Here is a 64263-nt window from a genome sequence, read left to right as displayed (position 1 = left end):
AATTCCGTCCGGTTTTCACACCATCCCAAATTGGCAATACCCGGTTTCTTTCCCTCGGGCCGGGCCTGCTTTCGCCTCCGAAGGCCAAACAAAGAAAGTTCCGCCTTCAACCTGCAAAGTTTCAAGCCGACTGGTGCCAGCCCGGCATTATTCCCAACCCCAGTTCAGTGTGGGCGGGGCGCCGAAGCTTAAATTCACTCGGCGCGTAAAGGTTTTGCAGGTCTTCTGGCACTTGCGAGTTGTCGACAGAGTTTTTCACGAACGCAGCCAGCTTCTCATATTGACGAAACAGCTCGCACCGGCCGCTTTCATGGACTTGTCTGCAGAATTTGCAGCGTCGTCGACAGTAGTGAGCCGAGTGCCCCATTCTTCCACAAGCTGCACAAGGTCCTCGTTGGGTGTTGTCGCGTGATCCATCTCCACGGCTCGACTGTTCTCGTTGGTTTTACGGTCGCGGAGGTCGGTTCGCTGAGTTTCCCCAGCTTCGGTTCGAGCCATTCTGGTCTCCCGCCGAGTTCTCTCGGCGGTCCGGTGTATTTCCTTTATCATTGGAAACGCCGGCGTCAATGTAGTCTTCGTCGTCCGCTGAGTCGTGTCCTCCGGACTGGTCCTCATCATCCCATTCGTCTTCGGAGTTGTACGGACTCGGCGGGTTCTGATCGATGAGTTCCTCTCCGTCGGAGTCAGCGTCAACGATAGTGACTCGGCGGTCGCGGTTTTCTTCCTTGCGACTTCGCTTCTCATCTCGGCGGCTCTGATCCTTCCGCTTGTCATCTCGGCCCCGTGCGATCACGAGTCGGTCGCGTTGCTTCTTGCGCTTCTCGCCGAGGATCCGACGATTGATTATTTGTTCCACCTTACTGATGTCTTCCAACTGCAAGGGGTACATCAAATCCATCACATCGTCATCACCACAATGCAGCAAGAAGTGTTCGACATGGTCAGCTGCGTCGGCGCCACCCTTCTCGTACTGGATCTTGGCCGTCCGAGCATACCCGTTGAGTCGGATCAGGAAGTCGCAGATCGGTTCGTTGACTTTACGTCTCGCCGAGTAGTAACGAGTGCGGGCGGATTGGTCGAACCGTGAGCAATAATAATCCAGGAACGCCTCGCTGAGTAGTTTCCAACGTCGCTGAGTCTTCTTCGGCAGCTGCCTGTACCAACTCTTCGCCGGGCGTCCCAAGCATAGCGAGAAAGGCTCGCACCATGCACTTTGGGGCATCCTGGTGCTCTTCATCTCGTAGATGAAGCGCTTGAGCCACTGGAGCGACGTGTCAGAGCGGTAGCGCTTTCCTTCGAACTCGGCGATTTTGTCGAGCGAGGCGTGGGTTCGGACTTCGAGGTACTGCGTCGAGTCCTCTTCAGTCGCGTCAAAGCTCAAGTTTCGGATGTAGTCCTTCACGGTTTCTTCACGGTTACCTCTCACGTCGAAGGCGTCGTCGTCTTCTTCATCCTCCTCGTAAGCCTCAGCCTCATCTGCAGCGTCATACAATTCACGGTAACGACCTACATTTCGCTGCCCACGACTCGGCGCTCGCTGAGTCGGGTTTAGCTTCAGTGGATTCAGCATGTGAGAGTCTTCGAAGTACGGAGTTCCTTGCGTAGCGCGGAACACTTCACGTCTCTTCGTCTCCGGGGTCTTCGGCAAAGGAATCTTGCTCGGGTCCTCGCCGAGTGGTTTGAACTCGGCTACTCGGCTGTACACCTTCTTCGTTCCACCAGGGGCCTTCTCCAATCCAAACGCCACTCTCAGCTTCTTCTTCCATTGCCAGAGTTCGGCTCCGCCACGGGTCAGACTCCAGTCGGACAGGATGGGCTGTTTGGTCGGCTGTTGCACCGATAGCCCATCGCCTTCAACAGCAACACAGTTTCTTCCACCAACTGGTTGATGTTGGCTGCACGCACCGGCTGAGTTAACTCGGGACCCAACATCGGCCACTTCGCCTGCGCCATCGCTACAGGCGCGAACATCATCATCCATTCCGATCTCGTTCTCATCTCCTCGCCGAGTCGAGCCAACACTTTATTGGCGCTCGGCGTGTCGGCGTTCCTCGTCGCTTTCGGAATAAGGGGCGGACGTTCCCCTTGAGCAACGCCATGTTCTTCTTCATCTTCTTCATCGTCCGCACCTTCGTCGAGCTCGGCGGATAAGTTGCGCTCGACAGGACGTGGGGCTCCCATGCGTCCCACCTGCAGCGTCAACTCTTCCACCTCGCCAAGTAGCTCGGCGGTAGTCTTCGTTTCGTTCCACCCGACGTTTTACGTCGGGTGGAGTCTAAGTGATGACGGGATGTCCAAGGTGTAGGCGTCGCCCACAGCCTTGGTTACACGAAAAGGACCGATGAAGCGTGGGGCAAGTTTGTTGGCGCCGAGGTTGGTCACGGCGGAAGCGCGGATTCCTCGGTCGATAGGAGAACGCGATTCCCTATCTTGAATACATTCACGTTCTTTCGACCGTGCTTATCAGCTTGTTCCTTTTGCTTGTCCACTGCGTTCTGCAGTGCGTCGCGGACGAACCTTGCGATAGATTGCCTTTGCATGACGAATTCCGCAACTGCCGAGCGATCGGCAGGAAGCACCGAGGGTTTCGGTGTATAGTTTGCCGTGGTAAGTTCTTGCTCACGAATCTTGCTGCCTGGATCGATCAAGTTCTGCGACGTCCATCTCGTTATCGGAGATGCAGTATGCCGAGGAGGCTCGGTGGACTGCCTGGACGGAGAACGAGTCAGGGCGTTCGCACTGGCTACACCCGAAAATAACCCTGAAGTCGAGTGCGCCGGCAGGCTTGTGGACACCGGTGAGGCTACCGGTGCGTGCTGAGACACCGGTTCACGTACCGGTGATGACCACGACACGGACCCGTTGTCCCTAGAGCTGAGTGCAGCTTCAGCATCCATGTCGACCGAAGGAGGTTCTCCCCCACCAAGGGTGGAGCCGCCAGCATCCGTGGGGTGACCCACGGCGAGAAGTGCCGGAACACGTGGGTGGCGAGCGTTGTTCACGAAGAACGTCGTCATACCCGTCGAGGAGTGCTCGGGCTTGGTGTTAGCGAACTCGGCTAGCGGTAGGAACGAGCTCCAGCTCGTGTACGAAGTTGCAAAGCTTCGGAGAACGTCTTCAAGGACGCGGTTGACGCGTTCTGTTTGTCCATTCGTCTCCGGATGTGCCGCAGTTGACATCAGCAATTTGGTTCCATAGAGCTCGAAGGGCGTGACCAGAACGCGGATGTAAACCGCGGGTCGCGGTCGGACACGATAGACTCCGGCAGGCCGTGGTGACGAAAAATCCCGTCGACGATGTGGGCCGCGGACTCTTCCGCGGTGATTGAGGCCGCCACCGGAACGAGATGGACCATCTTGCTGAAACGATCGACGAACACAAGTACACCCGTGCGCCCGGCTGTATCGGGCGGAAGACCGAAGATGAAGTCCATCGAAATGGAGCGCCAGGCTTCCGTGGCGACCGGAAGAGGGCGCAATGGGGCCTGAGACGTCGAAGACGGTTTGACTCGCTGGCAAGTTTCACATGTGCGGACCCACTTGCGTACGCACTTGTACATGTGCGGCCAATAGAAGTCTCTCGACAGAGCCGCGTACGTCTTCTCGCGACCGAGGTGTCCTTCAGTCGGGGCGTCATGATACTCGTGGATTATGCGCGCACGTAGATCAGCGTCGTTTGGGACGACGACTCGAGGTCCATCGAACCTGTCGATGCTGTACTTGAGCAGATTGCCGTCCAGTCGATATCGATCGATCTGATTCCGCGTGGTCTTTGACAGGGCACTTAGCGTGTCACTACTAGGAGCACGCAGGTGCTTCATGATGGCACCGTATATAGGGTCATCATCGTACGCTGTAGCAATCTCGTCGCCCAGCGGGAGCGTGGGCGTGGTCAACGTCAAGTTGATGCCTGACGACACGCAGACCGCACATTCGTCGTGGTCCTCATCAGCGAGCTGATGTCCTAGCGCTTCACGGGGGTCGTAGTCCGGACGCCGAGACAGCGCGTCGGCGAGAATGTTATTCTTGCCCGGCTTGTAGTGAACAACGAAGTTGTACTCGGAGAAGAAGGACAGCCAACGGGCCATCCGTTCCGACAAGTGAGGGCTCTTCATCGCTGTCCGCAGCGATGCGTGATCAGTGTAAACAGCAAATGACTGTTCACAAGTACACTCTGAATTTGATCAGAGCGTACCGCATTGCCAGGAGCTCCTTGTCGTGGACTGGGTAATTCTTCTCGGCTGGCTTCAGTTGGCGCGACTGATAGCTGATAACGCGTTCGTGTTCGTCATCATCGAACTGCATCAGCGCACAGCCGATGGCAAAATCGCTCGCGTCGCAGACGACGTGGAATGGCTTTGAGTCATCAGCAAGCTTCAGGATCGCGCAGACGCCAAGCTCTTCTTCACCGAGTCGAATGCAGCTTGGTGGTCCGATTTCCACTCCCAGATCACGTCTTTCTTCAGCAGCGAGGACAGCGGCTGGATCAACCCAGCGTAATTCTTCGTGTACTTATGCAAGTAATTGGCCATGCCAAGCCACTGACGCAACTCAGTGGGGCTTGTCGGCGTTGGCCAAGCACAGATAGACGATACCTTCTCGGGATCCGCGCGCACACCATTCTTGCTCACGTAGCATCCCAGCACCGGAATCTCCGGTGCGCAGAAGACACATTTCTTCAGGTTTGCGTAGAGCTTGTTCTCTCGCATAACCTGGATGACTTGACTCAGGTGTTTCAGATGTACGCCCACGGCACTGAGGTTGCCCTCAGCGCGGCTGTGCACGAAGATGTCGTCGAAGTAAGTCGGCGCGAAGTCTCGAAGCGGGCGAAGCACATGGGAGACCATGCGATTGAAGGTGGCAGGCGCGTTCTTGAGACCCTGTGGCATCACGAGCCACTCCCAGAGCATCCCGCTCGGTGTACTTACGGCGGTGAGAGGCACATCGGATGATCTCATCAGGATCTGATAGAATCCATCGGTCAGGTCGATGGCGCTGTAGATGACGCTGCCAGCCATGGAGTCCAGTACCATGTCCTTCCGAGAGATCGGAGTCTGCGCGGGGATGGTGGCATCATTCAACTTGTTGAATGCGTGAACAATACGCCATCCTCCTGTAGCTTTCTTCACACAGAACGTTGGACTGGAATGGGGAGAGGTACTCTCACGCACGTGACCCGCCTTTCGGCGGCCCTCGAAGAAGTAATCGATCGATTTCACTTGATCACGAGGAAATGGCCATTTTCTGGTGACGCAGTACTTCGTACCTGGCGCGAGGTCGATCTCATGCTGAACCCCACGATCCGCCGGTAGCTCGGCGGGGATCTCATCCGGGAAGACGTCGGCGTACTCGCAGGCGGTGTTGTATACGGGATTCGCTGACTCCCGCAAGGCCTCCCAAGACTGCGTTTGAAATCGTTCCTCTCGAGCAGACTTAGGTTCAGCACCTAGCGAACGTAAACGTTCACTGTCCGTTGCGACCGCATTTGCTGACTCATCCACCGAGACTGCCTCGGTGACCAAGCATACTTGCTCGACGTCTCCAGCCTTGAGGTCCCAAAGAAAGCTCTTCCAGGACAAGCCTGGAAGGCGTGTGATCGCCGCCGCTTCGCGCGGCGGGCTCGCGATTGCGATGCTGCGCGACCGATTCGGGCCTCCTTCGACGTACTCCAGCGCGCTGACCGATTCCATCGGCGGGCTATCGCTGGTCGTGGAGTCTCGACGAGGTTTCAGGCGTCGTCTCTTCGACTTCTTCTTCGACTTTCTCGAGCTTACGCTCGAGTCTGACGCCCTGCTACTCGACGATGCATCACCCTCCTCTAGGCGCGGGAGACCGTACTCGACCGGGCCGGGAACACGCGGGAGCCCCTGCTCAACCACGGGCATCGTTTGACGGGAGCCCAATCTGCTCGACCGCCGAATCGTTCGGCGGGAACCTCTGCTCTACCGCCGTCTCGTTGTGTGGGAGCCCCTGCTCGACCACTGTCTCGTGTTGTGGGAGCCCCTGCTCGACCATCATCTCGTGTTGTGGGAGCCCCTGCTCGACCACCGTCTTGTACTGTGAGAGCCGCTGCTCAACCACCTCATCATCTACCTCGCGAAACCGCGAGGGCTCTTCGTTCAACAACGTAGCACAAGCCATGCAGAGAGGGCCATCGCTCGCTCTGTGCACTGCTTGTGTCGTTGCTGTTTTGTCGACGACTGTGACGTGGGGCCAGTCTCTTGGCGCCACCAAGAGGTGTGTGAAGACCTCGCTCACGTCGAATCCACGTCGACGCTTGACTGATTGGGCCAGCCAGTCAATCTCTGGCTGATATCGCGCAAGCCAAGGGATGCCCAGGATGCAGTCAAACGCGTAGTTCATCTCGATCACCAAGAAGTCGTCCTTGCTACGGAAGCCGTCGAACGTGTACGACAAAGACACGTCACGCCGCGCAACGCGGCGAGCCTTACCATCTGCGAGTTTGACTTGGATCTCGCCCGGACCATTCCGGACGCGGACGTTCTTGGGTAGTACCGACAAACACGACGCGCGAAAGAAGTTGTTGGTCGCTCCTGAGTCAAGGAGCGCGCGCAGTGGTCGCCGGGCACCGGTGACGTGGAGGCTGACAATGATCAGTCTCGAGTCGCCCGGCGTAGTGGTGGCATTGGTGTGTGCTTGGAGCACGGGAGGGCTCGAAGGTTGGGCTGCCACCGGAGGGCCCGGTCCTTCGTTAAAGCCAGTAGGGCGCCCCGCACCTACTGGTCCTGGTCGTTTTTTGAATGAGCGACCGAGGAGTGTTCCGCGTCGACGTGAGAGACGACGGGAGCTGGCGCGCGGCACTACGCCGCGCGATGACCCTTCTTCCCACAGCGGAAGCAAATGAGGGAGCGATTGCTTCGCCCAGAGCTGCCGCGGTAGGACCCGCGACGTCGATTGCTCGACGCGTTGATGGCGTCGATCTCCATGGGCTCGGGGGTAGACTCCCGGGCTTCCGCAGGTATGGCTGCGGCGTACGATGCAGCTACCATGTAATCCTCGCGAATCGCGAGTGCAAACGTCTCCTCGAGAGAGGAGGGCTCAGCTCTGGTGAGGCAGTAGCGGGTCATACCCTCGCGCATGCCGAACACGAATACGTGGACTTGCGAGGCCATGTCGATTGGCTTGGTCACGATGCATGACGCCAGATGTCGCGTCTTCTGGACGTAATCACGCATGGACATCTGCCCTTGCCGAAGAGCGAAGAACTCTGCGCGAACGCGAGACTCATCTTGCGGGGGCTCGAACGCGAGGCGCAAGTCGCTCTGGAGAGTTTCCAGAGTCGGGAAAGCCTCGGGGTCGACAACCAGCTTCCCGAGGGCCCATTCTTTGGCCTTCCCGGTTAACCGGGAGAGGAGGAAGTTTATCTTGGCGGATGACGCCTCGATGCGTCGCGAGGCGATAGCGATGTCGATCTCGCGGAGCCACCGGTTTAGCGGGAGCCGGTTTTCACCGGCGCAAGAATACGTAGACGTCTCCATCTTGACGACGTCATTCTGGGATGGACGCGAGGGAGTTGACACCCGCCGATTCGCATCGGCGAGCTCGCGTTCCATGAACTCTTGTGCTGCAAGACGTTGCTGGTCGGGCGTCGCTGAGCTCAGCAGCGATGCGACAACAGCCTCTCCGGACACCGCCACGAGGCGGTGAAGCGCTTCCCACTCCACGCGAGTGAGATGGGGGAATGCAGCATGCTCCAGGGTCGCCCCGAAGATCTGGACTTGGTTCATCGTAGACTTGGTCGTTGGAAGGACTACTAAGTGCTACCGGGTGTAACGGGGTAAGAGATACCGTCACTAGCTTACACTATAGTGTGGGGGAAGCTCGCAATAGTAAAACCAAGTCTTAGGTTTGTGTCAAATTCAACTCTGATTTATTTGGCCTCGTGTGAACCACTCAAACACATGTCTATATCTGATTGGTCAATAAGTGAGTCTGGCTCCTCACTATCAACCAATCAGATGATGACACCTTGGCACACGCTACCCGTGTGCCACTTTACCTACTTATGTAATAACTAAAGAAATATCTACCTACTTAATGTAATTGGAGTTGGGCCCATTACAGCAGCAGCAACGGTACTGGAAGACGTATCTCACACTGGAGAAGAACAAGCACCTGTAGGTCATGCTCACCTCTACCAGCTTCTACTGCGGCCAATTGGCAAGGCAACCATTGCTCAACGTGACAGCTCGGCTGAGGTCCTCGATGACGTTGTCATTAATGGAAGCCCATTCCACGAAATAATGCAGAAGGTCTGGTCTCTATTTAGCAGTCGAGTGAAGTGCAAAGCTGTTGAAAGCGGGTGCTGTTGGTAGAAGTTAAGCAGCCACATGTAGAGCTGTCGACGTCGCGATCCTTGGCACTGATTCGACGTCGACGACGCCGGACGTCTGATCTTTTGCACTCGATGTCGCGTTGCACCACGCCGACACTCATACGATTCTCGTAGTGTGATTGGTCGAAACTATGTGAGAGAGCCCAGTCATAACCTGCCATTTTTCAGCTTGCCAAATGCCATATTTACATGCGCATGACCCACTTCTAAGAAGATCCTCATGGATATTGGCAAGCCACGAAGGTTTACTCCGCGCCCAGCGCATCGTTCATTTTAGACCCATTCAGCGCCAATTCAGTACAGCCAGATTGATTTGGCGCCAAACTTGTGCACCTGTTCCGACCAAATGACAGGAAGCACTCGTGTGCACGAAACCAGCGCGGAGCAGTAATTGATGTCTGGGCACTGCCGATATTGCCAATCCCTGCTTGCTGCTATGCGACCTGCGCATCGGACGTTCTTTGAGGGCTTGTATCAATAGATGAATTGGGCTTCAAACGGCCATGGAGCATGAGCAACAACGCCACATTTGGTGAGGTTGCTCTCCACAAACAGCAGCACCTTAATTCGAAAGAGTGACCCAAAGGTGGGTGTCGAAGGGGTGTATTTTTTACGTCGTTTGCATTTCTGGATGTCGAGGTGTAAATCTTCGAATACACCAGACGTCGACAGCTCTAGACACATGCACTGAACCTCTGTGTATTTTCACTCTCTGGTGGTGCTGGTGCGCTCAAACGTCCCGGTTTCGTTGTTTTTTTGCAACCAGCTGCCGATTGTGTGCTCTGATTTATTAAAAGATTTGGGCTAGGTGGCTTCTGGAGTACCCAAGCTTGATATAAGCATACAGGCAGTGGTATACAGTGCTAGCGTGCCCGTGCTAGCGCGTAACTGTTTCCTCTATGTCCAGTGCGCTCCAATGCGAGTCTGAGTCTGAGTAGATCTGACAATTTAGTTGAATATTGACCAATTGCAGTCAAGGATAGATTCACATCGCGATTTTGACGCCACTTTTGCAGATTTGGGCAAAATTGACAATACTTCCTTTGTGAGCGATTTCATCAAATACCGGTACGTGTACCGTACATGTATCTGTTTACATGATCAATTCGACAAAAAGGTGTCTCCATATCAGCTTTAAAAGTACCAAGTGAGTACCATATAAATTAAGGCAATACCTTGCACCACTGGCGACGAAACGCTGTTTTGAAGAGGACACGTGCGATGTCTGGTGAGAAGCGTAAGTGGCGCCTCTCTCTTCCTGCGCTGACTCTGCGTGCCACCGCCTCTCATTGCATTCCCTCTCTGACATCATCTCTACCTGACACTGTGACACTTTGCCTCTGTTTCGACTGGTTGTCGACACCTTCGGCTGGACCATGACCTCAGTTACGAACAAGGAGGTGGCGACCGCGCCTGCCATTGTGGAAAAAGGAGAGGAGGAAGAGCACCCCTTGCAGACGGGATGGTCGCTCTGGTGCGTTCTCTTGCAGCTCTTCGGAGAATGATGTCCGTCCAGACGAACTGACGCGGTTTGTTGGTCAATGCTGTGCGCACAGGTACGACAAGAAGATGCCCAAGAAGATTGACGTGGGGTAAGTTGCTGTTACTGCAATTGACAGGCGTGTTGGTGGTGACTGGTGGTGCTTTTGTGGTATGCTACAGAACTTACCAGTCGAACTTGCAGAAGATTGCCAATTTCAACACGGTGGAGGACTTCTGGCGGTGAGTACGCGTTGAGTTCGGGGTGGCGAAGCTGAGTGACGCTGATGATGCTCTTATTTTGCTTGCCGGTTCCAGCCACTACATCCACGTGAAGCGTCCGTCGCAGCTGAGTCGTGATGTGAACCTTTATCTGTTCCGTGACCAGCCGAACTGCGCGCCGATGTGGGAGGCTTTCCCTCAGGGTGGCTGCTGGATCCTCAAGATCAAGAAGAAAGCCAACGTACTCGGTAAGATGTGGCAGGACCTGGTCTTTGCCGCCATTGGTGAGGCTTTCGAGCAGCTTGACGTCGTGGGTATCGCCATGGCGATCCGCTCTAAGGAGGACATGCTGTCTGTCTGGAACGCCGACAACTCGGACGACAACACCCGCTTTGCTATCGGGTGCGTGTTGGGCTGAGCCTTACGGGCTTTGACTAGTGGGTTTCTAAGCATCTCGTCTTGATATGTTGTAATAGTGAGAAGCTGAAGGAGATCCTCATGCTTGATTCCAACACGCTGGTGGAGTACAAGTTCCACGCAAACTCCATCCGGGACATGTCGACCTTCCGCAACGCGAAGCCCTACGTCTTCGCCGCTGCGACGCCGGCCACGACCAACTAAACTTTAGGTTCTGTGCAAAGGTCCTGTCTACATACCGAGCAGCTGTTCGGCTGCAAGCGAGTTACATGAACTGCGCGTCAGGGTCGGCCACGACGTCAACGCAATAGAAAGCGGCGAAACCATACGCGTATATTCGGGTATGACACACCTTCACGTACTTGCTGTTAAATGATGCTTTTCTTTTTTGTATTTGTGTTCATTACTACAATCTACCGTTGGTAATCTACTACTGCATGTACTACCCATGCCCCCTACTCTGCTAGCAACAGATTCTGATGAATCGTGAGGAACTTCAAAATCACTCCGTTCGTCCAGCCGAAGCCGAACTGCGGGAAGTATTCACCACCAGCGCCCAAGCCGCCGATCTCGGATGCGTTGTACTTCTCGAACATCAAACCTGTCTGTCTCCAAGCTGTCAAACTGGTCTGCGTCCACGTCTGTGACAGCTCACGGGCCAAACTGTACGACTCTGTGGTGTTGACTGCCAGCAAACCTTCCACGACAATGTCTTGCTCCGGCGGCCACGCATTAGGCGAATCCCATTGCTGCCCAGAGAAAATAGTTGTGGTCTGTACACCACCGACCTGGAGTAACCCAGAGCTCTTGAGTGAGGTCACGACATGCTTGAGACGATCAATATCGGACGAGTTGAATGCCTTCGCCCATAGCGGAGTATAGTCGGACACCGAGACAATAGTCGAGTGTGTGTCCGTCTCCAAGTCGTAATCTTTCCAGCTCTTGTGTTTCTCGCTCCAGAGAATAGCGTCGATAGCTTCCAGTCGACGAGCAGCAGCTCGCTCGAAAAACTGAGCTCGAACGTCATTACCCAGGTGTCGATTAAACTCCATCAGATTGCGTTCTACCCGGTACATGATCGCGTTCAGATCCACAGGAACTACCGACGTGGTCACCATCGACTTCATGTCCAATGGATCTCGTAGCCATCGACTACTGAAGTCCCAGCCGCTCTCGGCTGCAGCAATCACATTATTGTAGTACTTGTCCTTGTGTCGCTCTGTGGCCGCAGCGTTTCCATCCTCCATTTGCATCGTGCGATCGAAAAACTCGGCAGCGACCAACACATCCTCACGATACGACTCTGGTCGTGGCTGATTGGCATTGGACGTGTAGCGGTTCAACACGTACGTCGTACTCGAATTCCGCCGAGTTAACTCCACGGCATGGCCACAAGGTCCATGTTGCATCCAGAAATCATACTCACGTTCTAGAATCGGCAACGCAGCACGTAGATACTCGTCATCGTACTCTGTCTCGTTGCCATCAACCGAGAGACGAGCTACCAGCTTCACCATATCTGAGAGCATTGGAGGTTGAGACCGCGTCAAGTAGTAGATCCGCCCACCATTAGGCACGAAGCCATAGTCAGCTACGTATTCCAGCAAGTGGTTCACGATACCACGAGCTGTGATCGGCATACCACTGACCAAAAGTCCTTGCACGATCCAATACGAATCCCAGTAGTAACTTTCACGGAAGCGTCCACCAGGTACGATCAGTACGTTGGCAGGTTGACTCAAACTTGGTGCGTCCAGTTTTTGGGATCGAAGTAGCGACCCTTTTACATTTAAATTGCGAATGCGCCCAAGAGTCTGCCAGATTTGATGCAGATCAAACGCCCAGTCTCGGAGTTCTTTGTCTTGGATGTCGGATACCATCGGCGGGTGGTATTGTCCTTGGAAGTCAAACGGCGTGACCGGCAGTAGATCTGTACCTGGAGGGTCGAAGTGGTCGTCAATAAAGCGACGCAGAAGTTGCTCGTGCGTGTCGTGAGTATGCGGTTGATAGTCAGTCATGGCCAATTCACGACGCTGGAAATCCACGAGGATATCGAAAGCGCTGCTGTTGTCTTTGATGGGCATGTCGACAAAGTATTTGCTGTCTGAGAAGACGTTGGCCATCTGAACAGCATGCAGGAGGGGGCCACGACAGTAGATATCCATCGCTCTCTCCAGTTCCACATCAACACCGAGTGTTATATCGGTATCGGACGGGAGCTCGCTCAATACTGGCGGGTGGCTCTTCATGTTGCGGAGGAACGAGCGCAGTCGGTGCCCTCCACGCATCAACTTCCCACCAGAGCGGTGCAGCGAGAATGACGGCGCCCTCTTGACTCCATGATTGGCTGTCTTGGTCGATAGCAGTCTCAAGCCGGTGGCCACTATGGTCATCACCACGAGGATCTCCATCGCCCAGCGTACATAGCGGAGAACGACAGAGCGACTTTGCGCCCCAGCAGCATCTTCAGGTTTCTTAGCACTCTGTTCATCTTCGCGTTGGTTCTTTGGCAGCAAGAGAGTCTTCTCTTCTTTGCTTGTTGCGTCGCGATCGGGCATGTTAGATAGCAACGTGGTGCGTTTCAATGCTTCGACCCCATCGCGTTCAGAGCTCTCGGTCATGCAGCTGTGGCTAGAAGAGAAGGGCAAGGGTGACGGGGGCATCGACTGGCACGAACGACGACGTGCTCGCTTGGACGTGAATTGTAAAATGGTGACTGAGAGACTGACTCACCCAGAGCCCACCGGGAGTGATGACTCTGGGGGCCTCGTTCCTGCGGCCCGTCCCAGTGCAAACTTGAAGTGGAAACGATTCTAAAACTTTATTTAGCTGCGTCAAATACAATCATCAAAAGAGGCTGTAATATTTTATAAAACTAATGTAGCTATATCGAATTACAGGGGCTGAAGTAATTACCGGATTATCGTCACGGCGCACACGCGATGCTCTGGTGTAGCTGTCAAACGCTCGTGGATTGGATGGTCAGCATCAGAACTTGTTTTGCTTTGGAACTCGTCCGTCGATAAAGCCCCAGCTCAGCCACTCGATTGGATCCACCATTGTCCGTCGGGACGCGTAGCTCGGTCTGTACGACGCTCGACTTGATGGCAACTTCAACTTGCTCACCGGTGGCTCCTACGAGAGCTGTACCAGTATCATACTTCTGCTCAGCACACAAGGACAAACTGAGAATCAAACGCAAAGTTAAAGGGAATCGAGCTCAAATTAAGAATCTACACACAACTGGTGCCAACAGAACGTTTTAGCCGTCGACGTGGACTCGGGTAGAGCTTTCGGATACGCTTGCCGCATCGAGTGGGAAAGCTAGGCACGTTTTCAGCACCATGACAGTTGTCAGACTGCAGCGCTATCATGTGTGAGCGCATACAAACGTATATGCATCCTCCCCTCCCGTAGCCGTGGCATTTTTTGCACGGTTTGTGATGCAGCGAAGTTTAGAAGTACCACGGCTCGAAAAATGCAAGAAAAAGAAGCAACAAATCGAAGGCTAAGTGGGAGGGAGGAGCACGGCACGACCGACAATGGCTACACTAGCATTTCCATCGGTTGCCGCAGTTATGGCACATGACGAATACTGTCATCGGCTCATCGGCACTACGCGTCTGCTTCTGTGTGTTGCTGGTCTTGGACGACTTACAGCGTCCACACGTGAACAGACCCTTGGTACCCTCCGTACCGGTCTGCTTCTGGATCTTCTCGTGGTTGGCCTCTGCCCAGTCTAATCGAGCCTCTTGGAACGCGTCATCACGTAATTTCTCGATCTGCGCTCGCTTCTCCTCCGTCGCCAGCTCTTCAGCGGACATTTTGATCAGTTGATCTCCACTGACACTGTCGTCCAGCAAGTTTTGGCGAAGATCTCCGTTCTTCTTCAGATTAAATGATAATTGGCGGTATTTGGCCATGTAATCCTTCTTCTGCTCTCCAGGAGCTCCCATGTGGTAGATTCTGGCCATGGCCACTTCGATAGCAGCAGCGACTTCGCCCGGGTTTCCACCTTCAGAAGCCTCCAGGATCTCTTTGAGTTTAGTGCGAACCGTAGCACGCACCTTGTCCAGACCCGCGGGAATGAATGGTGCGGAGCTAGGCCGAGCTCCTGCGGGCTTTGGAGCCGTCTTTAGTCCGTTTGAGCCTGAGGTGACCTTAGAAGACACCTCTGTCTTGTTACTGTTACCACTGCTCGACGCCTTGCGCTCCGGATCGGACACCAATGGGCGAGGGGACAGCGCCATGTTCTTCCACGACTTGACCAGCAGTCGCGCGAGACTCGCGATCTTCTCGTTTTCGTGTTTGCGGAGCTTGCCGACCGTGTGGCCCATCTTGGTCTCTTTGAGGATGGCATACGTGACCGTAGTCTTCTCCAGCCCGCGCAATACCTCGAGCGCCTCGACCTGGTCCGTTACGTCGCCGCGAGTGAACTTAAGCAAGCGACGGTGAAGGTGCTTGGCGTCTTCCATGGCTTTCAGCGTTTTTTCTGCGGCTTTCTGGTGTCAAATTGGGCGGGAAATCCACGTGCTGGGCTTGGGATTTTCGAAGCTTCTTGTCCACTAACGTCCTGGGGACCTCCACGTCGCACTACTGGCTGCAGTCTCCCTTCTTTATTGACTGGGCGCCTCGTGAGTTTCGTGTTCGCCACACAACAACGGTGTGCTGAAACATCAACAATGTACAATTATGTACACAACACCACATTACATCAACATTTTTGCCGCGCTCTGTTGCCGCCAACGTTATCGAGATGACGGCCGAGGCTGCGGCACTAAAAGGCACGATGCCCGTGACCACTGAAGTACCCAAGATCTTTCCTGATCAGCAATCTGATAAAGGTGTGGCCAAGACCAAAAAGACCAAGACCAACTCCAAACCCAAGCCCAAGGCAAAGCCCGCGAACACGTTGGATCGATGGTTCAAACCTGCTATCAACAACACTAAAGAAAAAAAGAAACCCAGCGACAAACCGAAGGAACCCGTCGACACTGAAGTAGACGTCAAAGACGATGAAAAAACTGTAGTGCTGAAGAAATTGAAACCCGTGGGAGCGTCCCGTAACTTTGTTCAGCGCTACATTCACATCAACGACGAGTGTCGCGTGTGCGAATGTGCCAAGACAGAGGAGGCCACGCGCTGCGAGCTACGCTGCGCTACTTGTTCTATGACACTCCACAAGAAGTGCTACGGTTTGAAAGGCGAATTACCCGAGAGAGACTGGAATTGCCGTCGCTGCCAGTTCATTTACGACGAGACAGCGTGGGAAGATATCAGCAGTTTAATCGGCATGGCGGCACCTGAAGGAGTCTCGTTCCCAACGTGCAAACCGCTGGACAACAAGCAGAAGCTGCATAAACTGCAAGCGGACTGTGATTTCGCAGCCGTTTTCTTGTTCTTGCAACGTTTCCGTCGACTTGGACTTAAGTTGTCAAATGTCGTCACCACACTTGAGGTGAGCATCTGCACCTTAAGGTTGATGACGTTAGACAGTGCTAACTTGACTTGACGTTATTGGCTTGCAGAGTCTAGCCAGCGCCTTGCTGGAGCCGAAGGAGGACGGATTGTGCGAAGAGCTACACACACGATTGCTGGCCAACATTAACGTTGTCATGAAGTACGTGCTGTACTTTACCCTATATACAACATGTAGTTCAACCTCTCCACTTACAGCTAATTCGCTTATTCAGCAAAAAGTACCCTTGGTATGTGCACATATTTCGCTTCCTGCGAGAAGCGGAGTACCCTCCAGCTATTGCACATGACTCGACGTACCCAGCTACAAGTGCTGAAGCCGAAAAGCGCGGAGAGTTTTACTTTGAACTACCAGTAGCGGAGAGAGTGGCGATCCTCAAGTTCTTGTGTGAAGCTCAGTTTGACCGTAACGAAGCTCTCATCGAGCAGATCGATGACGAAGAAGCAGAGTCGATGGTACGTCGAATACGCAATTCTCTTTGGGGGCCCTACCTTACGTGCTGATACTCATGCGTTGCTGCCAATAGAGAAATGAACCTGTTGGGACAGACGCCGCGGGTCGCTCCTATTTCATTTTGGAAGATGCTGCGACGGTGCCCAATGCGGCGGTGTGGATTTGTCGGTGTGCGAAGGTTGGTGGGGTAGACTGGGAGACTGTATGCAACGATCTCGAGTCTATGGAGTCGCTGGTAGAACAACTGTCGCTGTCGGTTGACTCGGCAGACTTGCAGCTGTGGCGAACGCTGTCCCAAGGTGCCCTCAAGAAGCTCACGCGTCAGCAGGAGAGGCGGAGACGAAATGAACGCTGGAAAAGTGAGCTTGCTGTCAACGGGGTTCTGGATCCGTCCGGTATCTCGGAAGGTATTGGACGACGCTCGTTGCGCAACCGGCAACAGGTTAACTACGCGACTATTGATGCGGAGGAGGACATCGTTGCTGACTCTGATAAAAGTGGCGATGAAGAAGAAGCGTTCGACGCAAAGAGTGACAATGACGTTGAGAGCGAAACAGACGAGGAGGAGGAGGAGGAAGGAGAAGGTCAGCCCCGACGGTCGACGCGGAACAGCGTGGCAGTGGCCAAGAAGCGGAAGGCTGAGAGCAATTCCACGCGTAGTAGCAAGCGGATACGACACTCGGTACGTTGCAGCAGCCATCTCTACTGTCTACACAGTAGTAAAGACGATTGCTAACCATTGTTGTCTCTCAGCCCCATGAAAATAATCATCCCAGTCTGCGCCGCAGTACTCGCACCCGTGGTGCCACTACGACCTCTTCTTCTCAAGGCGAGGAGGAGGACGATGAGGATCGCGACTCGGATGGCGAAGACTCGGACGAGTAGGGAGGGAATCATACCGTCGAGCTAAGAACCACAAGGGTGGACTGACGCACGGTCCTCCACTTCGTCCTGTAACAGGCAGGACCTGTTGTGCAGCCCCGCATTGCGACACCTCAGCTCCGACAGCCCTTCATAATCTCTAAAATACTGTATCCGATACCTGGAGATAAATCGTCCTTCCCATTCTCGTTTACGGACTTTCAAACGTCATCGCCCACTCAGGATACACTTTGAACCTTTTTCCGCCAATCAGTGTCGACCTGAGCCTGAAAGAAGTCGGAACATCCTTCCCACGCTTTTAAACTTACGACGCGACGGCTTCCAGGGCAGCACTCGTTTAGGCTGAAGGTCTGCTGTGCCCGAGCCCCCACCTCACTCCTCGCCCTCTCCCTTCACGGTAACTATATCAATTTAACACACACCAAATTGCTCCGTTGCTGCGTCCCTGACGTTGTGTCCCCTTTGTTCTTGTGTTGCATGTGACGTTTGCTGTCGATCATGAAGCTGTCGGTCATGCAGCCAACGGCTTTGGAGCCCACGCCGCTGTCCAGCGACAATGGACCCCTCAAGTCCGCTTTCGGGGAGGTGGTTCATCGTGGCTGGCTTAACCTCAAAACGCGCAGTATGGTAAATGTACGCCCCCGACATATGCGCTACTGCATCCTGACACGGGACACGCTGCTGCTCAGCACGTTCAAGTTTCAACCCAGCACGGGCGATCTGCAGTCCGGATTGATCAAACCTCTACGTAGCTACAAGGTGCTGGGCGTAGCTCCTTGGGACGGCCGCCGCTTCGCCTTCCTCGTAAGTGTCAAGCAGGTGGACGACCACGCAGATAAAGTGCTGGAGATCGACGGCCCCACCGCTACAGCTGCTAGTGATTGGATCCATCATCTGCGAGTACTAACGAGTCATGACGAGGAAGAATGGCCGCCTAACACGACGTCACTGGCGTCTCTTGGAGGGAGCGACCAGAGCTCGGACTCACCTTCAGACGCGACCACATTGTTCAGTAACGACAAGAAGGAAGCCAATTTATGGGTCAAAGGCGCGTCGGTGCACCGCGGACTGCTAAACGCTTCTGGAGAGAATAACTGTTTCTTGAACGTCGTCATCCAGAGCTTCTGGCACTTGACGTCTATGCGGCACTTCTTGCTGCATGTGGAGGTGAAGGATGAGTCGCGTTCTGTGGAATCGAACGTACTTCGAGCACTCAAGTCGATCATGATGGAATACGACGATACGTCCAGTGGAGTGCTGCATTCTCGTGCTATTCGCAAGGGATTAAGTGTACTCTACTCGGCTGACAAAAATTTCCAGGAAGGAGCAATGTACGACGCTGAAGAAACGCTACTTGCATTGCTGAATCTGATGCACCAGCAGACAGAAGCTACGGAGATCGAAGAGACTTACAAGACCACCATAATGGTCAAGTCGCTGGTAAGACTTGTCAGCGCTGACACGTACGAGGAGAAGCCACAGGCTGTCTTTGACGATAACAGCATCCCACATCTAGTGTTCTCACACCAGATTTACGACAGATACGTGTGTGGCACTTGCAACCACAGCTCGCCCTGGGATCTGTACTCCAACCTCGTGTACTCAACGTACGCGAGCGACTTGTACGCTTGCAAGTACGAGTCTACAGAGCAGATGTTCCGCCGACTTACAGCTCAGGAAGCGGACGTGGCGTCCAAATGTGAGCAGAAGGGATGTGGAGGTAAGCTTGGCAAAGAGCGCGTGATCCACCGCTTCCCCATGGTATTTGCAGTGTCGATTCTATGGGCCACGCAGAACGCAACGAAGGAACAGGTACAGGGAGTGCTGGAGAACATCGACGACCGTTTGGATCTGGCCAAGTGCTTCGACGCTGCTGGCCCGGTCATCCGTTTCAAGAACGGTGGCTTACGTACAACATATCGCTTGCGAGGCTTTGTCTGCTACTATGGACGCCATTACGTGGCTCTCTTCTACAGTACAGCACACAAGATGTGGCTGATGTTCGACGACTCGCGGGTGCTCGAGATGGGATCCTGGAGTAACGTGGTATCAGAGTGTCTAAAGGGCCGATTCCAGCCAGTTCTGCTGTTCTATGAACTCCCTGACCAACGCAAGGATTCGTCTGTGGGCATCTTTGTTAATGATGGCTCACTAAATGTGGATCGGCCGAAAAGCTTGTCTGTTGGCTCCCAGCAAGGAGATTTAATGCCTCCGTCCATCCAGGAGGAATCTCCAGATACGGAACGGCCTTCGTTGCGTCGACTGGACGATGCGGAGCTTCACAGTGTTGATGAAGAGCAGGCAACGCTTTCCAGCGGACGCGGAACACACACAGTAACAGAGCTGGAGACCAACGCGGACATCGAACTGGAGGAGCTGAGTCTCCGTGACTCAATTACGCAAAACATCACGCCGGTGTCCGCTGCTATTGCCATGTGTCCTCGCTCGATCTCCATGAATTCTCCATTGGGCGAGGACGAGTACGACGTGCGTTTCGGTGAGGCTCTACTGCTTGGTATGTACTTAGAGAAGATAGACAACGAGTTGTGTGTGACCAGCTTCCCTCGCGGAGCCAAAGGCGGCATGTTCGGCGCCGAGAAGTGCGGGCAAATCGGTCTTTTCGACACCATTCTGCAAGCCAACGGACATCCGCTTCAACACTACCAGGTGGATCGAGCGCTGAAGATGATTAAGGCTCAGACTCGCCCGCTTGTAATTCGGTTCCGCAAGTCTAAACGAGTGCAGCAGCTGCTCGACATGGGCTTCTCTCGAGAGCTGGCAGTGGAGGCATTGCAGAAGAAGAAAGGGGACGTGCAAGCTGCTGCCAATTATTGCTTTGAGACCACCAGCGGTTGATGACAAATGGACAAGAAGTAGACAAGTACAAGTAGGAACGAAGCACCAGCCTGCGGTGCAGTCGTCTGGCTGGTGCTGTACCCGTGTGGGTAGCATACATCAAAGACAAACCAAAAGTGTAGTGATCAGGTAAAGCAATTCATTCCATTGCACTGTTCTTGAAGGTAGAAGCTTAAGCGAAGACAGCCATAATTAAAGCTGTAGCAATGGTGCTAATTGCCATCTTCACTGTCGTCGCTGCGGACGGAGAGGAGGAGGAGCCCTTGGTTCCAGTCGAGTCGCTACAGAAGGTGCCATTGTAGTCTGAAGAGCAAGCGCAGACACCGTCGGAGCCGCATGTGCCGTGCTCGTTGCACACAACTTCAGAACTCGCCGAGGCATCGCACAGCAGGCACTGATTGCCCTTGGCTCCTGCCGCACATGTGCACTCACCCGTCGTGGTCCCGTCTTTAAAGCCACAAGTTCCCTTCGTTCCGCACTGAGAGACAGTGCTACACTCGTTGGAAGTCACAGCGTTGCAAAAGTCAGACGAGTTGTAGCCGGCGTTGCACTTGCATTCGTAGTCCTGAGCGAAGTCCACGAGCGGCGAGCAAGTGCCGTGGCCGCTGCAAAGCGTCTGGCTCGTGGCGTTCCAGCCGCATTGCTTCACTACCGTGTCGGTGATGTTCTTGATGTGACCGCTGTTGCTGGTGACGTACTTGGCCTTGTCGAGGCACTGATAGATGCCGTTCACCACAACGTACTCGTTGTTGACCGTGAAGTTGCGCTGGTAACACTCCACCTTGTTGGTGCCATTGCCACTTCCACTGCTGCTGCTGACATCGATGTCGTCTTCATCATCCACGGTGCCATTGCTGCCAGCGCTACTTTTCACGGTCACGTTGAACTGCTGGTTGCAGTTGTCGACCTTCAAGAAGGCGCAGACTGGCTGAATGACGCGATACTTGGATGGCCAGGAGCTGAAAGTGGGGCAGAGTCCGGCGATACGACCACTGCATACTTGTCCGCCCGGAATGCACATGCTCAGTTGCTCCAAACCAGCAACGCTCGTATCAACAGATACGCAGGCGTAGCTGGACCCGTACGTCTCCACACAGTCTTTTGTCGTCTCGCAGCGCCCCGGGAATGTGGTGGATGCGGTCTGTGCCGCAACGCCGGCGACTAACACCATCGCCGACACGACCGCAGCTGACCTCATTTGCGATAAAAAGCTGGAGTTTCTGCGAGTGAGTAGATTCGAGAATGAAGGAACGGTTGGTGTGAAGGCTGGAGCCGCGTGGAAGTGGGCAAGCACCACATCAGTCGGAGGTGGGAAGGTGCACACCGCAACGACCAGATTTAACCTCTAAGTTTAGAGCGGCAGACATCAAAAGCCAAAAAAGTGCCGAAGCTGGCAATTCTCTCATCCGAGGGTTTCGCCGGCGCAGAACGCTGGCCGCATCGACGGGCATGTCCATTGCAGAGCCCAAAGCGGACACGATGGATGGATTTATCATCGCCCTTCGCTTCTAATAATGGCGCTTGCGTATATCATATTTTCGTCGACATGTTGAAGTTTCTTTTGTGTACGACGCAACTTTCCTTCATGTGGCCCACACATCCCGTCAAATCGGATTTCATTTGTACGGCCCAGAGCGCAGGGGGAACTGGGGGTCCAATCCGGACAAACGTCGTGTGTGCGGCCAGCGTGAGTTTGGTTCAGGTCGCAGCATCAGAGTCACCATGAAGAGCGTCGCTCGCGTGGCCCAGAAGACGCTTTCCCAAGGTCATCACTCCCTGCACCACACTTCGCATTTATGTACTTATGCTAACCCGCCTTTGACGTGGTTACAGCGCGCGGATTCCGCACCAGCGCCGCTGTGGCCAATGCTGTACGTGTTGCACCTCACATTTTATTTGTAATTTCACTTTAAAGATTCTTTAACTAACCTACGTATTGACTATGACAGGCTGAGGAGCCCGCTATGGCCCGCGTGTACGGCGGCCTCAAGGACGAGGACCGCATCTTCACGAACGTATATGGCGAGGACACTTGGCGTGTGGACGGCGCAGTGCGTCGTGGAGACTGGCACCGCACCAAGGACCTTCTGTGCATGGGTCCGGACTGGATCGTGCAGGAGATCAAGGACTCAGGTCTGCGCGGCCGTGGTGGCGCCGGTTTCCCTTCCGGTCTCAAGTGGTCCTTCATGCCCAAGCAGACGGACGGACGCCCGTCCTTCCTGGTAGTCAACGCCGATGAAAGTGAACCCGGTACCTGCAAGGATCGCGAGATCATGCGTAAGGACCCGCACAAGCTCGTAGAGGGATGTCTTATTGCTGGTTTCGCTATGCGCGCCCGTGCTGCCTACGTCTACATCCGTGGTGAATTTTTCAACGAAGCCCTGATCCTTCAGGAAGCCATCCACGAGGCCTATCAACGCGGATTCCTCGGCCGCAACGCTTGCGGATCCGGTTACGACTTCGACGTGTATCTGCACCGTGGTGCTGGCGCTTACATTTGCGGTGAGGAGACTGGTCTACTTGAGAGTCTGGAGGGCCGCCAGGGAAAGCCCCGCCTCAAACCTCCTTTCCCGGCCAACACGGGTCTGTACGGCTGCCCTACGACGGTGACGAACGTGGAGACTGTGGCTGTGTCCCCTACCATCCTTCGTCGCGGTGGCTCGTGGTTCGCGAGTCTTGGACGCAAAAACAACCACGGCACTAAGCTTTTCTGCATCTCTGGACACGTCAACAACCCGTGCACGGTAGAAGAAGAGATGAGTATCCCTCTCCGTGACCTGATTGAGCGTCACTGTGGTGGCGTTCGTGGTGGATGGGACAACTTGCAGGCGTGTATCCCTGGCGGCTCTTCCGTGCCTGTACTGGACGAAGAACTGTGCCAGGACATTATGATGGACTACGACGATCTGAAGCAGCGTGGTGGCTCCGGTCTGGGTACGGCCGCTGTTACCATTTTTGACAAGAGTGTCGACATGGTGGGTGCTATTCGTCGGTACTCGCATTTCTACACGCACGAGAGTTGCGGTCAGTGCACGCCTTGCCGTGAAGGTACTGGCTGGATGGAGAAGGTACTAACCCGCATGGAAACGGGTGACGCCGAGCTCGAGGAAATCCCCATGTTGGAGGAAATCTCGCGCCAGATCGAGGGCCACACTATTTGCGCTTTGGGTGACGCTGCTGCCTGGCCGGTGCAAGGTCTGATCCGCAAGTTCAAGCACAAGCTAGTGGAGCGCATTGAGGATCCGTCTAGCTTCAAGCCCGAGGATTACTTCCAGAAGGCGTGGCCTGGCGCTCCGCTGAAGAACCAGGAGTGGGTGGACAAGTTCGCAGACGGCTCGGCTTACAAATCCCAGGCGTCCGCGTAAGCTGCGGGAGGCGATTGTGGACTGGGGAACGTGATATGTTGCACAGAAAGAAATGACTTGACGCGAAAAACTACAAAAACACTTGCAGCATGGAAAGAATTCATAGCGAATGGCTCGAGTTGTCCACGCGGAAGCCGATGCAGAGAGGTCAGACGCTAAATACAAGAAAGCCCTTCGGTGCAAGTTTCTAAAGATGTACTGGCTTAGCTCTGTATTTACCGTGCCGTGCCCTCTCAGACACTAGAGGAAAGCCACTTTGGCATCTGTCTTTCATCATACTGAACTGTAGGGGTGAAGAACTCGATGAACTGTTGATCCAAAAGACGCATGCGAGGCCCAGCGAAGCGGCAGTACTCGTCGATGATCGAAGTGAGCGACCAATTCTCCATCTTCCGCATGCACCCGATCACACAGCCTGTACGGTGCTGGACGACAAGTAACAGCAATGACATTATGATGATTAGTTGCCTTGGCCGGTAAAAGCTTTGACACTTATTTTACTCACCGTTCCTTTCGTGCAATGGACCAAGATTGGGTGATTTCGCACATCTGCAGACAACAGCGTCGAGTATTAATAGCAGCACTATACAGAAGATTCACCGCAGTCGATTGTACCGAGGAGATGGCGCAACGCGTCAGCCATGGCATCCGGGTTAATGCTGATGAAGGGTTCCTGTTGAAAGGGATTCGCTCTCTGTCAGCTGGGTCATAAATTCTTTATCATTTCAATAAACTCACCTTGTTGCCGTCGATGGGGCACTGGAAGACCTCAATGTTATTCTCCTCGAAGAAAGCCACGTTCTCTGGTTGATGTCCCTGGTGGCATAGATATCTGCAGCAGTTGCATCTGAGCGACAATTTTGCTAGCAATAACAATCTCTACGTACAGCACGGACTTGAGCCCGAGTTGCTGGAGGAAAGCATGGTTTTTCCTGTTAGGGAAGCCCGAGCGGTAGACGCCAGACGCCACCATAGAGAAGTTAAGCGGCGGGATCAGCGTCTTCTCGTACGTCGACATCACTACGAGTTTTTAATCTAACTGTGAAATGGGTCAAAGCGATACTTTTTACACCATGCGATTGGACAAAATTGAAACTACATGTAAAAGGACACTCGCGAAGTGTACTGACTTCAACAACTTGCTGTCCTCTTTAATGCCGGCTTACATTAAGCTTGGGCGGGCTTACGCGCAGCGATGACGTAGTCGAATCCGAAACGTATCCTGCGCTGCTCCTCCTTGGGTAGTGCGCCAGATCCGAACTCCTCTTCCAGGCGTTCGTCCACGCAGTCAAGTGCTTGTTGCATGTGGCCAGCCAATACCGGGTCCCAAAACAGTGGAATATGACGCCTGCCCACCTCGAGTTGACGAGTGATCGCCGACCGTCCATACACATTGGTAAGACGCACACTGTTGGTCACCTCCAGCCCTACCTTCTCCAGCTGGCGCTGCGACCACTCGATTGGGTACTCGCGGTAACAGCGACGTCCTGCAAGAAGGAGACACGCATCACGTGTGCGCGCTACTTCCTGGATCAGCTTGCCTGCCTCAATCTCTGCATCACTTGAGCCCGCCGGAGTTTGAGACTCGCTCAATGGCTGAAGTCCTACCAGGTAGATCCGCCCTCCCGGAGCCAGCAGTTTCTCTAGTCTGTCACAAATTTGGTCTTGGTAGTACGGTGCAAAGCCCTCGATAGCTCCAACCAGGTAGTCTGCAAGCGGAAAACACGTGAAAATTCCACTCATCATCACGCTGTTTCAAAGGTGGATCCAGCATACAAATTACCAGCGATTATAATGTCGAACGGCTTCTCATTAGACAAGAAAGTCGCATTTTGCCAGTTGCCAGCGTGAACCTTGAACGGAGTCGCGTGCGGTGTCTTGCTGGGATCATATTCAGCCGAAAGATCGTTGGCAAGAGGCTTCTCCCCCGTCACAGCGACCACCTCCTCGATGAGGGAGGACACACCGCCATGTAGCAGCCACGAGAGCGAGTGGCGACCGGTGCCTGCGTCGAGGACACGGCCCCAGGGGGAGATGGAGGAATCGTGGTGCTCGCGTTCCTCGATCCAGCGGAACAGTGAGTCCGTCTTGGGCGGCATTACGTGCAAAGAACGAATTAAGATAGGCAAAGACAGCAATATTGCTTTAAGAATTAAATGATGTCAATAAGCAATCTGCTGAATTTTTATAGGTTTCAATTGTGAAATTATTTGATTTTCATTTCTTTTTATTCCTTTAATTAAAGTTAGCTGTGAAATGCAAATTTGACGAAAACAATATGTATTTCTACATAACTTATGTGGGCGATATTGTAACGGGGTACGTAGCCCTAAGTGTACCCTGGTTACATGAAGTGTGACACTTCACACTTCAGGAGTATGACACGTCATACTCCGAGATATCTGGTACAAGGTACCAAGGTCGTTCAAAGCCAACCATTGGTTAAATGACATTGCATTTCTATAGGTAACTAACAGTTTGTATTAAACCCAAACTTAATCTACCTATAAATATACTCAGTTTACAATCTACCTTATTTGGGTCACTTCGCTCTCTTTAATAAAAGAGGGGACCTGTGAACTGCCGTTCACTGAGAGTTTGTATACTCTCGGAAGATAACTTCCTCTTGCGCAAGGTGCTGTGTGACCCCGTCACACTTGGTAGTACTTGTAGTCAATCCACGCCATCGCGGGTAGACTACCTGAACCTCCGAAGCTCGCTGCCATGGATAGGAACGACTTCTCCCATTTGAACGACTCTCAGTTCGAGTCGGTTCGGAAGATGGCAGGCATCTTCGGGATGGAGGCCCTGCAGAGCCTGGTGGTGTCAACACCGGCTGAGCAGCTCGAGCGCGTCAATGCATTCGACGCGTACGAGCAGGGCCTCATCGCGCATGTGCGGGAGAACCTGCAGGCTCCGGCGGCGGAAGCAAATCCGCCTCACCCGAAGCCAATACGGCTGAAGGTAAAGCCGTATGAAGGGAAGGAAGGCGAGAACCTTCATATCTGGGTCCGAGAAGTAGAGCTCGCGATGGACGCGGCTCTGATCTCGACCGAGCAACTGCGTGTTGCTTTTGCACTCTCCAACCTTAGCGGTCGTGCTAAGAGTTGGGTGTACACTCGGGAAGCAACATCCCCAGGATGTTTCACATCCTGGCATCCCCAGGATGTTTCACATCCTGGGCTCAGCTGTGCGAACAGCTCCGAGCCGCGTTCCTCCCGGCAAACTACGAGTACCGCCAGCGTTCGCGCTTCCTCGCGTGTAAACAAGGAAGGCGCGAACTGCACGAGTATGTGCAAGAGATACGGGAGCTCACGGCGTCCCTAGTGGGAAACCCACTCAATGAACACATCAAGATGACTGTGTTCATGGACGGCCTTCGAGTGGGCCCCGCACGCACTCAGCTGTTCCGGGTGCAGGCAAGCACCCTTGAAGAGGCGATTCAAGTGGCTCTTCAAGAAGAGTACAGCCATCGCCAGGCGCGTACGCCGGCCTCAGCGTGGCCTGGGAGCTCCTTGTCGGCTCCCGGTCAAACAAGCCCCAACGGCCCAGTTCCCATGGAGCTCGGGTCCGCCGAACAGCGTGACATCCGCTGCTTCGGCTGTGGGAAGATGGGCCACTTCAAGCGCGACTGTCCCGCGGAAAGACTCCGCAGACGGTCCTTCCCCAAGCTCGTCCTCAAGGGTCGCTGGCAGAAGCCAGGATCCCGGGTACAGGGGAACGCAGGGAACAAGTAGGGGCGGGGCGCCCTACTGGGGAAGAACTAAGTCTTCGTGATGGGTGCGCGGGTGGCGCGTACCACGGGGACTTAGCCCCTGAGAGTCTTCGCACTCTCGAATCGGCGAAGAGCAGCGGCGGGTTGCTCGTAGTACACGGATGTGTACGGGGATACGATCATCCCTTTAGAATCTTGATTGACTCTGGGGCGTCGAAGAATTTCGCACGCCGTCAGACGGTTGCTCGTAACAGCAACAAGTTGTCCGAAGCTTTGAGAGAAAGCAAGGGCAACGGGACGGTGTCAGTGCGACTGGCCGACGGGAAGGTCGTCACTGTCCCCAACGTCCAAGTGGATCTGGCTGTCAAGTTTGAAGACTTTGACAGCCTCGAACAGTTCACTGTTCTCGATATGGATCCATATGATATGATCCTGGGCATGCCCTGGCTTGAGAAGCACGAGCCCTGGATCGACTGGCGAGGCAAGGCAATCGGTGCCAGCCGCCCTGCGCAGTCCGACAGAGAATTGGTGAGTCATGTTCCCACCTCTGTCAGGACCCGGGGCGCCCGCGAGGGCTGCCAGGGTACCAAAGCATCCGGCAGATGCTTGGGAGTCGTCGACGTATATGACGACTCCCAGGATGTTTTGATGGTGGCCGCGCCCAGAAGAGGCATCGGCCAAGTGGGTAACTTAGGTCCACAGGCGGGTAACTTAGCTCCGCAGACAGCTGCAGCTGTCATGAACACTGAGAACAGCGTGTTCAGAGTGGGTAACAGAGTTCCACTCACGGTCGCCCAGACCTTAACTGAAGAGGAAGACGTCGGATACGCTTCCTGTGTGGGTAACACAGTGCCACACGCGGCCGCCCAGACCTTAACTGAAGAGGAAGGCGTTGAGCACGCTTCCTGTGTGGGTACAACAGTATCACACGAGGCCACGAGTGCCTCGGATGTCGTAGCGACGACATCCCTGGACGTGGGCAACAAAGCTTTTCGTCACAGACGCCGTCGGCAAAGACACCGCCGCCGCCTCAAGTCGGATCCGAACTTCGTTCCGATCGACGTCGCTTCAAGCGACTCGGAGTCCAGGGCCCGGGCTCCTCCGACAAGGCCGGTGGAAGAGTGTTATCACATCTTCGATGGCGAGACAGGTTTACCCGTCAAGGCATCTGGTGTCCACTTGGAGCCGTTGCCAGAGGTTGCGGAGATACTGAACCTCGAGGAAATGACGGCTGAGTCTTTCCTGGCCAACCTCAAGGCTGGAGAGATTGCTGAGATGGTACTCATGAGACCTGAGACCACTCAGGAGGAGCTGAACTCCTCCTCTGTCTTGGACGAGAACGTCCTGGAAGACATGAACAAGCAGCGTCAGGCGCGCTTGGGTTCTGAGATTCTCAAGAACCCCAAGGATCCGGTGTATCCTTTGGTGACGGAGTATGCGGACGTGGTGAACAAACACCCACCGACCCAACTCCCACCGGATCGAGGCGTACGGCACGAGATTGATCTCGTGCCCGGCACAAAGTATTGTGTCACGAGGCAATGGCCTCTCCTGCGCGAACAGTGCGAGGTCATTGATGCCTTCTTCGCCGCGAAAGCGAGGGCAGGCATGGTGCGGGAATCGAAATCCCCGCACTCGACGCCGACTTTCTGCGTTCGGAAGCCGAACGGAAAGTGGCGTCTGGTTCACGCTTATAATAAGCTGAACAACGCAACGGTGCCGGCCCAAACACCGATCCCACGAAAGGATGTGTTGTTGAACAACATGGCCGGGAGCGTACTGTACAGTGCGCTGGATTTGGTAGACGGATACTACCAAATCCTGATGCGAGAGAGTGACATCCCGCTCACCGCGGTAAGCACTCCAAGCGGCATGCTTTGGGAGTGGCTCGTCATGCCGCAGGGCTTGTCTAACGCCCCGGCGACGTGCAATCGCCTGGTGACGCAATTGTTCCGCCCTTTGCGTACCTTCGTACAGACGTACTTCGACGACATATTCGTCCATAGCCGTGCCGAGGGAGGCAAGACGACCATGGAGGTGCATCTAGGACACCTCCGTCGAGTGTTGGACGTGATGCGAGCGAACAAGCTCTACGCCAACATCGACAAGTGCGTTTTCGCGTCACCAGAGATTAAAGTTCTCGGTTGCTTCGTCAGCAACGTGGGCGTTCGGGCTGACCCAGACAAGGTCAAGGCTATAGCAGCATGGCCGACGCTTCGATCCCAGAAGGATCTTCGAAAGTGGTTGGGCTTGGCCAACTACCTTCACAAGTACAGCGCTGGGTACGCGGGCTTCGCTAAGCCCTTGTCGAGCCTCCTTCAGAAGGACGTCGACTGGCGCTGAGAACAAGAGCACCAGGATGCGTTTGACAGCATCAAGGCCAGTCTCCAAGAGGCCCCTGTCCTGGCTCTGCCGGACGAGACGAAGCCATTTAGCGTCGTCTGCGATGCCTCCGATTACGCCATCGGGTGTGCATTGCTGCAGGACGACACGGCTGGACAGGAACGAGTCATCTCGTTCCAGTCCCGGCAGCTCAAAGCCGCCGAGCGGAACTACCCTGTCCATGACAAGGAGCTCCTGGCAATGAAATATGCCCTTGTGAAGTTCCGTGTTCACCTTCTGGGCTCTAGGCCCTTTGTGATCTACACAGACCACGCGTCCTTGAGGACGGCGACTAACTCGCCTCACCTCTCCCAAAGGATGGCGAGGTGGCTGTCCTTCTTCGCGGAATACAACTTCCGCGTCGAATACAAGCCGGGCAAGCTCAACGTGCTTGCGGACGCCCTCTCTCGGCGTCCCGACTAGGAGTTGGCCCACATCACGCGGGTGACAACGGATCTATATGATCGGATACGCATGGCGTATCGGGACGATGAGGCTGTCGCGCCTATCGTCAAGCTCCTTAAGGCCGGAACGAGCGCGAAGTCCGACTGGCTCTCGTCGCGACAGCGCTCACGGCTCCACCGATATGAGTTGAAGGAGGGCCTCCTCTATTATCGGGTGGAGCCCACTGATCCTCCACGGGTGGTCGTACCCAACGACGAGGATCTGAAGTTCGACATCCTCGCGGAGGCGCATGACGCGCCCTCCAGCGGCCACTTGGGCCGCGAGAAGACCTTTCTGTCGGTCTCTCAGTCCTTCTGGTGGACCCACATGTACAAGTGGGTCGACCGATACGTCAAGACATGCGAAACATGTCAGCGGGTCAAACCCGCAGGGCACTCTTCGGCTCCACTACAGCGCCTGCCCGTACCGGCTGATTGTTGGAAGTCAATGAGTCTTGACTTCATCTTTGGGCTTCCCGCCGACGGACACGGCAACACCGGAATTTTGGTGTTCGTGTGTCGGCTGAGCAAGATGGTACATCTTTCTCCAGTTCCCGTCACTGTAACGGGCGAACAAACCGCAATGTTGTTCGTCGATGGCGTGTTCCGCTATCACGGTCTCCCGGAGACGATTGTCTCGGACCGAGACCCGCGGTTCACTGCTGCGTTTTGTTAAACGCTGTTCCCTTTACTGGGAGCTCGTCTGCAGATGTCCACTGCGGATCATCCGCAGACAGACGGCCAAACAGAGCGCGTCAATCGAGTGCTCGAGGACACTCTGCGCAGTGTGTGCGCGGCAGCGCCACGTACGTGGTCGTCGCAGCTTCCAGTTGTTGAGTTTGCGCTCAACAACGCGGTGCACGCGTCCACGGGGTTCACGCCGTTCTACTTGAACGGCTTCCGCCACCCCAGAGTGCCTCTCACTCTTCGAGGAGACACTGACTCCTCTATTCTAAGTGGGGGAGATGCTCGGAAAGCCCGTTCCTCCCAGGTCTCGGATGTGAGGCCAGTTTCGCTGCGAAAACAGGTGGAATCCTTTATGGATACCAAGCTGAACATTGTCAGCAGGGTCCGCGATGCCATGGCAGCGGCCCAAGATAAACAAAAGGAGTACTCAGACAAACAAGGAAGAGGAAACTTAAGTATATTTGAGGTTGGTGACTTAGTGTTGCTAGACACGAGGAACCTACCTCTAGACACTGTTAACTCTGTCGGCAGCAACAAACTGAAGCACCGCTTCATCGGACCTTTTGCAGTCCTGGCCAGACATGGTGCGTCGTACACCATCGACCTTCCAAAGTCAATGAAGACGCACCCGACGTTCTATGTCGGACGTCTTAAGCGGTACTTTGACCCGCAGGGGGTTGCTGACTCGCAGACCCCCCTTGACCCAGCTCCTCGAAGCGAGGGCCGGTCACAGTCGTCGACGAGGGCGTCAGAGCAGGCACCCAAGCCTCGGTCGGGACGGCAAGGCTGCGGTCAAGACCGTACGCCGGAGGGGCTCCATACGAACGGACCCCGGCGCCATACGCCGAGTACGCTGAGTACGCCGGGTACGCACCATACGCGTACGTCTGGGAGTGTGCCGCAGGCGGCTCCGGACGTGGCAACAAAGCCTCGATCTGTCGGATCATGCGAAAGGCCTCGTCCAGATCGGACGAAGAGGCCCGGCGATCCACCCGCAGGTGCAGGCTCGCGACCTCTCGCTCCACCAGGTCCAGGCGACCCGCAAGACGAGCGAGCTCGCCCTGATTCCCGGCCTGGGCGGCAGCATTACCGCCAGTCCCAAGGCCAAGTGCAATCTCAAGCACGAGGACACGTTGACGGAGGCGGTCAACCTCAGGGTCCTGTGTCGGACCCGCAGTCGGAGCACTCGGACGAGAGTGGCTCTCGGGAGGCGCCGAGTACTCGTACTCGTACGAGGGCACCTCCGCCCCTGCTTGACCGGAATGGAGAAGCCCACTTTCACGTGGAGCGGATCCTCCAGGAGCAACGGTGTCGCGGCAAGCGACAGCTCCTCGTGAAGTGGAGGGGTTATGCTCACTCCGAGAACTCGTGGGAGCCGATTGAACGGCTCCTGATTGACTGCCCGAAGGCTGTCGCAATCTGGGAACAGAAGCGGCGGCAGCTTCATAAGTAGTCCGGGGCTTCTTGCCCGAACGGGGTACGGTCGATGAATACATACCGTACCCGCGCTCATCGTGAGCGCTAGAAGCCGCGCGCTTCAGGATGTCCCTTGGCAGCATACGCTTGCTGATCAAGTGGGCAAACCTCACACGAAGATCACGCTGGTCCAGGATGTGGGACAGCTGCTGATCTTCATGGAGTGGCGAGTACTTGAGAGTCTCCACCCACGCCCAGAACATGTCCTCACAAGAACTCCACGTGGGACAGTTCTCGGGCATAACCCAGGGGTATCCCCAAAGAGGATAGAGACCACCCGGGGTCTCGGGCTTCTTACGACAAGTCGTGAGGCCCTTGAGAGGGATGCGGTGTGGCGCGAGAAGCACACACCGAGCAGCCTCCATGTTGTTAACAAACAACTGTTCTTTCTGAACAAGGGCTCGTTCATAGATGCCCCTAGAAGTGTGGCCGCCCACAAGGCCACGAGGAGCGACGAGAAGCTCTAAGAAGAGGTCAGCCCCAGAGCTCTCCTCGGGAGGCCAATACCCTCTTGAGTTGATGGCAGCTCCCTGGCTGACGGGTGCCGCCACCGAACCCCCACGCACACGCTGGGCAGCTTGGAATTCCTCCTGCTGCTGGTCGAGGTCATTCGAGACCTCCCGGGGCTCAACGATAGCACCCTTCTCCTCCGCTTCTTCCTCCTTCTCCTCCTCTTCATCCGAGGAGCCGAAGAGACTCTGATAGGAGCGTCGAGTCTCCTTCTCCTCGCGGAGTGGAGACTTAGAGGCGGTACGCTTCTTTGAGGGCTTGGCGCCCTCGGCTTTAGAGGCCTTAGCGCGCAAGACCCTCGGCAAGCGAGAGACGTTTGCGAGGATTCTCTTCCTCATCGCCACCGGCTTTGGAAGCGCCCTTAGCCTTGACGGCCGGACTCTCTGAGGGCACAGACGTCCTGGGACTGAGATCACCTTGATCACTAGCGAGCGACTGCACGCTGTCATCCTTGTGCTCGCTGGGCACTGGGCTGTTCCCTCCCACAGAGCCCGCAGGAGCATCGTGCGTGCTCTCGGACTCGGCTTCGTCCTCACTGCCAGAGCTGAGCTCACGTTCTACGAACCAAGGGCTCGGACGATTGTCTGGAGAGGCCGAGGGCGATGGGCTGCGGCGCTTGCTTGCGCGCTTGTCCGCAGCCGCGTCACCCGAGGAACCGATCGCCTCGGAGGCCACCTGAGTAGCCTCCTTGAGTGCAGAGCCTTTGCCGTGAGGCTTAGTGCTCTTGGCCTGCGCCTTACCGGCTGCAGCCTTGGAGCGTGTCTTAGCACCGCTCTTAGCAGTGCTGCGAGGCATGTTAACGGTCGAAGTGGAGACCTTGACGAAGAGCGCACAGGTTGCTGCTCGAGGCTCTAACTGTGAAGTGAGCCTCCGCCGCGCTCGCGCGGCCAAGTCGATGGTTTTCGACTTTGAGAATGAGAGTTTGTGACGAACACCTCTTCATTCTGATTGGTCGGTAAACCGAACCTAAGTGGGGGAGGATGTAACGGGGTACGTAGCCCTAAGTGCACCCTGGTTACATGAAGTGTGACACTTCACACTTCAGGAGTATGACACGTCATACTCCGAGATATTTGGTACAAGGTACCAAGGTCGTTCAAAGCCAACCATTGGTTAAATGACATTGCATTTCTATAGGTAGCTAACAGTTTGTATTAAACCCAAACTTAATCTACCTATAAATATACTCAGTTTACAATCTACCTTATTTGGGTCACTTCGCTCTCTTTAATAAAAGAGGGGACCTGTGAACTGCCGTTCACTGAGAGTTTGTATACTCTCGGAAGATAACTTCCTCTTGCGCAAGGTGCTGTGTGAACCCGTCACAGATATCGTATTTCCACAGGTTTATACCATTATATCTATTAATCTATGGCAAGAGTCTATTCAAGATTGTGGCCGTGGAAAAATTCGGTCGTTGCAGTAGCCCCCAGTGTCGTTTATACCTGGTGACATCTTCAGCGTCACCAGGTGTCACGACTAGACAAAACTAAAAAAAACAGGGTAAGCTTGCATGAATGACGAGCATTGATTTTCTTCATTTTACGCTGCGACCATGCATGCAGTCGTGAGGGTCAGCGGAAGACGCTGTGTGCGTACGGATGGTGCTCCGTACTACTACAAAGCATGGAAGTGCCAAGGTCACTTCTACATGCTTTCTAACAGCGTTTGTAGGTGTATATTTGAGTTGCTGACCATGTAACATGCCTGTTGCGCTTCTAGAACCTTCATATGAGCCTTTTTGCGAGCTTGGCGGATCGGTGGAGCCCTTATGAGGTGACGAAGGGCGTGTCACTGGACTGATGTCCAAGCGTAGGTCGCTTCTTAAAGCATTACACTTAAGAACCACGAGCAACAGAGCATTCAAAAGAGGTACGTAAACACAGTGAGTGCCGGGCAAATAGCCACGACAGGGCTGCAGTACTGGTGTGGGCTTCTCTTGGGTTCGCTGAACCGCAAATTGAGTTGTGAGAGAGAGGGTATGCCTCACACAAACCTTGTAGTCTTTGTGGTGCTCCTCCAGCTTCACAGCAGCTTTAGAATAAACCAGGTAGCTTAGCTTTGTTTCGAGTAGATAGACCCACTTGTATCTCGTAGCAACGTCACAAGGAATATGAACATGGTAGCCTTACTTTCCGTCTCCACATTCATCTGACAAATGTTCATAACCAGTATCTTTAATGGTTTAGTCGAGCGGACAGGGGGGGGGGCGTTTATGGTTCATTGACTTTGCCTTGCTCACAGCACAGACAATGCCTTCGTAGGTGTTCAGATCTTTTGTGCCTAGCTTTACCCCCAAATCCCTATATCTGCCATCACCTGGAGCAAAGCAATGTGCTAATGAACAAAAACACTTAGGCAACAGCTCCATTGTATTCTTGTCCTCTACAGATTGCTAAGCCATAACCATGACCATGCCGTTTCGCTTCGCAGCCTGTTGATGTTGTCACGCATCTCAAACTTTAGGATAGAGCCCGGTTTAGACATCCAAGCCGTCTTCTGTTCCATGGAGCACAGCAACCTGTAGCTGTCTGTAGTCTGCAGGTATCCCATAATTATCAGGTTGACCTTGGCACTCGGCGTGTAGACAACACTTTCCAGTAGTCGACCCTCGAGATCACCAGTTGTCTGAATGACAGCACGCAGTAGGCCAGAGTCACTAACAGTCGTGTGCTCCGTCGTACCCTTAGCGAAGTCCAGCCGACTTGGCTTGTCTTCTCGCAGTTTTCGTAAATAGTAATAGATCGCCACAAATGTTGACCTTTGATCCCGAATTGAGGATTCGTTACATAAGGCTTCCTTCAACTGATTGCATGCTCTCATCACGTCCGACCGCATTCACCGACAACGTCTGACCTTGGCTCGCAGCGTCTTGCCCTTGGTCAGTCTCACCGCTGCAAGCAGTACCACCTTTTTGACTAGTCGCAGTGCCCAGGGCAACACCCTAAGTCGGTCCACCACTGGGGCCGAACTCATTGCTTCGGGCATCTCTGCCTCCTCGGCGTCCTTCTTCAAGTTAGGGTCCATAGTGACTTGTCTGAACTCGATATGGCGACCGGCTGCGTCCCCCGCGTCTGAATTGCGCTGGTTCGGCACGTCTTGACTGTCCACGAGGAGGCGGTCTTCCTCGACTCTGAGGGCCACACAGTGGCAATCGTCCTCGTGGTGACGAGGACCAGCACGTCCTCTAGGCGGAGAGCACCGGCGGGGCGGTGACCCTGGAGGTCTAGCGGAGCCACGAAGTGGAGAGCGCCGACGATCAGACGAACGCCCTCAATAAAGAAGCCCCGGTGGACGTCTTCGGAGTGAGTAGCCACGAAATGGTGACCTCGGGTGCCCATCACTCTCCCGAGATGGCAGTTTCCAGTCGCCACCTTCAAAGGGAGACGTGTACTACGCTCATAGTCTACATGTTTGTTAGCAATAGACACTGACAGCCTATCCTGAATCCTATCCTACGCCTGACGCTGCAGCCTGCGGCTGCGCACTTGCCGACGTACCACGTGTGGACGCGCGCTGTTATGCCAAGTTTATTATGTTTGCTGGACAAGAGCGACCGTGCCGTCGTGCTGCTCACGACGCCATCGACTTGTATTAAGAATGTTTCGTATTATGAATGTATAGAATATAACTTTGCGGAGAGGCGTACTGACTTGCGTGAGGCTTGATCTTTCTCTCACAACTCAATTTGCGATTCAGCGAGCCCAAGAGAAGAGCAAGCCCACACCAGTAGCCCTGTCGTGGTTTTTTGCCCGGCACTCACTGCGCTTACGTACCTCTTTTGATTGCTCTATTTGCTAGTGCTTCTTTAGTGTAAGTCTGTTCTAATGGCACCTACTCTTTGAAGTGACCTACGATTGGACAGCAGTCCAGTGACGCGACCTGCGTCACCTCAGGCTATGAGCTCAATATAGGTTCATGGCTCGACAGCGGACGCATCTGGTGTGGACAACTAGATCCCCGGCGGGTACTACGATGACGCAGACCTAGCAAAACACATGAAGTCGCTGCGCAACACTGGCTTTCCCGTTGTCGAAGAAGGAAGAGTACACGGCATGGGCCAGTGAGGTGCCTTTACAATTCGAGAGCCACCTGATCGATTTGACTATGTGGAGGGCTACAGGAGGTCCAAGTATACTGATTGGTACAAGGCGAGAAAGGTGAAGGCTTTCTCAGCCATAGCATTGTCGCTTTCGGTGGATCTACGCACGACATTCAAGACCAATGTCATACTTGATCGAATGGAGACCCCTTCACTGCTTTGGCAACGTATTACCGAGCACTTGGAGGAAGGGGACATCGTGAGCCCTGATTACTTACAGAGCGAACTGATGAGCCGTCAGCTGCAGCCCAAGGAAGCTGTGACTAAGTACGTTAAAGACATTGATGCTATGGTACGCCGGCTGCGACTAGCGAAGAGCGAGTTTTACGAGTGGGACATGCAAATCTACCTTTTTCGAACACGCTGTTGGTGTTTCCTGATCTGACACAAGAGCACTTACTTTGGATAAGCAAGCAGGATCGTCGGACCATGACACTTGCTGTGGCGTTGCAGTGCTTCCGCACTGCGGAACATCCAAACAACCAGCTGTCTTTGCCAAGGACGACGCAGTCGATTGCGAACCAAGTGAGCAATGTAATTTAGCATGCAAGACAAGGACATGCAGGCAAGCGCCGGATGCAGCACAGGGGCAAGAACGGCGACAAGAAACAGCGCTTTACCTGTGCTAGCAGCGAGAAGCTTGGCCGTAGGTACACTGCGTGTACTGCGAGCACTGACACAGAGCTGAAGCCTGAGCTGGCACAGCGCTTGAAAAACGAAAAGAAATAGGCAGTGTCGATCAACTCAGTGCGTCGCGTGCATACGACACCGACGACTGGCGAACCGCACGCCTGTTCAAAACCTTGGCGCGGATATCGTCGCATACAAGTGACGGTGCGACTAAGGCAAGCTGTGAGAGACATTCGGCGTCGCTCATCTACTCTCCGATGTCCCTGCGAATGATGACGACGAGACGGAAGAGCACACGATGAAACCAGTGGATGATGTTAGCGTACCAATGCGCCATAGCAGATGCAGCTACAACCGAGTCAGAGTGTACAAACTACTCAAGCTGTGCAAGCTTTTCAACCCAGCCAGAGTGCGCAACCTGCTCAAGTTGTGCAAACTACTCAAGCTGTGCAAGGTGCTTAACCCAGTCAGAGTGTGCAACCTGCCCAATCCATGCAAGATACGCAGCCTACGCAGCTAGTGCGACTTACTATGTGTACTCAACGTGACGTTGGAGTGCCGTATGGATGGTAGACACCCGTTACGGGCGCTGTGCAGCGCCAGTGATATGGAAGATCACCTCCTACTTGGGATACACTATTGTACTATTTGGGTCAATCACTTTCGAGTGGATCGCAGAGATCTATGTTTGAGCCAGGTCATAGAGGTGGACCACAAGTGGGCTCATCTGTGCCAGGGGATAACCACCAAGGTCGCTACGCTGAGCCACGAGGATATCGAGAAGCAGAAGGACGACTGTACGACGGAGGATTGTATGGTAGATGGAGAAGACCTGACATACCGTTTGACGGAAGGCTGTATGAAGGAGAATCACCAGGACTAAGAGACGTACGCACTGACAGACTACTTGTATGTACTGCTGGAGCTGGCCTCTTTACACAGGGGATGGCATCTCACACCTTACAGCACGATCGCACACCGCCGTGTGCCAGAGCACAAACTACATTATGTACGTACGCTTAAAGCGATGCTGGGAGGTAGCGGTCTGAGTCAATCGGTAGGGATACAATTCGTAATATAAAAAAGAGCAATGATCAGTCAACCATTTTAACACAAAAACGGCAGCGGCCGGCCAAATTCGCAGTTCGAAGTTACGAACTGTCGTTGGGTTGGTGTTCCCGGCGATCCGTGCGTCATCGAGTGACCTTCGCGCATCCATCGCGCAACATTTATGGACGTTTTATCACGAGCCCTTGCCGGGGGGCGGTGCACGATTGGTCATCGTCAGAGGATTTCTCTGTAAAGCGCAGTTTGCTCTGGGGTGTACGGGTACATCGAGCTCGTGTACGTTACTCAACCCTGCTGCTTTGCAAAATGATAAGCTGCATGAAGTGGCACTAGGCAGGTGGATTGCTTGGCGATACGCTGGACGAGGCCGTCATGCAGGACGTCCGCTGTCGCGCAGGGCGCTTCGGGCGTATGGCACTGTACTTGGACTTGTTTGCGGGCATACCAGTCCAGGTGACTCAAAACATCGGCACCGCAAAGGGTGTTGCCAACGGCACGCTAGGCATACTTGAGAGCGTGCACTTCCCGATCAAACCGCCAACCACATTCCAACTCGTGCGAGATGGCACAACCGGCACGGTCGTCCAGTTACCAAGCCATCCCCCTACTTACGCGCTTCTGCGACTGCCGCGTCCTCGTGCCGTGTCAATCCGTGCGGGTGTCGACCCTGAACTTTTCCCGGTTTTTTTTCGCGACCCAGCCATTTAAAAGGACAAAAATCTCGCTGCCGCTGGCCACTGATGGTCAACGACGCTGTGTCGAGATCAAGCTTCAGCAGTTTCCGTTCGTATGTGCTGTGGGGTCAGCGGTGTACAAGGTTCAAGGTGACACGTTGGACGCCATGGTCGTCGTCGACTAAACGTCAAGCAACTACATAATCAACAAACCCCAACCGTGTTACTTGCTCGTATCGCGCGTGACGAGCCGAAACGCATTTTACTCGCTTTCGTCTTTTACTTCCAAGTCGGCAAGGTGAGCGAAACCACCGCAAAACACCCTTGAGGAAGAGAAGCGGCTCAATGAGCTAAGCGCGCACACGCTCCTGGCGTCTACATCCCTCTCTAGTTACAATACCGCCGCGCCAGCAGCGATGGAGACCAAAGCCGAGACCAAGACTGAGACCAGCGTCCAGCAGCAACGCATAAACACCAACACAGCCTTCAGCAGCCATACCATACCGTCATCTGCAGACTTAGCACACCGCCTTTAGCAACAGCACGAGGGCCGGTCAACCAGATAAGCGCTGGGCGTCGATCAGAGAAATAGCGCTTTCGATGCACTTTACGAACTTTGTCCGGTGGAATGTACGGAGTTTCCTGCTTCCTCTTCTTCATCATCTTCTTAGCTTTCTCTTCCGGTTCATCACCATCGTCTTTTTCTTCACCATCGGCTACTGCAGCGCTTCGTAGAGACCGTCACGGCACGGGGACGCGGCAGTCGCAGCAGCGCGTAGTCAGGGGAGGATGGCTTGTTACCAAGCTGGACGACTGTGCCGGCTGTGCCGTCTCGCACGAGTTGGAATGTGGTTGGTGGCTCGTTTGGGAAGTGCACGCTCTCAAGTATGCCTAGCGTGCCGTTGGCAACACCCTTTGCGGTGCCAATGTTTTGAGGCACCTGGACTGGTATGCCCGTAATCAAGTCCAAGTACGGTGCCATACGCCCGAAGCGATTGTCGGGTAAGCCGAGCACGTATGCAACGTCGCTGTGACTGAGCTTGTTGAGCACGCCGTTGAAATTGGCCACAACGCGGATTGGGAAGCCTGCGGTGGCATCCTCGTTGCCGTCTGGGAAACAAAGGCATTTTTAATCGCGAGTCGCTTCGTATTCTCGGGGGTAACAAGCACACCGGCCTTCAGCGTGAGATCGGCCTCAACCTCAGCGTCCGATGGCTGTACTACACGGTTATTGAGGATGTCTACAAACTCTTGCGTCCACTCACCAACACGTGCATTCGCGCATCCTCGCCCCCATTCCGGGTCGTTGCGAAAGCGGACTGACTCGTCGAGTATGACAACAGTCGCGAATCGCCTCCATAGCTCGAAACCTTCGATATCAGCAGTCGATGGGCGTGTCTTGGTGGTTGGATCAACAAAAATTGCGTCTGCACCGACTGGGGGCATTTGCAAGAAATCACCTACGAGAACGATGTGCACACCGCCGAATGGTACGTTGGGCACTTGCTTGTACCTGCGCAGTAGCTTATCCAGTTTCAACCACTCGGGTTTCGACATCATCGATACCTCATCGATGACAAGCATGTCCAGCGTGGCGAAAGATTTGTTCTGGATAGAGTGCTTGATTCGCATTAGGAAACTGGCCAAGGTCCGTGCGCCAATTAAAGTAGCAGCTTTTCCTGTGAGCGCTGTCTTCGTCAGCGAGGTTTCGCGATGCCAGCTCATGCAGAACGTGCTGACTGCGTCAGTGATGCGGCCTTTGTCCGTTCCACCAGCACCACCGCGAAACATGAGCAATTGCTCGTCTCTGAGCTTCGCTTCAAAGTCATACCTGCTGTGGTCGCGGTGGCGAGTTCGATACCAGACTGCTCTTGCCGCAGAAAAGTTCGTAGTAGCGCAGCTGCGATGATCGTGAAGCGGCGTGCTGCCGTTGGTTGAATGTGAACGCGTGTGACACCTCTGTAATTGTTGCGTAATGGTTGACACCCTGGTGGGGTTGTCGATCACTTGCAACCCATATCGCAGCGGCTGGGTCAAGAGCTTTTGAAAGCAACTCAACGACTTCAGTTGGTCTCTCTTGTTGGTAATGCTCGGACGGATTTGATTCGTCCGTCGTTGATAATTCGACATATTGATTGAGCTCCTCAAGTGTAAATGTCGGTGCCTGGGGCAATGTTCCAAATGTGCTGGCGGCTGTCTCGGCGACCGGCGTCAGCAGTGAGTGATACATGGTTGTGGAGGAGGCAGCAGACAGATTAGATCGCGTGGTTGTCAGAAAGACTGGGAGCTCGTCCCCGATCACGCAGACGTTGAGCTCGTCACCTGAAGGGTCTTCGTATACCGACTCGCCTCCATCAACCATTGCCTCAACTTCGTGGTGAGTCCCCGTCACGTCGTCGTTTTCGTCCAACATGTCGATATCACCGTCTTCGCCGGCGGCAGCCTCTTGCATGTGCTTCTCGACTCGGTAGAACTCGTCCAAGTTTGCCATGATTTGGGAGATGAAACGCGATCGTGTGGGCTCCCATCGTTGATATGCATTGCCCCAGGCTGCAACGTTCCTGACGTCAGCGACGAGATCAGTCTAAGTACGAAAAGGGTGAAACAACACCAATGCGCAGTGGCTTCGTTTCACTAGAATCTCACTCGGCGACTCAGCATCAACATACGGCATGCGAATGCCGCTCACGACTTATGCACTATCGGTTCGGTGGGTACCAATGCAGTGCGTGTTGCTCAAAGGGTGTGCAGGCAGAAAACGGGACGCCACAGGCGCCGTGTGGGTTCGCTTGCGCCGGAAGCGCACCATGACGAACTCATAGAGACATAAGTTGTCAAGTACGTGCGGTCGGTAGCAGTAATCATCCAGTAGGGACGCCGCACGGTACACCGCAACCGACGTGTCGCCGTCGTGTAGCTCGACGAGATCACACGAGTGCTCGTCACCATTCATCAACTCCTTCAAGATGTCTTTCAACGGTAGTGGTGCACAGTGAGAGCTCCTATAGCAACACAAGCATCTAATTACCGCGAGCGGGCCGGCGATCTCGCGGCGGTTAGTGACCGCAAATGTGAGTGACGCCACTCGTCGGCGTCCGACACTTGCTCGGTCAGAGTTGTTGCACTGGTCGAGCTACTCTCGAGCCTGACGGCTTCGGAAGGAAGCTAGCGCAGCAGCCGTCACGGACTCGATCAATGCTTGCGGCTTTGTGACATACTTCGTCACATAGTATATTCGCAGGAGAGCATCAGCACCGCCAATCATGACTTGGATGTCATGGTTCGACTTGAATGTGGACATCATAACGGTGTTGAAGCCATTCACGTACTCATACCCGAGGTGACGAGCAACACTGACGCCTTCCGCAGTGTATCGATACGCTTGCGCGGCAATCCGTACCGACACGTGCCCGATGCAGCAGAGCTCTTTTTTTTAAGCAACTTCCAACGTATGACCACCAGTGCATGTTGAGGAAGTACACTAGCACTGATTCAGCAAAGGCCAGTACGTGTGACGGCCACCGAGCGTCGTCGAAAGACGGTGGCAATGTTAACACGGCTTGATTGACTGAGTCCATGCGGAACATATCGTCTTGAAAGCGCTCGCTGAGCTGTGGCGGACAGTTCAGTGACCGGAGGCCGTTCCCTTCACTGGCGGAGTTGTTTTTGCGGCCCGCCAAGTAGCAGTCACGGCGGAAGATTGCGCTCTTTGCTGCGATCGTCGATCCTCGGCAACGTAACCGCCAGCTTTAGCTCGTCTGCTGAGTGTTCTCGCCGCGGTGGTGGCCACAGTGGTGGGCGATGGTCAAGAATCACGCGGCGCAAAACGTGTTGAGAGCTAGCCTTGCGGCCACACTGACCACATTGAACCAGCAGCGGCTCTGCTGACTGCCCGTCTTGCCGCCGGTCTGGTCTTGCATAGGCTTTCATTGGGATTGGCAGCTCCTTCAAATGCGCGTACGACTCACCACAAAACTGACAGTGCGATTCAGCAATATCCAGCGGAAGTGATGTCGTCACGATACTATCTGTATACTTTTCAAGGTTACGGTAGTACTGCTCGCCGTGGGTCTCGATGGCACGGTCAAACGCTGCTCAATTTGGCGGTGCGTCTGCCAACCAAACGAGGAAATGGGCGTGCAGCGTCCCGCCGCCCTGCGTTTCGACCATACCGAAGTACGCAGTAACTTCTCCAAAAAGCCCGCCCAACCAATTCCTAATCACTCTGTCGTTGTACGACATTGCAGCTGACAACCCAAGTATCCCGTCCCTTGGCTCCATTATCGTTTTTGTACCAACCAAACTACGCTTGTACCGCCACTGCTGCCAGGTCGAAACCAAGGTATACCACATCGGGACAGTGACCCCACCGTGATTCCACCACATTCATCTTCAACAGCCTACGCATGTATCTCGAAAAAGATCTACGACAACTTGACATATATTTACTCACTCTCAACTGACACAGGCATGCGCAATCTAAGTCTAACCAACATCTACTTAACAACATCTACTTAGCACCGTTACTTAACACCTTTTCTACTACCCCCCTCATTGCCACCGTTTTACAACGTTTGCACAGCGTTCGAACTGCGATCCTTGGAGCCCCTGGTCCGGTACCCAATCTTTTTTAAAACTTCTTTAAAAAGACCACCCCCCGCAAAATGTCACTCTAGAGTAGCCCAAATAAAATAAAATCGAGCCTAGTAAAAAATGATTTCTTAAATTTTCAAACGGTCGTATCTTGGCGCGAACTTCAAAGCTGACTGCAACCAGTACATGAATCGAAAGCTCGCGACGAACTCTATCAGGTACACCTGCTAACTTTAAAAGCAAGTTTTTTAGATTGCTAAGGATCATTTGGTTTTAAAGTTGTCTCATTTCGGAAATCGTTTACCTGGTTTGGTGAAATCGCTAGCCATTAAAAATATGGTACCAGAAAATGTCGGCAAAAAAGTCAATCCCCCCCCATCAACTACTTGAAGTAACTATTTTCAAACACATATACTACTGACTTCATTCGCTTAATAGTCTTCCGTCGAGTCCGAAGAATCCGAGGCAATTACTCCCATGTTATCCTTCGCAAACCTCGATGTGCAAACGGTTGAGGCTCCACCTACATTTGCGTTCTCAGTAGTCGAGGTAGCGCAGCTGGCGACGATCTCGTTGCTATCACTTTCGACCCCCCACTCAATCAGACTCGCCTCGTTTCGCTTTACCCGCTTCATTTGCTGCTTCTCCCTCTTGTGTCCAGCACAATACCCGCTTTTGTCGGCGTATTTATTACACCATTCAAGACTACAATGCCTGCCGCCGCCATGATCATAACACAGTCCCTTGGTCGCCCGTCTCTTCGTGCAGCCCTCGATCTTACACCGCTTGCCTCCACCATGGGCACCACAGCGACCTCCTGGCTCCGCTACCTTTTCACACCCATCCACTACGCACAGTGGAGCGCCACCGCCATGAGCTCTACACAGATTCTTAGTTCGAGCGACCATCAGACAGCCTTCAACAGTGCATCGCTTGGCGTCCGTCGGTTTGCCACCATGAGCATAGCACAGTCCCTTCCTTTGCGCGCTCTTCTCACAGCCTTCCACTGTACAAGCCTTACCTCCGTGAGTGTAACAGTGTCCACCTTTAGTAGCAGATCGCTCACAGCCGCCAACTTTGCAGCGAGTGCCTCCTCCATGGCTTTTACATAACCCTCGAGACTTGACTTGGTTGGTACAGTCTTGGTGTTTGCATTGTGGGCGCTTGTAAGTTTTCTTTGCCTGAGTTTTGGGCGTAGGCAAAGTGGGCGAGCCTACAAGCGCATTTAAAGGGTTACCAGGGTGGTGGTTATCGAAGTAGCTTAGAGAAGAACCAGAGTCGCTTTACGTACTCATGGTCACACTGCCAGTGACTCACTGGCTTGCAGCTTGATGGACTCTCGAATAGGTACGATCTGCGACGTGTGTACAATGTCAATGTCAATGTTAGGCATGCTGTTTGCAGTCTGACGGTCGTTTTAGCACATAGTAGTCTCAGTTGCATGGCCCGAAAGATCAGCGGATAGCTTTCCAGCAGCAACGAGTTGGACGAAAGCCTGTCACCAAATCCGCGGTTCCGGACCCGATAGCAAGGTTTTGTCGAAATGTGCGTGAGGCACCAGGTCCGTGATGGTGACGCAACCTTTGATACACAAACAAACTGTCCGGTATTCTATACATACATGTTTTGACGAAGCTTTCACTGAACAGACTGGCGTTCTCTGTCTGTAATGTTACCTCAATGTTGTTTTAATTGGAGCAACAGTAAACACTAAAAAAAATTATTGCTGGTCGATAGGTGTCACAAATAGCACACATATATCTACATCCACAACCGAGTTCATGTCCACTTCTAATTCTTCATCACAGTCCGAAATGATCAAGAAACCATTGATTTCAATCTTCGACTGGGACGACACGCTGTGTCCAACAACGTGGCTTCATGCTCGAGGGTTGCTAGTGGCGCACGGACTCATTGACGGAGCTCCATCCATGGAGATCGAGACGTTTGAGGAGAAACCCGCTCCCTCCCCATTGACTTCATCAGATCGACAAGGACTAGAACTATTAGAGTGTCAAGTTCTGGAGCTTTTGCAATTGGCGGCTCGATTTGGCCCTGTATTCATCGTCACGGCCGCCTCGTTGCCTTGGGTAGTGGCGAGTGCAGAGAATTTTTTGCCTAGAGTTCGGCAGTTCTTACTGGACAATCAACGTCAATGTGAGAATAAAAATGCCGACATTGAACGCGTGCAGGTGGTGTCGGCGAGAGATTGGTACCATCATCAAATTGGTACAGGTGGAAGTCAGCTTGAGTGGAAATGCGCTACATTTGAAGCGCTGTGTAGCCATCTGAAAGTGCAAGATGTGTTCGCGAGGTTAAAGACTCGAACCGATTTGATCTCGATTGGAGACGCGCGCTTTGAGCAGGAAGCGTGTGTGAGGATGGGGATGGAGGCGAGTGAGTGTTTGCGAAGTAAAACGATGAAATTCGTCGAGCAGCCGACGTTGAAGGAGTTGTTGGAGCAGCTTCGGATGATGAGCAAGATGTATGAGTCAATGTGTCAATACGACGGCGGACTCCATCTTTGCGTATCGAGGAAAGAGACGAGCAACTCTCAGCACAGTTGTGGGGACGGAGATAGACTTGTCGAGAATGCACTTGAAACGTTGCAGCTGGTACAAATTGACCGGGTTACCGAGTTAAAAGAGTCCACTGCTAGAGATTGCGAGGCGAGACTTCGACAACTTCTAGCCGCAGCAGACTCGTTGGCCTATAAAGTACGTTATGCTGACCACGACCATAGTTACCAGAACAAACCACCGCTTGCAGCTGTACCGGGAGCTCGAAGCTGAAATGAAGAATTATTTCTAGTGTAGAATAGTCACAGGGTAGGTAGAACTTAAATATAATGGCATAGGCGCCTTCAGACGCTTCACTTAGCTTCACGTACGCGGCCAATGCACACCAAACTTAAATACTTGCTGATAAATTAGCTTTCACTTAGCTGCGACTGCCGTTAATCTTTTTTTTTCTCGTTGGGATGCAGATTCCATGTACACGGACCCAGTAGTAAATCCGAAGAAGACTTTGAAAGTGTATCCAGAATTAGTGATCACCTCCGAAATGCTCCGGTCAAACTTTCTCGCATGAGCAGATTCTTATCCACACAACATCTTGTATCTAAACAGGCCCGCGAGGAGGCGATTGTCGCTTGATGGAATTTCAAACTTCCTACAAGACTGAATGTGCAAAATTCGATAAGCTTGCAAGATTCTAGCAAGGAGAACAGCAATGACGCGAGTGTCTCTCATTTTCCAATTTGATCTACAACACGACCGATAATTTCCCTTCGTTTGTTTTGTGCTCTTCCCAAAACTTCAAGCAGCAAAATGCTCACTCGTTTCGCCGTCCAGCTCGCCTTTAATCGCTGCCTCGATCGCATTTTTCTCCTCGTCTTCGGACGCCTGCCTCACGGGGTTGTTCGGGGGTAATGACTGCAATTTCGACAGCACGGGCATCAAGTGCTCGGCCGGACTTTGGATGCTCCGTGTGATGAGAACACTCCGTCAATTCCTTCCGGCGAGTTATTGAGCGCAGGTGGACTGAGCGGTGGCGTCACCGCAGATGCCCCATGCGATGATAGCACTCGTATTCACGAGTCGTGAGTCATGAGTGAAATGACAAGTGGTCTACTAAGTTCTGACTTGTCGGTATCGCCACCGTGCATGCTCCGTGCTATATACCATATAGGTAATGATACGTCAGTCATTTCGAGAGGACCACCAAGCGGTCCATTTCTTGGGTTGCCGGCCGCCGGCGACGGGTACTCTGAAGGCGGATGTGACCTCTGTAATACTCGCGAACAAAACCCGGAAATTTCCCGGAGCGGACGACGAGAGAGCTCTTCTTCCACTCATTACAATCTGTGTTTTTGCAAGAACCACCGAGTCATTTCGGCTTACTGCGGCCCCTGGAGTTCTACGTCGTCGGATTGTAGAAAGTCCAACGAGGATCGGTATGATCTCACGAAACGGGAGCTCCCGAGGATTCTCGCTCCTCTTCTTGTTGCTATTCTGGTCTACCACGAGCTCTCTGGCCCTGGGCCGACGATACATTCGCCCTCTTCCAGACCCTGTCAAGGCCGAGCTGATGTCCGAGGAGACTACCAGCCACGTGGCCCCCAACACCCGACAGCAGCAGCTTCAGCAGCTCCAGCGTGTTTATTGTCGGGGTAAGCTGCTGCACGATGTGCAGATGCAAGAGCTCTTCCCTGACAGCAAACACTTCGTGGATATGCCCATCAAGGCCACGTCGTCGGTAGATGAAGTTCTGACTCAATTCAAGGAGCTCAAGGCGAGTTTTAGTAACGAGACAACAGGAACAGAACGGAAAGCGCAACTCGCTGCGTTCGTAGACCAGCACTTTGACGCTCCAGGAGCAGAACTGGTGCCAGTCACCCCGCCAGACTACAAGGAGGGCGAAATACCACACAAGATCAAAGAGATTAGAGATGGACGTCTGCGTGGATGGGCGACGGAAGTCCACAAACTGTGGAAGGTGCTCGCTCGCGTCCCTGCGTCTGCCTCTGCGGACCAAGCGTCTAGGAGCTCATTTCTTCATTCGCTTCCTATTGCAGCACCGGATGACCCTCAAAACGCACTGGCACGTCGATTCAACGGAGAAAACGTGCTCGTTGTGCCCGGTGGTCGCTTCCGTGAGAGCTACTATTGGGATTCGTACTGGATTGTCCAGGGACTTCTCGTCAGCGGGCTGCGTCAAACTGCTCGCGGAGTCGTGAATCACTTGCTTGAATATGTGGCGGAGTTTGGCTTCGTTCCCAATGGCGGGCGTGTCTACTACCTCGCACGCTCACAGCCGCCAATGCTCTCAGATATGGTGCGTGTAGTTGCGAAGCTGGACGATGGAAATGGCTCAGATGACTGGGACCTTCAATACTTACGAGCTGCGGTGCCCTTACTTGAGCGAGAGTACGACTTCTGGATGCATCGAGGCGTCCACGGCCATGCAGTTGAGGTCCCAGGATCAAGTGAGACCTTCGTGCTCAACCGCTACGTCGCACATGCTGACGAACCTCGACCTGAATCATACCGTGAGGATGTTAACACGGCGTCTACTGTATTTGGCAACGACAGTGATGCTGCGGAGAAGAAATCACTGTACAACGACATAATCGCAGCGGCAGAAAGCGGCTGGGACTTCAGCAGTCGATGGTTCAGCGACTACTCTACTTTAAATACGATCCGCACTTCGAGAGTGATTCCTGTTGAACTGAACGCCATTTTACACCGCGTGGAGCTCAACCTCGCAACATTCCACGAGCTACTGGGAAATTCCGATGCATCGGCACGGTTTCGGGACGCAGCGAAGACTCGCGTGAGAGCGATGGATGCTATTTTATGGAGTGAGTCGGATGGATGCTGGAAGGACTATTTGTTGGACTCCCGCGAGCATTCTCCAGTGGTATCCATGTCGAACTATTCTCCGCTGTGGGGTGGAGCTTTTGATGCTTCTGTTGCTTCTCGATTGGAGAGAATCGTGATATCATTAAAGAGATCGGGGCTAGTACAGGAGGGAGGTATCCAAACCACGACGTCCGTCACTGGACAGCAATGGGATGCACCAAACGCGTGGCCACCGCTGCAAGATATCATCATTGAAGGCTTGCTGACGGCAGGAACAGCAACATCGCGCGCTCTTGCGAAAAGTCTCGTGCAAACGTGGGTCAGGGCCGGATTCGTAGCCTGGCAGAAAACTGGGCTCATGTTTGAGAAGTACAACGCTCTGCAGCTTGGGGGTGTAGGAGATGGCGGCGAGTACACACCGCAGTTTGGTTTTGGCTGGTCGAACGGCGTCATTCTTACTTTCCTGACCAAGTATCAAGAGCAAATTGGTGATGCGGCTGATTCGTTTGGCTCCCCAACGACCTCTAAAGTAGTATTTAAAAAATACGACCGATTGCTGTTTTAATTGGATAGTGCTGCAAGAACAACGTGCTGTCCAAATAGAAACGCGATCTATTTTTGGCTGCCGATTTTCCCGCCTTGAAAAATGAAGTCAAATAAATTGTTGGTACAAGCGCCACACTAATTAAATTAGACGCAGTCTCAAAATTAAATTTTGAGACTGCGTCAAACAAAATGATACTTACGGTACGAGCCATTTAAAGTTATCGAGCTTAAAGTTGGCCAATTGATTTTCGCACTTAACCGAAATTGTGTCACATTAACTGTAAACTTTCATTGAAAAAACTGTAAAACTACCCTTATTCAATTGCTTTTAACAAGAGCTTTTAAATAGCACTTGAACTTTTAAAGTTGAAAAAATACTGAGCTCACAGCACTCCTAAATGTATCGTCATTTCGAGGGCCCATAAATGGAGATAATATTTTTGAGCGACCACAACTTCTTCAGTTTAAGCATTCTGTAGCTTATAAGGGCTCAAGAGAAAGAGTAGACGCCCCGCTTTCGTTTAGAGTGCTTAAATCGCGATTCGTACTTAGGTTCGTAATAATCATTTTGTTTTGGGTCTCGTTTATTTTAGTAAACCTATCTAAATTCGTACAACCCCCTCTGATAGGTTGTATCTGAAGAAAGATCATAAATGAGTGTCGACACCAGGCGCGACGTGAAGGCTCAGGCTGAGACCCAGCGCTGAGAGAGGCGTCATACTCACGCGGAAGTGCTAAAACATGTGCGATGCCAGCCCTTGTGTGAAGAGGCCACCCCCAACAATATATACAAGTGATCTGTCGGTGCCCGGCATACTGAATCCTATTCTACGCCTGACGCTGCAGCCTGCGGCTGCGGACTTGCCGACGTGCCACGTGCGGAGCTGTTATACCAAGTTTACTATGTTCGCTGGACAAGAGCGACCGTATCGTCGTGGTGCTCACAACGATACTGACTTAGATGAAGTATGCTTTATATTACTTTATGTAAAGAATAGAGCTTTGCGGAGAGGCGTACTGGCTTGCTTGTGACATGTTCTCTCTCACAGCTCAATTTGTGGTTCAGCGAACCCAAGAGGAGACCAAGCCCACACCAGTACTGCACCCTGTCGTGGCCTTTTGCTCGACGCTCACGGTGTTTACGTACATTTTTTTATTGCTCTGTTTCTTAAGTGTAAGTCTGTTCTAATGGCACCTCTTGGAGAGCAGTCCAGTGACGCGCCCTGTGTCACCTCAGGTTATGATCCCAATAAGGGTCCATGGCTCGACATCGGACGCACCTGGTGTGCAAGACCCAAGCCCCGGCGGAATTTCGACGAATGGAAGTTGAGGAGCACTTCGATTGGCTGATAATGTGGCAGATACAGCGACTGGTTTTGATGATGATGTATTCTCACACGAAGAAGCCAAACACCTTATCCGGTCGGTATCCGGAATTCAAGGTGGCCGATCATTGGTGGAAAATTTACATGAAAGGTTGCGTGCTCGCAGCTTTCCAGTTAGAAATCAGCCACCATCGCCACCAAACAATCCGAGTGACGGCGGTGACTCCAGCGCAGGGCACCGCGAAACCCATTGAAGCCTACCAAGCATACTGGACAGCCGGAACCCCGCCGGGCGCTACGACGACGTAAATCTAACAGAGCACACGAAGTTGCTGCGCAACACGGCAGACATCCTGCTGCCCCCGTTGTCGAAGAAGGAAGAGTACACGGCGTGGGTCAGTGAGGTGCCGTTGTACTTCAAGAGCCGCCTGCTGGGCGAGATTACTTACGGTGCGGAGAGATTTGACTCCGTGGAAGGCCAGAAGAGACCCAAGTATGCAGAGTGGTACAATGCGAGGAAGGTGAAGGCATTCTCAGCTTAGTATTGTCGCTCTCGGTGGATCGACGCACGACGTTCAAGATCAACGCCGTCCGTGATCAGATGGAGGCCCCGTCACTACTTTAGCAACGAATTACTGGGCATTTTGAGGCGGTTGACGGTATCAGCCCTGATTATCTACGGTGCGAGCTGGCGAACCGTCAGCTCCAGCCCGATGAAGCCGTAGCTACGTACGTGCAGGACATTGACGCTGGGGTAAGTCGACTGCAACTAGCGAAGGGCGAGTTTGAAGAGTGGGAACATGCAAATCTAAAAAAATTCGAGCACGTTGTTGGTGTTTCCTGAACTGGCACGAGAGCACTCACTTTGGATAAGAAAACATGATCGTCGGACCATGACACTTGCTGGGATTGCAGCGCCTCCGCACTGCGGAACATTCAAGCAACCGGCTGCAGCAGCAGAGCTCGCTGACGGCGTCAAGGACGACAAAGTCGAGTGCGAACCAAGTGAGTAATGTAAGTCAACATTCAAGACAAGGACATACAGGCAAGCGCCAGAGGCAGCCCAGGGGCAAGAACGCCGACAAGAAACGGCGCTTTACCGGTGCTAACTGCGAGAAGCATGACCTTTGGTACACTGAGTGTCCTGCGAGCACTGACATGGAGCTGAAGCCTGAGGTGGTACAGCGCTTAAAGAAGAAGGCCAAGAAAGAGGCAGTGTCGCTGATCAACTCAGTGCGTTGCGTGCATATGACACCGACGGCTGTCCAACCGCACGCCTGTTCGAGAACTTGGCGCTGAGCTCGTCGCATACAATTGAAGGTGCGACTGGAGAAAGCTGTGAGAGACGATCGGCGTCACCCATCTACTCACTGATGTCATCTGCGAGTGATGACGACGAGACGGAAGAGCGCATGGTGAGACCAGCGGATGAAGTGAGCGTGCCAATGACGCCATAGCAGATGCAGCTACAACTGAGTCAGAGTGTACAAACTACTAAAGCTGTGCATGGACTCGTCGATGGGTAGCGCCGACTCCTTCGGCGCGTAGTGCGCTGCTACGTAGCTTGCAGCTGGCGTTGGACTAGTTCCCGAGGTAATCAGCGTGCGTGTGGTCGATGGCAAGATATCCGACGCCGTGTCTTCGCCTGCGTGCTCGGCGTTATTCAGTTTGAATTCAGCCAGTGGGAGGAAAGAGCTCCAGTTGGCAAATGACGCGGCGTAGCCTTGAAGTATGTCTTCGAAGACCCGGTTCACCCGCTCGGTGTGGCCGTCCATCTCCGGGTGCGCAGCAGAGGACATCATCCGCTTCGTGCCTGTCAACTCGAAGAAATTGGTCCAGAAGGCGGCCATGAAGCGAGGATTACGGGCGGAGACAATGGATTTGGGCGATCCGTGGTGACGGAATACATGGTCGACGATGTGCGCCGCGGGTTAGCGGTGAGTGCAAGGTGAACGGGCACGAAGTAAACCATCTTGCTGAATCGATCGACGAGGACGAGGACGCCCGTCGGGCATTCATGCGGCAGACCGAAGCCAAAGTCGATTGAAACTGATTTCAAAGGCTCCGTGGCAATTGGGAGCGGGCGTAAAGGCGCCTGCGACGGGGGAAAGATTGACACGTTGCCAAACCGCGCAAGATCACATTCATTTGCGTACCTATTTGTACAAGTGGTGCTAATAGAAATCGCGGGACACGGCCGCGATTGTCTTCTCGCGGTCGAGGTGTCCGTCGATGGGGGCGCCATGCAGCTCGTGTATGTCCCACGAGCGCAAGTCGGGGCATTGGGGATGACTATTCGAGGAACAGCATACTGGTCAATGCTGTACGTCAGAAGCTCGTCGTTGAGCTGGTATCGGAGAACCAGATTGCGATATGACTGTGACAAAGCCCCTAGTGTGATATCACGGGGAGGTTGAAGGTGCTACTTGATCTTCGAGTGGACGGGATCATGTTCATAGACAGCGACGATCTCGTCCCGAAGCGACAGCACTGGGGCGACGCTCGTCAGGCTCAAGCACCGCGTCACGCACGTGGCACACGGCCCTTCATCGCCGACGGCACCCCGAGGGTCATAATCGGGACGACGCGAAAAAGCGTCGGCGAGGAAGTTGTTCTTGCCGGGATTGTAGTGGACTACGATATTATATTCCGAGAATAACGATTGCGAACGCGGCATGCGTTGAGACAAATGCAGACTCTCTTGATCGCTGTTCGCAGCGATGCGTGGCCCAAGTAAACTGCGAAAGCCTGTTCCCCCAACAAGTACACCCTGAACTTAATCAAGGCGTAGCGCATTGCCAGGAGTGCCTTGTCGTGAACGGGATAGCTCCATTCTGCGGGGTTCATCTGTCGCGATTGATAGCTGGCAACGCGCTCTCGACCATCGCCGTCAAACCGGATCAGCGCGCACCCAATCGCGAAGTCACTGAAATCGCATACGACATGGAACAGCTTGGACTCGTCGGGCAGCATTAGTGTTGGTGCGGCTGCACAGCTTTTCTTCACCAGATCGAAAGCTTTCTGGTGCTCGGGACGCCACGACCACGCGGCGTCTTTCTTCAGTATCGACCAGAGCGACTGGATCAGCCCCGCGTACTTCTTGGTGTACTTGTGGAGATAGTTCGCAAGTCCCAGTCATTGCCGGTGCTGCGTTAAGTTTGAAGGAATAGGTCACGCGCAGATGGAGAGATTTTCTCCGGGTCAGCCTGGACGCCATTCTTACTAAAGAAGCAGCCAAGAACCGGTATTTTCGGTGCGCAGAAGATACATTTCGTCGGGGTTCGCGTACAACTTTGCCTCTCGCACGAAACACCTGCTTCAGCTGTCGTATGGGCCTTCCACGGCGCTAAAGCCACCCTTAGCATGACTGTATGCGAAGTTATCGCCGAAGTTGCTCGACGCGAAGCCGCGCAGGGGCCGCAGCACGTGGGAAATCATACGATTGAAAATGACGGGTGCGTTCTTGAGACCCTGGGGTATCACAAGCCATTCCCAGAGCATACCGCTTGGGGTACTTAAAGACGTGAGGGGATCGTCATCCCGGCCTCATCAAGATCTGGGAGAAACCGTCCGTCAGATCGATAGCGCTGTAGATCACGTTGCCAGACATGTAGTCGAGGATCATATCCTAGCGCGCGATCGAAGTCTGTGCTGGGACGATGGCGTCATTCAGCTTGTTGAAGGCGTGGACGATGCGCCAGCCGCCGGTCGCCTTCTTGACACTGAAGGTGGGGCTTGAGTGAGCAGAGATGCTTTCACTCACATGTCCGGCTTGGCGACGACTCTCAAAGAAACCGTCGATGGCCTTGACCTGATCTCGTGGCAGCGGCCACTGCCGCGTCACGCAGTACTTCGTTCCCCGCGTGAGGTCAATCTCGTGTTGTACTCCGCGGTCAGCGGGCAATTCTCCAGGGATCTTGTCGGGGAATACGTCTTCGTGCTCGCATGCGAGGCTATACACGGGGTTCGAAGACGCTTTCAGCGACTAAGACTGCGCAGCGAAGCGTTCCTCACACGCCGACTTCGGTTCTGTGTGTTTGCCACTTCGTGGTCGCTTACTGTGTGGAGCCCCTCGTCACGTGTCGTAATGAGACAAACTTGCTCGACGCCGCCACGTTTGAGGTTGCGAAGAAAGATCTTCCAGGAGAGGCCTGGAAGACACGTAATTGAAGGGGCTTTGCACGGTTTGTTAGCGATTTCGACTACGCGCTGTCGATGAGGTGCGCCATCTACGTATTCCACCACGGAAAGTGACTCCATGGCGGGCGTCGTGCTTTCAGACGACGGTGATGTTTGGACTTCTTCGTCTTGCGCTCACCGCGCGTGAGCACGAAGGGGGGGGGGGTATAAGGCTATTGCTAAACGATGCTACAGACGATGAATCTTCCCTCCTTCAAGTGCGAGGGGCCACGTCCATCGGCACCGATATCGCGCAGGTGAACCGCATGAACGCGTACGACATCGGGAAGCGGGAGCAACGCATGCTCGGCCGCAGACACTTGCTGTGGTGGGAACCTATGCTCGACCACCATTTCCTCGCGCGGTGGGAACCCATGATCGACCGCCAGATCTGCTTCGAACGGGAGCCCATGCTCGATCGTCGTCTCGTATGTTAGTGGGAGCCCACGCTCGACCGCAATCTCGTTAGCCTCGCGTGTACGCGAGGGACTCCTAGTTGGTGCATCCAACAATACTGCGCATGTCGTACCTAGAGGGCCATCGCTCACTCTGTGTACGGGTCACGTCGTGGATGATCGGTTTAGGACGATAACGTGTGGCCAATCTCGCGGTGACACAAGGAGGTGGGTGAACACCTCGCTGACTTCGAAGTTGTGTCGACGCTGGACCGACCGCGCTAGCCAGTGATCTTAGGCTGGTAGCGCGCGAGCCACGGCATCCCGAGGATACGATCAAAGGCGTAGTTCATCGAGATCACCGGGAAGTCGTCTCCAATGGAGAAGCCGTCGAATTGGTTTGGGAGTTGTACCTCGCGTACCGAGACGCGGTGCGACTTACCGTCGGCGAGTTTCACAACAACCTCGTCGGGATCGTCGACAACAGGGATCGCTGAGGGCAACACCGACAAACACGAAGCGCGGAAGAAGCTGTTCGTCGCTCCGGAGTCCAGGAGCGCGCGCAGTGGACGCTGGGCGCCAGCGACGTGGAGTTTCAGGATGATAAGTCTCGAGTCGTCACTGGCAGTAGTGGCGTTGAAGTGTGCATGAAGCACTCGAGGGCTAGGGTGTCGGGTCGCCGCCGGTGGGCCCGGCCTCCATTTCAGCCAGTAGGGCGCCCTGCACCTACTGGTCCAGGCCGGGTTTTGACTGGGCGAAATGGCTGGAATTGTCGACGTCGTCGGCCGTGACGTTCGCTGCAACAGGGGCAAGCGCGCGGCAAACAGCCGCGCGGTGACCAAGCTTCTGGCAGCGATAGCATGTCATCGGACTCGGGGGTCCGCCTCCACGCGAAGTGCGTCCGTGTGTCGATACCTCACTGGCATCGATCTCCATCGGCTCGGACGCGTTTGCCGAGTCGGCTCCGGCGTCGTGCGGGCGTATGACGACGTCATCACGTAGCTCTCGCAAGGTTCGAGGGCGAATGCCTTTTCAAGGGTGTCGGGATCCGCACGAGTGAGGCTATAACGCATCATACCGTCTCACACGAAGAAATGAACCTGTGAAACCATGTCGGATGGGGCTCTGGTGATGCAAGAAGCGAGGTATCTAGTCTTCTGAACATAGTCCCACATCGACATCTTACCCTGTTTGAGGGCAAAGAATTAAGCTCGGACACGGGATTCATCTTGCGGGGGCTCGAAAGCCAGACGTAGGTAACACTGGAGCCCCTCCAGAGTGAGGAACGCCTGCGCATCTACGACAAACTTACCGAGGGCCCACTCTTTGGTTTTCGCGGACAACCGGGAGAGGAGGGAATTCATGCTTTTCGACGGCGCCTCGATCAATCTCGAGGCGATGTCTATTTCCCGAAACCACCGATTCAGCGGCAGTCGGTCTGGACGGATGCCTGAGTACGTCGAGGTTTCCATCTTGATGGCGTCGTTCCTGGAACGTGAGGAAGTCTGTTGGCATTGCTTGGCGTCAGCGAGCTCTCGTTCCATGGATTCTTGAGCGGCTTGACGTTGCTGTTCGGGGGACGCCGCGCTCAGCGGCGACACCACGTCCGGCCACCGCTGCGAGGCGGTGGAAAGCCTACCACTCAGCCTGGGTAAGGTGGGGGAAGCTGTCGTGCTCAGTAGCTGTTCCGGTGGAGCCGGAGGTCAAGCCGTGCTGCATCTTGGTCTTGGTCTTGGTCGTTGGAAAGACAACAAAGTGCTACCAGGTGTAACGGGCTAGGTTTCCACCGTCACTAGCGTACACGCAGCGGTGAGGAAGTTCACAAGCAAGATAGACTTAGCGCTTAGTGAAATAGACTCTAAATTAGTTTAGGAACAGGGCAGGAGCCCTAGACCTCTGAGAACCACTCATATGCAGGTCGACTCCTGACTGGATTTAATATTTCCCTTTTTAGCCAGTCAGAGAATGACAATGCAGCACGCGGTTAGCGCGTGCTTTTCTACCTACTTTTGAAAAAGAATGTACCTACTTCTGTAATTGGGGAGTGGCCCACTATACAATAGGAAGGTTGGATGATTATGTATATGGATCATGTCTGGCGCTGCCGTTGAGCTTGTCGCCACCGGCTCACCTGTCCAAGTTAACGTACGCCTTTCCGGTGGGCGTCCTTTTAAAACGAAAGGGCGTGGCTGCAGTGTTGGTGATGATAGTGTTGGAAAAGCTATTGTCCACGTGGACCACAGCAAGAACCGCGGCCTGGAATATCCGTTCGGCTGGCTCCCCACGATTGGGAAAGCACTGGCGGCTAGACTCAGCGCAAGGACACCATCAAGGATGTCGAGACGAAGTAAGTGTAGCTAGACACTCACTCCTCAATACATAAGCTGATTCATACTGCCTAATTTCAGGTTATGAGCTCAAAAACAACGCACAAGGTCGGCGGGAGCTCTGCTCCGACAACCCCCGGAAACCAAGGTCGCCAAGGTAGACGACGATGGCCAGCATAAGGGTACTGAGGCAGTCATTTTGCCGAAGGACCCGCATGAATATCTTCTGGGCCTCCTGACGGGCCTTGCGCAGCGAATGGAATGCCTGGAGACCTTCCAGTTGCACCAGGGGTGGCACGACAGGTGCCCCACGCACGAAGCGAGCATATTTGAGTCGGCTATCGGGCTCGGCAGGGCCATGGATCGGCGCGCGTTTGACAGGACGCCGCCGCCACGTGACTCGCTCGTGTCGCCGGGGACGTACTTCGGCGCGAGGCAGAGCAATTACGGCCAAGAGGCAGCCGCAAACGTCGAGATGGCACAAGCGCCGCAGCCGATGCAGCCGCAGCACTTCGTGCCGCCACCAGTCTACAGGCAGCCGATGCAGCCGCCGGTCATGCCCATGCACGGCTTTATGCGCGTGCCCGACACGCGGCAGCGCAAGCTCGCCATCTGACCTTTCGACGGCACGGAGCTCTACCAGGGCCTTTGGGGGGGGGTGGGTTCCTGTCCTGGAGGACGCGTTTTGTGAGGCAGATCGGCTTCGTGGAACGCGCGAGCGGGCTTCAGTGGTCCGAGGAGAACAAAGTAGACGTCCTCGGTCACCACCTTACCCGGCATGGCCGGGGGGTATTACAAACAGCAGGTTGAGAGCTGGTGCGGCGAGAGCCCGACGCTGAAGCACGCCATGCAGTGGCTGCTGCACACTTTTGCCACCAAGATCACCCCGGCGCAGAGCATGAAGATGTTCACGGCACCCAAGAGCGCCAAGCACAGCTGGACCAAGCACTACCTGTACTTGGTGGTTGTCAGCGAGGCGTGCGGGGGCGCGGAAAACCTGATGCTGGATAACATCGTTCATTGAGAAGAGCCTGGGATGCGCGTGTTCATGCTTTCACGACTGAACCTCAGTCGCACGGACTACCTCCGCCAGGCGGAGGAGCTGGCCCACTTTGCCCAGTCGACGGAGATCTAGCTCCGCTGAAGCACATCGGCCACGACGTCGTGAGCGATTTCCAGGAGGAACGGATGGACACCCGCAAGTGTTTCGGGTGCGGCAAGCTGGGACACTTGAAGACCGCGTGCCCGTCGAAGAAAAAGAAGGGGAAGCAAGGCGGCGACGTGGACTACGTGCTCGCTGTGGGTCACGACGAGCTGGACAAGGGTCACTGGATCCTGGACACGGGGTCAAGCAGGCACCTCATGAGCAACGTGAACCTGCTGGAGGACGCGGAGGATTTCGAGAGACAGTGTGTCGCCGCGGACGGCGGGACCCTAAAGGTGACGAAGCGTGGCAGCGTAATGCTGAAGACCACGGCAATGGGCAAGAAGACCAAGGTGAAGTTGCTCGACGTGCAGTACGCCGAGAGCTTCGAGAGGACCATCATCTCGTACGGTTTGCTGGAGAAGAAGGGCCTTAGGATGGAGTACTGAGGCCCGCACCGCGTAATAGTGTCGACGTTGGGCAAAACGCCCACAGTGTTGGACGTGCACCGGCGCAACGACGTGCTGGTGGTACGCACCTCGAGCCAAGAAAGCAATCGCAGTGGCGGAGATGTGCTTATGGCTGCACTGGAGGAGGCCCAGGAAGGTGTCGGGCCGGGCGTGCAGGTCGGAACGCTCATGCAGCTCCATCGCAGCCTCGGCCACCTGAACTACGACACCATCGTGAAGATCGCCCGAAGGACCCGGCTTCGGGGATCGAGCTCACAGACCACAAGCGCGACAACTGCTTGACTTGCGCGCAGGGCAAGCAGATTAAGAACGCGGAGTTGCGCAAGGACGCGGGTATTAACTCGCCCATCGACGTCATTGATGGCGTGGTCTGCTCGGACCTGAAGGGGCCCGTAGCGCCCAGGGACAGTCTGGGGAATCGCTACATGGTGAGCTTCATCATCGGACGAACTACTGCCGCATATTCCTGGCCAAGATCAAGACGTGGCGGCGCTGAAGTTCAAACACGTCATGTATTTCCTCGAACGCCAGTTCAACTGTCGCATCCACGTCCTGCGCACGGACGGCGGGGGAGAGTACAAGCCCCTGGACCTCTTCTGCGAGGAATCTGGCATCGCGCGCCAAATCAGCGAGCCCGGAAGCCACGCAGCAACGGTGAGGCCGAGTGCATGCACAGAACCATCAGTCACATGGTGCGGAGCATGGTGCTCGCGTGCGGATTGCTCTCAGCTTCTGGTGAGATGCCGCAGAATACGCTGCCTACATCGTGAGCCGAAGCCCGAGCAAGGGTAACCCGGGGGCCAAGTCGCCCATGCAGATGCTGACCAAGCGCACCCCCGACCTCAGGAACATCATGGCGTTAGGCTTACCGTGCACAGTGCACTGCGGCGCCAAGAACAAGTCGTTGGGAGAGCGTGGCAAACTGGCTATGCTCATCGGCAAGCGCGACGAGATTAAAGAATTCAGAGTGTATATCCCAAGGACAGAAGGTCGTGGCGACGCAGCACCTAAGGAACGTGGGGTTGCTCACGGCCACCCAGAACGAGCAGCTCATACGCATACGCCTTCAGGACCTGGAGGAGTTGCAGAAGAAAGAAGGCGGTGCGGCGTTACAGGGCACACTAAACTCGGCGGCGGCCGCGAAGACCAAGGGCAATGGCCGCAGGAAGGGCCCCCGGACGCGCAAACAGTACCAGACGCGATCGGCCTCACGGAAGGCGGTGTCCACCGCGAATATTGGTGACCGTGAGGATGGGGCAGCCCCCGACTTGGTGAACATCTTGCGAGAGGCCGACCCGAAAAACTACGGGGAGGCCATGAAGAGCCCGCTCAAGAGCGAGTGGACCACGGCGATGGTCGAAGAGCTGAAGGCGCTGGAGGAGAACGGCGTGTGGACGGTCGAAATGCCACCGGTCGGCAGCCACGTGCTACACACGAAGTGGGTCTTCAAGACCAGGATCAACGCCAACGGTGCCATCGAGCAGTTCAAGGCCCGCCTGGTGGCCTGTGGCAACGAGCAGCTGTACGGCATCGACTACAGCCTCACGTTCGCTGCAGTCATAGAGCTGAGCACCGTCAAAGTGATTCTGGTGTTCGCACGTTGCTGGCGCGTGCCTGCCAAGCACGGGAACATCCCCAACACGTACGTGAAGGCCAAGAAGGAGCAGCATTTGGAGATCTACGTGGCTATCTCCAAGGGTATGATCGTGCCCCACGAAGTACTGCGCATGTGCGGCGTGAGCAGCTGCAATAAGCTCGCGCTGCGGTTGAAGAAGTCACTGTACGGCCTGAAGCAGGCCGCGAGGCTGTGGAGAAAGCTGCTTCACACCAAGTTGGTGGAGCTAGGCTTCGCGCGCTGCATCACGGACATGTGTCTCTACTACAAGCTCGACAGCAATGATATGACCATCGTGTGCGTGTACGTAGACGACCGGCTGGTCATCGCATCCACGCTGGGCCTGGCCGAGGATTTCTTTGTGGCCATGAACATCCTGTCCATCATGGGCGTGGGCAATGTGAACAAGTTCCTCGGGATGCGCGTACATCTCGACGAGGCGGATGGCTATACTCTGGACCAACAAGCCGCCATCGAGGAGCTGCTGGGGCAGCTCGGACCGGCGGTCGCGAACGGCGTCAAGACGCCCATAGACGAAGAGTCCAACGACCCCGAGCCCCAAGAGCTGCGGTTGCTGCCGAGCGTCGCCGCCAACGGCGAGCCCGCGATTCGGGGCTTCCAATCACAGGTCGGTAGCTTGCTCTGGATCGCCCGGTGCACCTGGCCTGACATCAGCTTCGCGGTGCACAAGGCGACCAGACACACGCACCAGCCGCGGACTAGCGCTTGGTGGCTTGCAAAGAGGATCGCACGGTACTTGAAGGCCACCAAGACCCATAAGCTCCGCATGGACGTCGGCGCGACCGACGGGCGCTGCATTCAGGTAGAGAGTCGGGGCGACCGGAAGTCGGTGACTGAAAGCGTGGTCACAATAGACAAAGCGATCGTGCACTGGGTCGACAGGCGTGTCGCTGTCCACCATGAATGCTGAGTTCACGTCGGCCACCCACATCGGACGAGAGCTGGTGCGCGAGCTGCACCATGTCGTCTCCCAGCCCATTCCCATGCACATGGACAACCAGGTCGCCATTAAGCAGCTTGAATCCGACGACAGCATGGCAAGCGCCAAACTCGTCGACGTCCGGATCAAGTTCATCTGTGACTACGCACGCAAGGGCATCGTGGAGCCCAAGTGCGTCGAGTCGCGCTTGATGAAGGCGGATCTACTGACCAAGGCCTTCCCGGCGCCCAGGCTGGCGAAGCTGCGCCATAACGTCTACTTGACATAGGTGACGGCCGAGGAGGAGTGTTGGAAGAGCTGTTGTTCACGTGGACCACAGCAAGAACCGCTGCCTGGAGCATCAGTTCGGCCGACTCCCCCACGATAGCGAAAGCACTGGCGGCTAGACTCAGCGCAAGGACACCACCAAGGATGCCGAGACGAAGTAAGCGTAGCTAGACACTCACTCCTCGATACATAAGCTAATTCATACTGCCTACTTTCAGATAGACCTTTCGCATTCGGATTCAACAGCAACCGTTCTTTTCGTTAAAGTTTTGGCTGCGTGAGGTGGCTATAGTAGCACGACAGCAACACGAGAGTCGTTTGACTACGACGCCTGTGACAACGACTTACTCGTGGCTTCTTGACTAAACAGAACCGGATGAAACCTAGGAAGGAATGCTTGAATGCGTCTCCTGGCTTCGATTAAGTGTGGAAAGAACTGTAACAAGGACGAAAAGGAAGCATGTTGCACGCGACCGCGTCTTATAACTAGTGTGCGCTGTATCGACGAGAGTTATTTGACGAACGCGCGCGCCTTGATTTAAGAGGAAGGCGGTTGTCGGGGACGCTAACCAAAAGACGGAAAGAGTTGCCACGGGTCACGTTAAATGACAGGATAGTCCGACCCGTTGATGCAGTCCCGAGTTGATGTAACAGAACGAGTGGCCTAGCTGCAGAATGAAGTGGTACAGAATACCATGTTCATCCAAGAAGGAGGGCGGTCATCAGGCGGAAAAGACGCGTGTCAAAAGGGCACTGAGGCGTGCCTGCGATAGCAAGGACGGATGGCGTCAACGACCGCGGACCTACGCCAGAGCTGGGCAAGGGGGGGGTCATCGCTGTGGGTAAAGATACTGCCAGCGCGAAGAGTGTCATGCCGTCCGGTGACCGCGTGTTGCTCAGTGTGCAAGGTCAGTCGCAGCTTTCTAGGTCATACATAAGACGAACAACACTTACAAAAAAACAAGCTTTTCATTTTATTCTCCTTGCTTTATCTACTTTTTATGTTTGTTCTTTTACTCCGGTGGAGTACTCGCGTCCCCTGGACTCGGACAGACCGCGACAACGTATGTATCAGAATCGCTGTGGTGCTCATCCACATTGTTTAGTTCATCAAGAACACATCAGAAAATAGAAAAAGTGTGAGCACGAACACTTGGTGCTTCTATCTTACTGTTATCAGGCATTGGTAAGTTAAAACACATTAGACCGCCAAGAGTCGCAATGTCAATGAGCTTACAGAGCTAGAAAACAAATCGTACCATTATCGCTTAGCGTACAGATGATAGTATCTAGGCTAAAGCTAAGAATGCATGGTTGACCGTCGATAGCGTATTTATGCTTCGCTCGGCGAATCTTAGCAAGAGAAACGATTCGACCGAGAGCAAGACCATTCCGCGTAACAAGGACAAGTTCCGTGCCTTAAATACGGATGTCACCTTACCAACCGACTCGTTTGAACACATTTTGACGATTTACGAGAATTCTCTGGTGGCTGCCTTCGCAGACGATCTGGCTCTTTTGTGAATCTTATTTTTTATAGTATGTAATCTTACCGGCACCTTTCTCTGAAGGGCTCAATCAAGGCGATCACGTCACCGAAGGTTATCGCGCGGATCTAATCGTTGATAGAGTTGAGGAACAGGTTCCTGAACACCGATACGCCAATATCGCCAGTGTCGAATTTGCGGATGGTGGTCTTGTGAAGTACACGAGCGCGAAAAAAAACATTTCTTGATTGTGGAATTGTTGCGATCCTTCACGTAAATCAATTTGTTGGGTTTATAGGCGGCAGCTGATAAAGGTCGGGTTGGTCGTCTAGTCCAGAAAGTGAAACACGTTTGCCCTGGATCAATTTCTGCGTTGATCACCGACCCAAAGTTGCT

The 64263-nt window shown here is 54.2% G+C and overlaps 12 protein-coding genes across 12 annotated transcripts; 6 read left to right on the top strand and 6 right to left on the bottom strand.

Moving 5' to 3' along the window:
• Nucleotides 1–8865: 8865 nt before the first annotated feature.
• On the top strand, nt 8866–10862 carry PITG_06821 (eukaryotic initiation factor 4E, putative; the record flags this gene model as incomplete). The annotated part of the gene is made up of 6 exons (XM_002904760.1): nt 8866–8887; nt 9372–9423; nt 9912–9947; nt 10018–10077; nt 10153–10458; nt 10533–10862. 6 exons carry the CDS (start codon nt 8866–8868, stop codon nt 10675–10677), a joined length of 621 nt encoding a protein of 206 aa, XP_002904806.1.
• A 66-nt stretch (nt 10863–10928) lies between these two features.
• On the bottom strand, nt 10929–13031 carry PITG_06820 (trehalase, putative; the record flags this gene model as incomplete). The annotated part of the gene is made up of 1 exon (XM_002904759.1): nt 10929–13031. One exon carries the CDS (start codon nt 13029–13031, stop codon nt 10929–10931), a length of 2103 nt encoding a protein of 700 aa, XP_002904805.1.
• Nucleotides 13032–13646: 615 nt separating this feature from the next.
• On the bottom strand, nt 13647–15084 carry PITG_06819 (transcription elongation factor, putative; the record flags this gene model as incomplete). The annotated part of the gene is made up of 1 exon (XM_002904758.1): nt 13647–15084. The coding sequence occupies one exon, from the start codon at nt 14946–14948 to the stop codon at nt 14025–14027; it is 924 nt and encodes a 307-aa protein (XP_002904804.1).
• A 309-nt stretch (nt 15085–15393) lies between these two features.
• Nucleotides 15394–16939, top strand: PITG_06818 (uncharacterized protein; the record flags this gene model as incomplete). The annotated part of the gene is made up of 6 exons (XM_002904757.1): nt 15394–15396; nt 15512–15931; nt 16002–16093; nt 16167–16407; nt 16479–16883; nt 16937–16939. The coding sequence occupies 6 exons, from the start codon at nt 15394–15396 to the stop codon at nt 16937–16939; spliced, it is 1164 nt and encodes a 387-aa protein (XP_002904803.1).
• Nucleotides 16940–17800: 861 nt separating this feature from the next.
• On the top strand, nt 17801–20143 carry PITG_06817 (inactive ubiquitin carboxyl-terminal hydrolase, putative; the record flags this gene model as incomplete). Its single annotated transcript, XM_002904756.1, has 1 exon — nt 17801–20143. One exon carries the CDS (start codon nt 17801–17803, stop codon nt 20141–20143), a length of 2343 nt encoding a protein of 780 aa, XP_002904802.1.
• Nucleotides 20144–20262: 119 nt separating this feature from the next.
• On the bottom strand, nt 20263–21341 carry PITG_06816 (uncharacterized protein; the record flags this gene model as incomplete). Its single annotated transcript, XM_002904755.1, has 2 exons — nt 20263–20918; nt 20988–21341. The coding sequence occupies 2 exons, from the start codon at nt 21339–21341 to the stop codon at nt 20316–20318; spliced, it is 957 nt and encodes a 318-aa protein (XP_002904801.1).
• A 479-nt stretch (nt 21342–21820) lies between these two features.
• On the top strand, nt 21821–23699 carry PITG_06815 (NADH dehydrogenase flavoprotein 1, mitochondrial precursor; the record flags this gene model as incomplete). Its single annotated transcript, XM_002904754.1, has 3 exons — nt 21821–21908; nt 21977–22014; nt 22093–23699. 3 exons carry the CDS (start codon nt 21866–21868, stop codon nt 23506–23508), a joined length of 1497 nt encoding a protein of 498 aa, XP_002904800.1.
• On the bottom strand, nt 22259–24535 carry PITG_06814 (tyrosine phosphatase, putative; the record flags this gene model as incomplete). The annotated part of the gene is made up of 6 exons (XM_002904753.1): nt 22259–23663; nt 23728–23933; nt 24014–24057; nt 24124–24181; nt 24247–24340; nt 24396–24535. 5 exons carry the CDS (start codon nt 24524–24526, stop codon nt 23742–23744), a joined length of 519 nt encoding a protein of 172 aa, XP_002904799.1.
• A 140-nt stretch (nt 24536–24675) lies between these two features.
• On the bottom strand, nt 24676–25607 carry PITG_06813 (uncharacterized protein; the record flags this gene model as incomplete). The annotated part of the gene is made up of 2 exons (XM_002904752.1): nt 24676–25217; nt 25292–25607. The coding sequence occupies 2 exons, from the start codon at nt 25605–25607 to the stop codon at nt 24676–24678; spliced, it is 858 nt and encodes a 285-aa protein (XP_002904798.1).
• Nucleotides 25608–44219: 18612 nt separating this feature from the next.
• On the bottom strand, nt 44220–45181 carry PITG_06810 (uncharacterized protein; the record flags this gene model as incomplete). The annotated part of the gene is made up of 2 exons (XM_002904751.1): nt 44220–44794; nt 45106–45181. 2 exons carry the CDS (start codon nt 45179–45181, stop codon nt 44220–44222), a joined length of 651 nt encoding a protein of 216 aa, XP_002904797.1.
• A 388-nt stretch (nt 45182–45569) lies between these two features.
• Nucleotides 45570–46580, top strand: PITG_06809 (protein kinase; the record flags this gene model as incomplete). Its single annotated transcript, XM_002904750.1, has 2 exons — nt 45570–46418; nt 46539–46580. The coding sequence occupies 2 exons, from the start codon at nt 45570–45572 to the stop codon at nt 46578–46580; spliced, it is 891 nt and encodes a 296-aa protein (XP_002904796.1).
• A 1165-nt stretch (nt 46581–47745) lies between these two features.
• On the top strand, nt 47746–49716 carry PITG_06808 (trehalase, putative; the record flags this gene model as incomplete). The annotated part of the gene is made up of 2 exons (XM_002904749.1): nt 47746–48846; nt 48898–49716. 2 exons carry the CDS (start codon nt 47746–47748, stop codon nt 49714–49716), a joined length of 1920 nt encoding a protein of 639 aa, XP_002904795.1.
• Nucleotides 49717–64263: the final 14547 nt, after the last annotated feature.

This window comes from Phytophthora infestans, genomic scaffold (assembly GCF_000142945.1).
Source record: "Phytophthora infestans T30-4 supercont1.10 genomic scaffold, whole genome shotgun sequence".
In the NCBI taxonomy this organism is placed as follows: domain Eukaryota; phylum Oomycota; class Peronosporomycetes; order Peronosporales; family Peronosporaceae; genus Phytophthora; species Phytophthora infestans.
The sequence above is the reverse complement of the archived record's forward strand: the minus strand, read 5'-3'. Positions and strand labels throughout refer to the sequence as shown.